This window comes from Triticum aestivum, chromosome 6D (genome assembly GCF_018294505.1).
Source record: "Triticum aestivum cultivar Chinese Spring chromosome 6D, IWGSC CS RefSeq v2.1, whole genome shotgun sequence".
In the NCBI taxonomy this organism is placed as follows: Eukaryota; Viridiplantae; Streptophyta; class Magnoliopsida; order Poales; family Poaceae; genus Triticum; species Triticum aestivum.
In genome coordinates, this window is record NC_057811.1 from 90,401,783 (window position 1) to 90,473,871 (window position 72,089).

Genomic DNA, 72,089 nt, shown 5'->3' on the forward strand with positions numbered 1-72,089 from the left:
GGTGTTAGAATTGCATTTGAGTTCGTTGATTTTGTTAGGAGAAGCACATTGCTTGTTCTACAAAAGAAAACCCCATAGATATAAACATGTGAAGAAGACCTTAGGGCTCCATTTTACTACATAAGGGAACGGATATATGTTGGCTCTGCCCATGATGTCATCATGGTCGCATGTGTATAGAATCCTTAACCCCGAATTCTCCAAAGATGGTCTTCATTCTAAGCACAACTCGTTCCAAAACATCCCGGGACATGTTTTCTGATACCCTTAAATCTGAGCAGCATTGCAGACATGTAACTCCTCATAACTGCTAGTTCTTTTATTTGTCATATAGAGTCTGTTCTTCTTGCTAGTTATGAGGGGAACTAGTATGGGGATAACGATTATTACTAGTAGGTTGCATTAGGGAAACTAGATGCATATATGAGTGAATATATCAAGATAACCCATTTCAAAACATATATCAAGCTAAGGCCAAATACAGTGTGTCCTTTATAAGGCCTTTTATGCTTGAGCAAGGGAAGATTTCTAGGAGACTCGGATATCAATGCACCAACAATAAACCACAAGAAACTCCATTTTTAAGGTAATTTCATAAAAAATAACATAAGGAAATATGTGTTGATGGAAAGCGCCTGTGATAACCCTCACAACAAAGGGCATCATTAAGCCTTGATACATTTTAGAGCCATTTTGCTAAAAAAACACGAATTAATCCATGGCGCGACATGAAGTGCACGGTCATTCCAGATCTATAACATGGAGTGTTGATGGGGTAGTGTGTGAGTATATGTACATAACTATCATTTTCATGCGCAACAACGATAAAGGGTACAAGATGGATCTCGAGAATGGTTAAGTACTATTGGGTTGTTGTCCCTTTTCAAAACAAAGAATCTGGTGGAGTTGGAACATTAGTTTATGTTGTTGCTACTGAAATAGAAAATGAGGCAGTTAGTGTTCTAGGAAGTAAAATTTAGTGTCTGTCTTTGAGTGCAACTGTGGTCGACATCCTCCTTTCTTTGTTGCAATAGAACACGCCCTTCCTTTTTTCACTTCTCTTCTTTAGTTTCACTCTTATCTTGTTCATCTTTTTTTCCTGGTTTGTCTTAAAGAACAACTTGTAAGTTAAAGGAGCCTCCCAGAATGTGGATTTGGAGTGTAAACTGGTGAAAATGGATGGCTTAGTATTTACATGGACAAAGACCTAACCTAGTTTGCTAGTCTTTGGGTTCAAAATCATGTGGACCTTCACCTACCGCCCTCTGCCTCAACACAACCTCTCTATCCTTAGTACCTCGCTCCAATACCCTCCTCCAGACCACGAGTCCACAATCAAGTGTCATGCTTGCTCTGCTAGCAACTTAGTTTCCAATCTTACTCCATCACTCAATCGCCCTTTCACAAGTTTCTTCATGCCATGTGATGTACTACTATGAGCAATAATCATGTTAACAGTTGATGGGGTGTGTTCCTCGATGCCTCACATTCACAACATGTTGCACATACAACTACTACTAGTTGCCATTGTTCTCTCTCAAATCCAGCATTGTTAGGAGAGCACATATAAATACAAAGGAAGTGGAGCACATCTTTTATAGGAGAATTTGGAGTCATGCTTGAAGAAAAGTAAAGTTTGTTGGGTGCATGAGCTAACTATAAACCCTAATTTAAGACCATATCTTCAAGTAAAAAGGAATATATCAAATCTTAGTGTCCATGCATGCACTTTTATGAACTCGGAACGAGTAGATGCTTGGTCCAATTCAATGTGATCCACACTAGAGAAAGCACATGAGAGACATCTCATGAATGGGTGGCACCGATGAAGCAAGATAATCGAGTGGATGAAATAATGCTTTCTTGTTTGCACGAACGTTAATTCTCTCACAATATAGCGTGTGGGTTGTATAAAAACCAATGTCATCAATCAGTGGTCTTTATGGTAGCACGTTGTATATTTATTATGTAATATATGAATTTTGGTGCAACCAAATAATTTTGTACTTTGCTCACTTAGTTACCAATGCATATAAAAAAATGTTTCTAAGAAAATAATCAATTGGTAACTTGACATTACAATGGAACAAATATGTAACGAAATTAACAGTGAATAATAACATAATCATCGTTGCATGCTTCACATCCATTTCATCTAGAACACATTATGAGTTATGGCATAACATACAACGCACGATTGGTCTCGTACATCAACCCTTCAACGACTCTGATGGCCTTGATAAATGGCATCATCATGCAAACGTACGCTCCTTCCACTTCCTCACCACCTCGGTAAGCGTCTTGTGCGACATGCCACTTGCAGCCAGTCCACTCCTTGCCGCTTTCTGCAGCTCTGCCACCTTCGTACGCATCGCATCCCCCTCTTCACTGTTCATTATATCATTCACAACCTTCGTGATGTCTTCACCAAGAATCATCCCATCTGCTCCTCGAACCTTTGGTCTTAGTGCCACCTTGGTTTCTTCATGTAACATCACGGCATTCTCCCTCTGCTCGGCGTACAGAGGCCACGCGATCATCGGCACACCGTGCATCACGCTCTCTAGCACCGAGTTCCATCCGCAATGCGTCAACATGGCTCCCGTGGCCCGGTGGCCGAGGACCCTGACTTGCGGGGCCCAGGATGGGACCACCAGTCCCACCTCCTTGGTCCTCTCCAGGAACCCAGATGGCAGGAACTTGGGTGGATAGTCCTTGCTCTTCGACCCGTCGTAGTAGTTGGCACCGGGGTCGGCCCCACTGTCGGTGGGACTCCTCACGACCCACAGAAACCGTTGTCCGGAGAGCTCCAGCCCGCGCGCCAGCTCGTTCATCTGCGCCGCGGGCAGCGCACCTCCGCTGCCGAACGAGACGAACAACACGGACTTGTCGGGCTGTGTGTCGAGCCACCTGATACAGCCGGTGGCATCGTCGTCGCCGTCGTCAGGCTGCCGTATCACCGGCCCGACGGGGTACACCGGCGGGCGTCCCGGCTCGGGCTGCCGGAGGATTGCCGCCGCGTTGGGCTCGATGGCGTCGAACGTGTTCACAAGTATGCCGTCCGCGTCGCGGTACCTCTCACCGTGGTGCACCATCCAGCGGTAGGCGTCGCTGGTCCTGTCCTGGAGCGGCTGCAGGATGTCGGCGCCGGGCACGGCCACGCAGCCGGGCAGCCTGATGGGCTCCGGCTGGTCGCGGAACTCGCCCTGCAGTTCCCCGTCGAGGCGCGGGAGGTGGAGCATGAGGGAGAGCATCAGCAGGTTGGAGGGGAAGAAGAGGTACGCCGGGACGCCGGCGTCGCGCGCCGTCTGCAGCGAGTCGGCCCCGAAGAGGTCCGCCACGAAGGCGACGAGGTTGCCGTCCTTCCCGAGGCCCGCGAGGAGCGCGGCCAGCGCCGGCACGGAGCGCTGGGCCTCGACGGAGAGCAGCTTCTCGATGGCGGCGCCGGCGGCGACGAGGTCGTCGAGCGGGACGGCCGGGAGCGACGCGGAGCCGACCACAGGCGGGAGGGACGCCAGGAACGCGCGCTGCGCCGCGGAGTCGGAGCTGGCGTAGGTGACGACGGTGGCCGTGAAGCCGTGCTCGGCGTGCAGCCGCCGCGCCAGCTCCGCCACCGGCACCACGTGGCCCATGCCCGGCGACGAGAGCAGCGCGACGTGCGGCGCGCGCGCGGCGCCCCGGTCGTCGCTCTCGCCGGCCATGGCTGCCTGCCCGCCTTCGTGTGCGCACGTACGGTACGGAGAGACGAGTCGAGCGGTCGATCGGTCAGTGGCTTAAATTCGTGGGGACGTGGGAAACGAGGGAACGGATTGGCGCTATATGTAACGCCGGATCGATCTGTGTCTGATTGATTGTCTCATGGCCGAACGGAGCTGTGGTTGCTCCGTCGCTGCCGCCGCTTCTTTTGTGCTAATTGTGCTCGTCACGATATATGCCGGAGAAAGCAATTGTTTAGTGGACATCCTAAAAAAGCTGGCGAAGGCTAGCTGAATTTCGTAGTACTACGATTGATTAGTGTGATAATCATAATCTGGCGTGGCTGGATATCAGTGGTCGCTTTAGCATTCCTATCTCCTTATCGGTAACGATATTGTATGGTTCTGACGTACGTACGTACAACGGTAGTACTAGTTTGGATAACTTTTTCTTTGTGTGGGAGAACTTAATACTACCTCGCTTCTTTACATAGGAGTATATAGTACGTAGGATTGAAAGCGCTGCTTAGTGGAGCCCTTGTCAAGAAAGCATCGTTCTGTACGGCTCCGGGTATATCATCCGTGACGGGTTCCTCCCACCCCGTGGAGAAGTTGGCTAGCTGAACTATATAGGGGGCAATTATCTTGTACTACTACGTCAACCATTTTCAATGTGCCTAAACATTTCAAACCGGCTTTCAAATCTTCCGTAAAAACACAATACAATACAGTACAGATGCAAACGATCGATCAGGAGAGATTGATACTAGGATTGAAGGTGCCTGTCAGCATGTGATCTGCACATATTTGCAATCAAGCGCATCAGATCGGATCTGTTTTCTTGTCCGATGGTACAAATAAATACCCATGCCCAATATGTGGTCCTTGCAGTAAGGGAGGCTATTCATTTGTCTATGACTGGGCGTTGTGTTACTGCAGAATCTCTCCCGCAAAAAAAAAAAAAGTGTTTCTCCAGAATCTGTTAATTTGCTAAAACATCTCCTCTGTAATATACGGTACCACTATCTGCATGCCATTTGTTTAACAACACACGCAGCACACACTAGCCATATACAATTAGCGATGTGATCTTTTTAATTACTATAAAGGGAATCAAAATGGTTGGCTCCTATGCCCGTCGGCACCTGCATGAGTGGCCGGCTTTACTTGATGCGCCATTTCCCCCTGATGCGCCTCTCCACTAGCACTAGGCCATCACATGCACCATCATCCATCAACGTCTCCTGTGCAACTGTGGCAACATTTAGAGGGCTGAGCACTTGGCTCCGCCTTCTAGAACCTGCTACAGAAACGACGTCATGATCTCGCAACGCTCACGTCATCGTCTCAGGCTCCGCCCCAAGAATATGCTACGGAAGCGATAAATATCCTTGTGTCGATTGAAATGATGTACATTTATTTCAGAGCGGATTGGAAAGGGACAGGAGTGCCCGCGTGTTTGACTTTGTGGCTCGTTCGATTGAAATACGAAATAGATCGGCTACGTATCCCTGCCAGTTGCACCCTCCGCTGCCATCAGATGGTTGACAAGCTTCTAGTAAAGAGTTATAATATGACCATGATGCAAAGGTTATGATATCCGGGACTATTGATTAGCGTTTTTGTTAGAAGACAATCATACTTATCGATTCTAATCAAACTACGCACCTTAAGTCGCCAAAATGCAGACTAAGATAAAAAAGAACTAATATATGAATGATTGACTAATTAAACTTTATATCAATATCGTCACCACTGCCACCTCCATCATGATCACCAAGACATATCAAAAGCGCTATGGCCAACCGCCAAACTTCGGGCTAATGATATGTGAGACAAAAACACTACAAGCTTCCAATGTTAGCGAAGTCGGGGGGGGGGGGGGGGGGGGACCACAAAGAAGAGGAGGAAAGGACGGCACACAAAAAATGACTCGGATTCCGGGCTCCCTTCATTCAAAGGAATTTCATAGAGTTTCTGAGAATTTGGATCATTAGGATTTTGCCTTAATTCTCCAATGTTATTTAACAATGTTGTTGACATGTTGGCTATTCTGATTGATCGCGTCAAGTAGGACAGTCAGATTGCAGAAGTAGTGCTACACCTCGTGGATGGTGGCCTCTCTATTCTGCAATGCTGATGATTCAATTCTTTTTAAGAAACATGACCTGGATAAGGCTCGAAACTTAAAATTGTTGTTTTCAGCATTTAAGCAAATGTCAAGCCTTAAAATTAACTTTAAGTGAATTCTTTTGCTTTGGAGAAACCAGTGAGGCGGCAGCCGAATACGCTGACCTGCTTGGTTGTGCGCAAGGGTAACATAAACCACAACATTTTGAAAGCAATGACATCGGGCAGCATTGCAGGACATTCACAACATTGAACAAGTGTGTTTTCCGCACCCAGTTCATGCATTTAGCACACATCCTCCTTGGGGGGCTGCCTGAGCATCTTTTCCTTTTGCGATTACGCGCTAAACAAATTCACGCCGCTCCACAACACGGCACGACGGGTCAAGGACATGCTCACGGAGAGGCACAAGATAAAAAAGAGAGAAACCGACAAAAGAGCCGGAGTAACGAAGGGGCTTAAACAACGACAAGAAACAAACGAAGCAAAGAACTTCCAACTACCCCTAAAAGTCCTAAAAGTTGCTCCGTGTTACATGGATTGTCGTTGTCATCGTCGAAGAGATTCGGTGCTCGAAAGGTGGAGCAAAACCTCCACTTCTCATGGCAAGGCACCATTTTTATGCCATGGCAGGGGTTTAGGGATCGCCCGGCGATGGCACTACAGAGGGACGTTTTGCCGCGGTACCCGCCGTCCTCACCGACCTCCATGGCGACGACCTCTTGGATGCCTTGGTGGCGCAGCTGCCGCCCGTTGCTACACCGCAGAATGACCACCTCGAGATCGCGCTCGGCGACGACAAGAGCAATGCGGAGAGAGGGAACCCATTGTGCGATGCATGGTGCGTGCGGCTTAAAATAGCTAATTTAAAGGAAAACACAACTAGCCTAAAGAAAAGACCAAAATGCCCTCAAAGCCTCCCGAGTCGGCACACCCCAAGTCACCTCAGGTGGAGAAACGCGTCGCACGCGCCTACCCGGCTCGCACAAAACGTAACAACCCGGCAAGGCTAACGTGCGTCGGGCGCCCGCGCATGCCGGGGTCGGTCGAACGACACAAGCCAACTCTACTGTGAATGAAACACCGGACTAGTTGTTGGAAATATGCCCTAGAGGCAATAATAAAATGGTTATTATTATATTTCCTTGTTCATAATAATTGTCTATTGTCCATGCTATAATTGTGTTATCCGGAAATCGTAACACATGTGTGAATACATAGACCACAACATGTCCCTAGTGAGCCTCTAGTTGACTAGCTCGTTGATCAACAGATAGTCATGTTTTCCTGACTATGGACATTGGATGTCATTGATAACGGGATAACATCATTAGGAGAATGATGTGATGGATAAGACCCAATCCTAAGCATAGCACAAGATCGTGTAGTTCGTTTGCTAGAGCTTTTCCAAATGTCAAGTATCATTTCCTTAGACCATGAGATTGTGCAACTCCCGGATACCATAGGAGTGCTTTGGGTGTGCCAAACGTCACAACGTAACTGGGTGGCTATAAAGGTGCACTACGGGTATCTCCGAAAGTGTCTGTTGGGTTGGCACGAATCGAGACTGGGATTTGTCACTCCGTATGACGGAGAGGTATCTCTGGGCCCACTCGGTAATGCATCATCATAATGAGCTCAATGTGACCAAGTGTTTGGTCACGGGATCATGCATTACGGTACGAGTAAAGTGACTTGCCGGTAACGAGATTGAACAAGGTATTGGGATACCGACGATCGAATCTCGGGCAAGTAACATACCGATTGACAAAGGGAATTGTATACGGGATTGATTGAATCCTCGACATCGTGGTTCGTCCGATGAGATCATCGTGGAACATGTGGGAGCCAACATGGGTATCCAGATCCCGCTGTTGGTTATTGACCGGAGAGTCATCTCGGTCATGTCTGCATGTCTCCCGTACCCGTAGGGTCTACACACTTAAGGTTCGGTGACGCTAGGGTTGTAGAGATATAAGTATGTGGTAATCCGAAAGTTGTTCGGAGTCCCGGATGAGATCCCAGACGTCACGAGGAGTTTCGGAATGGTCCAGAGGTGAAGAATTATATATAGGAAGTCCAGTTTCGGCCACCGGGAAAGTTTCGGGGGTCACCGGTATTGTACCGGGACCACCGGAAGGGTCCCGGGGGTCCACCGGGTGGGGCCACCTATCCCGGAGGGCCCCATGGGCTGAAGTGGGGAAGGGAACCAGCCCCTGGTGGGCTGGTGCGCCCCCCTTGGGCCTCCCCTGCGCCTAGGGTTGGAAACCCTAGGGGTGGGGGGGCGCCCCACTTGGCTTGGGGGGCAAGCCACCCCCTTGGCCGCCGCCCCCCCCCCCTTGGAGATGGGATATCCTAGGGCCGTCGCCCCCCAGGGACCCTATATAAAGGGGGGAGGGAGGGCAGCCGCACCCAAGCCCCTGGCGCCTCCCTCTCCCTCCCGTGACACCTCTCCCTCTCGCTGAGCTTGGCGAAGCCCTGCCGAGATCCCCGCTACTTCCACCACCACGCCGTCGTGCTGCTGGATCTCCATCAACCTCTCCCTCCCCCTTGCTGGATCAAGAAGGAGGAGACGTCTTCCCAACCATACGTGTGTTGAACGCGGAGGTGCCGTCCGTTCGGCGCTCGGTTATCGGTGATTTGGATCACGACGAGTACGACTCCATCAACCCCGTTCTCTTGAACGCTTCCGCTCGCGATCTACAAGGGTATGTAGATGCACTCCTCTCTCTCGTTGCTATATGACTCCATAGATTGATCTTGGTGATGCGTACAAAATTTTAAATTTCTGCTACGATCCACAACAGTGGCATCATGAGCTAGGTCTATGCGTAGTTTCTATGCACGAGTAGAACACAAACTTGTTGTGGGCGTAGATGTTGTCAATTTTCTTGCCACTACTAGTCTTATCTTGTTTCGGCGGCATCGTGGGATGAAGCGGTCCGGACCGACCTTACACGTACGCTTACGTGAGACAGGTTCCACCGACTGACATGCACTAGTTGCCTAAGGTGGCTAGCGGGTGTCTGTCTTCCACTTTAGTCGGAACGGATTCGATGAAAAGGGTCCTTATGAAGGGTAAATAGAAATTGGCATATCACGTTGTGGTTTTGGCGTAGGCAAGAAACGTTCTTGCTAACAAACCTATAGCAGCCACGTAAAAAAACTTGCAACAACAATTAGAGCACGTCTAACTTGTTTTTGCAGCATATGCCTTGTGATGTGATATGGCCAAAAGGATGTGATGAATGAAATATATGTGATGTATGAGATTGATCATGTTCTTTTAATAGGAATCACGACTTGCATGTCGATGAGTATGACAACCGGCTGGAGCCATAGGAGTTGTCTTTATTTTTTGTATGACCTGTGTGTCATTGAATAACGCCATGTAAATCACTTTACTTTATTGCTAAACACGTTAGCCATAGAAGTAGAAGTAATCGTTGGCGTGACAACTTCATGAAGACACGATGATGGAGATCATGATGATGGAGATCATGGTGTCATGCCGGTGACGAAGATGATCATGGCGCCCCGAAGATGGAGATCAAAAGGAGCAAAATGATATTGGCCATATCATGTCACTATTTGATTGCATGTGATGTTTATCATGTTTTACATCTTATTTGCTTAGAACGACGGTAGCTTAAATAAAATGATCCCTCGCAATAATTTCAAGAAAGTGTTCCCCCTAACTATGCACCGTTGCGAAGGTTCGTTGTTTCAAAGCACCACATGATGATCGGGTGTGATAGATTCTAACGTTCGAATACAACGGGTGTAACCCAGATTTACACATGCAATACACTTAGGTTGACTTGACGAGCCTAGCATGTACAGACATGGCCTCGGAACACGGAAGACCGAAAGGTCGAGCATGAGTCGTATAGAAGATACGATCAACATGAAGATGTTCACCGATGTTGACTAGTCCGTCTCACGTGATGATCGGACACGGCCTAGTTGACTCGGATCATGTTTCACTTAGATGACTAGAGGGATGTCTATCTGAGTGGGAGTTCATTGAATAATTTGATTAGATGAACTTAATTATCATGAACTTAGTCTAAAATCTTTACAATATGTCTTGTAGATCAAATGCCCACGCTAATGTTGCCCTCAACTTCAACGCGTTCCTAGAGAAAACCAAGCTGAAAGATGATGGCAGCAACTATACGGACTGGGTCCGGAACCTGAGGATCATCCTCATAGCTGCCAAGAAAGATTATGTCCTAGAAGCACCGCTAGGTGAAGCACCCATCCCAGAGAACCAAGACGTTATGAAGGCTTGGCAGCAGCGTGCTGATGATTACTCCCTCGTTCAGTGCGGCATGCTTTACAGCTTAGAACCGGGGCTCCAAAAGCGTTTTGAGCAACACGGAGCATATGAGATGTTCGAAGAGCTGAAAATGGTTTTCCAAGCTCATGCCCGGGTCGAGAGATATGAAGTCTCCGACAAGTTCTTCAGTTGTAAGATGGAGGAAAATAGTTCTGTCAGTGAGCACATACTCAAAATGTCTGGGTTACACAACCGCTTGTCTCAGCTGGGAGTTAATCTCCCGGATGACGCGGTCATTGACAGAATCCTTCAGTCGCTTCCACCGAGCTACAAGAGCTTTGTGATGAACTTCAATATGCAGGGGATGAAATCAGCGGAGGTGGAGATCAAAAAGGAACATCAAGTGTTGATGGTGAATAAAACCACAAAATTCAAGAAAGGCAAGGGTAAGAAGAACTTCAAGAAGGACGGCAAGGGAGTTGCCGCGCCCGGTAAGCCAGTTGCCGGGAAGAAGCCAAAGAATGGACCCAAGCCTGAGACTGAGTGCTTTTATTGCAAGGGAAGTGGTCACTGGAAGCGGAACTGCCCCAAGTATTTAGCGGACAAGAAGGCCGGCAACACCAAAGGTATATGTGATCTACATGTTATTGATGTGTACCTTACCAGCACTCGTAGTAGCTCCTGGGTATTTGACACCGGTGCGGTTGCTCATATTTGTAACTCAAAGCAGGAGCTGCGGAATAAACGGAGACTGGCAAAGGATGAGGTGACGATGCGCGTCGGGAATGGTTCCAAGATCGATGTGATCGCCGTCGGCACGCTACCTCTACATTTACCTACGGGATTAGTTTTAAACCTCAATAATTGTTATTTAGTGCCAGCTTTGAGCATGAACATTGTATCAGGATCTCGTTTAATTCGAGATGGCTACTCATTTAAATCCGAGAATAATGGTTGTTCTATTTATATGAGAGATATGTTTTATGATCATGCCCCGCTGGTTAATGGTTTATTCTTAATGAATCTCGAACGTAGTGTTACACATATTCATAGTGTGAGTACCAAAAGATGTAAGGTTGATAATGATAGTCCCACATACTTGTGGCACTGCCGTCTGGGTCACATTGGTGTCAAGCGCATGAATAAGCTCCATGCTGATATTTTAGAGTCTCTTGATTACGAATTATTTGACACGTGCGAACCATGCCTCATGGGTAAGATGACCAAGACTCCGTTCTCCGGAACAATGGAGAGAGCAACCAACTTATTGGAAATCATACATACTGATGTGTGCGGTCCAATGAGTGTTGAGGCTCGTGGTGGCTATCGTTATGTTCTCACTCTCACTGATGACTTGACTAGATATGGGTATGCCTACCTAATGAAACACAAGTCTGAGACCTTTGAAAAGTTCAAGGAATTTCAGAGTGAGGTTGAGAATCAACGTGACAGGAAAATAAAATTCTTACGATCAGATCGTGGAGGGGAATATTTGAGTCACGAATTTGGAACACACTTAAGGAAATGTGGAATAGTTTCACAACTCACGCCGCCTGGAACACCTCAGCGAAATGGTGTGTCCGAACGTCGTAATCGCACTCTATTGGATATGGTGCGATCTATGATGTCTCTTACCGATCTACCGCTCTCATTTTGGGGCTATGCTTTAGAGACTGCCGCATTCACTTTAAATAGGGCTCCGTCGAAATCCGTTGAGACGACACCGTATGAATTATGGTTTGGGAAGAAACCTAAGCTGTCGTTTTCTTAAAGTTTGGGGATGCGATGCTTATGTCAAGAAACTTCAACCTGAAAAGCTCGAACCCAAGTCGGAAAAATGCGTCTTCATAGGATACCCTAAGAAAACCATTGGGTATACCTTCTACCTCAGATCCGAAGGCAAGGTCTTTGTTGCCAAGAATGGATGCTTTCTGGAGAAGGAGTTTCTCTCGAAAGAAGTAAGTGGGAGGAAAGTGGAACTTGATGAGGTGATAGTCACCCCTTCCGAACCGGAAAGTAGCGCAGCGCGGGAAGATGTTCCTGTGGTGCTTGTTGGAAATATGCCCTAGAGGCAATAATAAAAGGTTATTATTATATTTCTTTGTTCATGATAATCGTCTATTATTCATGCTATAATTGTATTGTCCAGAAATCGTAATACATGTGTGAATACATAGACCACAACGTGTCCCTAGTAAGCCTCTAGTTGACTAGCTCGTTGATCAACAGATAGTCATGGTTTCCTGACTATGGACATTGGATGTCATTGATAACGGGATCACATCATTAGGAGAATGATGTGATGGACAAGACCCAATCCTAAGCATAGCATAAAACATCGTGTAGTTTCGTTTGCTAGAGCTTTTCCAATGTCAAGTATCTTTTCCTTAGACCATGAGATCGTGCAACTCCCGGATACCGTAGGAGTGCTTTGGGTGTGCCAAACGTCACAACGTAACTGGGTGACTATAAAGGTGCATTACGGGTATCTCCGAAAGTGTCTGTTGGGTTGGCACGGATCGAGACTGGGATTTGTCACTCCGTGTGACGGAGAGGTATCTCTGGGCCCACTCGGTAATGCATCATCATAATGAGCTCAATGTGACTAAGGCGTTAGTCACGGGATCATGCATTGCGGTACGAGTAAAGAGACTTGCCGGTAACGAGATTGAACAAGGTATTGGGATACCGACGATCGAATCTCGGGCAAGTAACATACCGATTGACAAAGGGAATTGCATACGGATTGATTGAATCCTCGACACCGTGGTTCATCCGATGAGATCATCGTGGAACATGTGGGAGCCAACATGGGTATCCAGATCCCGCTGTTGGTTATTGACCGGAGAGGCGTCTCGGTCATGTCTGCATGTCTCCCGAACCCGTAGGGTCTACACACTTAAGGTCCGGTGACGCTAGGGTTGTAGAGATATATGTATGCGGAAACCCGAAAGTTGTTCGGAGTCCCGGATGAGATCCCGGACGTCACGAGAGGTTCCGGAATGGTCCGGAGGTGAAGAATTATATATAGGAAGTCAAGTTTCGGCCACCGGGAAAGTTTCGGGGGTTACCGGTATTGTACCGGGACCACCGGAAGGGTCCCGGGGGTCCACCGGGTGGGGCCACCTATCCCGGAGGGCCCCGTGGGCTGAAAGTGGAAGGGAACCAGCCCTTAGTGGGCTGGGGCGCCCCCCTTGGGCCTCCCCCCATGCGCCTAGGGTTGGGAACCCTGGGGGGAGCTTCCCCCTTGCCTTGGGGGGCAAGGCAACCCCTTCCCCCCTTGGCCGCCGCCCCCCCCCCTTGGAGATCCCATCTCCCAGGGCTGGCGCACCCCCCCCAGGGGCCTATATAAAGGGGGGGAGGGAGGGCAGCAACCTACAACCTTGGGCGCCTCCCTCCTCCCCTGCAACACCTCTCTCTCTCTCGCAGAAGCTCGGGGAAGCCCTGCCGGAGGGCCGCTACATCCACCACCACGCCGTCGTGCTGTTGGATCTCCATCAACCTCTCCTTCCCCCTTGCTGGATCAAGAAGGAGGAGACGTCGCTGCACCGTACGTGTGTTGAACGCGCAGGTGCCGTCCGTTCGGCACTCGATCATCGGTGATTTGGATCACGGCGAGTACGACTCCGTCATCCACGTTCATTGGAACGCTTCCGCTTGCGATCTACAAGGGTATGTAGATGCACTCCCTTCCCCTCGTTGCTAGTACACTCCATAGATGCATCTTGGTGAGCGTAGGAAAATTTTAAAATTATGCTACGATTCTCAACAGTGGCATCATGAGCCAGGCCTATGCGTAGTTACTATGCACGAGTAGAACACAAAGCAGTTGTGGGCGTTGAGTTTGCCAATTCTTCTTGCCGCTACTAGTCTTTTCTTGTTTCGGCGGCATTGTAGGATGAAGCGGCCCGGACCGACCTTACACGTACACTTACGTGAGACAGGTTCCACCGACTGACATGCACTAGATGCATAAGGTGGCTAGCGGGTGTCTATCTCTCCTACTTTAGTCGAAACGGATTCGATGAAAAGGGTCCTTATGAAGGGTAAATAGAAATTGGCAAATCACGTTGTGGTCATACGTAGGTAAGAAACGTTCTTGCTAGAAACCTACAAACCACGTAAAAAACTTGCAACAACAATTAGAGGACGTCTAACTTGTTTTTGCAGCAAGTGCTATGTGATGTGATATGGCCAGAAGATGTGATGAATGATATATGTGATGTATGAGATTGATCATATTCTTGTAATAGGAATCACGACTTGCATGTCGATGAGTATGACAACCGGCAGGAGCCATAGGAGTTGTCTTTATTATTTTGCATGACCTGCGTGTCATTGAATAACGCCATGTAAATTACTTTACTTTGTTGCTAAACGGGTTAGCCATAGAAGTAGAAGTAATCGTTGGCGTGACGACTTCATGAAGACACAATGATGGAGATCATGATGATGGAGATCATGGTGTCATGCCGGTGACAAAGATGATCATGGTGCCCCGAAGATGGAGTTCAAAGGAGCATGATGATATTGGCCATATCATGTCACTATTTGATTGCATGTGATGTTTATCATGTTTTTGCATCTTATTTGCTTAGAACGACGGTAGCAAGTAGGATGATCCCTTATAATAATTTCAAGAAAGTGTTCACCCTAACTGTGCACCGTTGCGAAGGTTCGTTGTTTCGAAGCACCACGTGATGATCGGGTGTGATAGATTCTAACGTTCGAATACAACGGGTGTTGACGAGCCTAGCATGTACAGACATGGCCTCGGAACACACGCAATACACTTAGGTTGACTTGACGAGCCTAGCATGTACAGACATGGCCTCGGAACACGGAGGACCGAAAGGTCGAGCATGAGTCGTATAGAAGATACGATCAACATGGAGATGTTCACCGATCTTGACTAGTCCGTCTCACGTGATGATCGGACACGGCCTAGTTAAGCTCGGATCATGTTTCACTTAGATGACGAGAGGGATGTCTATCTGAGTGGGAGTTCATTATATAATTTGATTAGATGAACTCAATTATCATGAACTTAGTCTAAAATCTTTACACTATGTCTTGTAGATCAAATGGCCAACGTTGTCCTCAATTTCAACGCGTTCCTAGAGAAAACCAAGCTGAAAGATGATGGCAGCAACTATACGGACTGGGTCCGGAACCTGAGGCTCATCCTTATAGTAGCCAAGAAAGATTATGTCTTAGAAGCACCGCTAGGTGATGCACCAATCCCACAGAACCAAGACGTTATGAACGCTTGGCAATCACGTGCTGATGATTACTCCCTCGTTCAGTGCGGCATGCTTTACAGCTTAGAACCGGGTCTCCAAAAGCGTTTTGAGAAACATGGAGCATATGAGATGTTCGAGGAGCTGAAACTGGTTTTTCAAGCTAATGCCCGGGTCGAGAGATATGATGTCTCCGACAAGTTTTTCAGCTGTAAAATGGAGGAGAATAGTTCTGTTAGTGAGCACATACTCAGAATGTCTGGGTTGCAAAACCGCTTGTCTCAGCTGGGAGTTAATCTCGCGGTCATTGACAGAATCCTCCAGTCGCTTCCACCAAGCTACAAGAGCTTTTTGATGAACTACAATATGCAGGGGATGGAAAAGACCATTCCTGAAGTATATTCAATGCTGAAATCAACGGAAGGGGAGATCAGAAAAGAACATCAAGTGTTGATGGTGAATAAAACCACCAAGTTCAAGAAGGGCAAGGGTACGAAGAACTTCAAGAAGGACGGCAAGGGAGTTGCCGCGCCCGGTAAACCAGTTACTGGGAAGAAGTCAAAGAATGGACCCAAACCCGGGACTGAGTGCTTTTATTGCAAGGGAAGTGGTCACTGGAAGCGGAACTGCCCCAAATATTTAGCGGACAAGAAGAAGGCCGGCAACACCCAAGGTATATGTGATATACAAGTAATTGATGTGTACCTTACCAGTACTCGTAGTAGCTCCTGGGTATTTGATACCGGTGCGGTTGCTCATATTTGTAACTCAAAGCAGGAACTACGGAATAAACGGAGACTGGCAAAGGACGAGGTGACGATGCGCGTAGGGAATGGTTCCAAGGTCGATGTGATCGCCGTCGGCACGCTACCTCTGCATCTACCCACGGGATTAGTTTTAAACCTCAATAATTGTTATTTAGTGCCAGCTTTGAGCATGAACATTGTATCTCGATCTCGTTTAATTCGAGATGGCTACTCATTTAAATCCGAGAATAATGGTTGTTCTATTTATTTGAGAGATATGTTTTATGGTCATGCCCCGCTGGTCAATGGTTTATTTTTGATGAATCTCGAACGTGATGTTACACATGTTCATAGTGTGAATACCAAAAGATGTAAAGTTGATAACGATAGTCCCACATACTTGTGGCACTACCGCCTTGGTCACATTGGTGTCAAGCGCATGAAGAAGCTCCATGCTGATGGACTTTTGGAGTCTCTTGATTACGAATCATTTGACACGTGCGAACCATGCCTCATGGGTAAGATGACCAAGACTCCGTTCTCCGGAACAATGGAGCGAGCAACCAACCTATTGGAAATCATACATACCGATGTGTGTGGTCCAATGAGTGTTGAGGCTCGCGGAGGATATCGTTATGTTCTCACTCTCACTGATGATTTAAGTAGATATGGATATGTCTACCTGATGAAACACAAGTCTGAAACCTTTGAAAAGTTCAAAGAATTTCAGAGTGAGGTTGAGAATCAACGTGACAGGAGAATAAAATTCCTACGATCAGATCGTGGTGGAGAATATTTAAGTCACGAGTTTGGTGCACACTTAAGGAAATGTGGAATAGTTTCACAACTCACGCCGCCTGGAACACCTCAGAGAAATGGTGTGTCCGAACGTCGTAATCGCACTCTATTGGATATGGTGCGATCTATGATGTCTCTTACCGATTTACCGCTCTCATTTTGGGGTTATCCTTTAGAGACTGCCGCATTCACTTTAAATAGGGCTCCGTCGAAATCCGTTGAGACGACACCGTATGAATTATGGTTTGGGAAGAAACCTAAGCTGTCGTTTCTAAAAGTTTGGGGATGCGATGCTTATGTCAAGAAACTTCAACCTGAAAAGCTCGAACCCAAATCGGAAAAATGCGTCTTCATAGGATACCCTAAGGAAACTATTGGGTACACCTTCTACCTCAGATCCGAAGGCAAGATCTTCGTTGCCAAGAACGGGTCCTTTCTAAGGAAGGAGTTTCTCTCGAAAGAATTGAGTGGGAGGAAAGTGGAACTTGATGAGGTGATAGTCACCCCTTCCGAACCGGAAAGTAGCGCAGCGCGGGAAAATGTTCCTGTGGTGCCTACACCGACTGGGGAGAAAATGTTCCAGAGTGGTACGGCAACCCTGTCCTGGAAATCATGTTGTTAGACAACGGTGAACCTTCGAACTATGAAGAAGCGATGGCGGGCCCGGATTCCGACAAATGGCTAGAAGCCATGAAATCCGAGATAGAATCCATGTATGAAAACAAAGTATGGACTTTGACTGACTTGCCCGATGAGCGCCAAGCCATAGAAAACAAATGGATCTTTAAGAAGAAGACGGACGCGGATGGTAATGTGACCATCTACAAAGCTCGACTTGTCGCTAAGGGTTATCGACAAGTTCAAGGGGTTGACTACGATGAGACTTTCTCACCCGTAGCAAAGCTGAAGTCCGCCCGAATCATGTTAGCAATTGCCGCATACTATGATTATGAGATATGGCAGATGGACGTCAAAACGGCATTCCTTAACGGCTTCCTTAAGGAAGAGTTGTATATGATGCAGCCGGAAGGTTTTGTCGATCCTAAGAATGCTAACAAAGTATGCAAGCTCCAGCGCTCAATCTATGGGCTGGTGCAAGCATCTCGGAGTTGGAACATTCGCTTTGATGAGATGATCAAAGCGTTTGGGTTTACACAGATTTATGGAGAAGCCTGTGTTTACAAGAAAGTGAGTGGGAGCTCTGTAGCATTTCTCATATTATATGTGGATGACATACTATTGATGGGAAATGATATAGAATTCTTGGAAAGTATAAAGGCCTATTTGAATAAGTGTTTTTCAATGAAGGACCTTGGAGAAGCTGCTTATATATTAGGCATCAAAATCTATAGAGATAGATCAAGACGCCTCATTGGTCTTTCACAGAGTACATACCTTGACAAGATATTGAAGAAGTTCAGTATGGATCAGTCCAAGAAGGGGTTCTTGCCTGTATTGCAAGGTGTGCAATTGAGCACGGCTCAATGCCCGACCACGGCGGAAGATATAGAAGAGATGAGTGTCATCCCCTATGCCTCGGCCATAGGGTCTATTATGTATGCCATGCTGTGTACCAGACCTGATGTAAACCTTGCCGTAAGTTTGGTAGGAAGGTACCAAAGTAATCCCGGCAAGGAACACTGGACAGCGGTCAAGAATATCCTGAAGTACCTGAAGAGGACTAAGGATATGTTTCTCGTTTATGGAGGTGACGAAGAGCTCGTCGTAAAGGGTTACGTCGACGCTAGCTTCGACACAGATCTGGATGACTCGAAGTCACAGACCGGATACGTGTATATTTTTAATGGAGGAGCAGTAAGCTGGTGCAGTTGCAAGCAAAGCGTCGTGGCGGGATCTACATGTGAAGCGGAGTACATGGCAGCCTCGGAGGCAGCACAGGAAGCAGTCTGGATGAAGGAGTTCATTACCGACCTAGGGGTGATTCCCAATGCGTCGGGCCCAATGACTCTCTTCTGTGACAACACTGGAGCTATTGCCCTTGCGAAGGAGCCCAGGTTTCACAGGAAGACCAGGCATATCAAGCGTCGCTTCAACTCCATTCGTGAAAGTGTTCAAAATGGAGACATAGATATTTGTAAAGTACACACGGACCTGAATGTAGCAGATCCGTTGACTAAACCTCTCCCTAGGGAAAAACATGATCAACACCAGGACGCAATGGGTGTTCGATTCATCACAATGTAACTAGATTTTGACTCTAGTGCAAGTGGGAGACTGTTGGAAATATGCCCTAGAGGCAATAATAAAAGGTTATTATTATATTTCTTTGTTCATGATAATAGTCTATTATTCATGCTATAATTGTATTGTCCGGAAATCGTAATACATGTGTGAATACATAGACCACAAAGTGTCCCTAGTAAGCCTCTAGTTGACTAGCTCGTTGATCAACAGATAGTCATGGTTTCCTGACTATGGACATTGGATGTCATTGATAACGGGATCACATCATTAGGAGAATGATGTGATGGACAAGACCCAATCCTAAGCATAGCATAAAACATCGTGTAGTTTCGTTTGCTAGAGCTTTTCCAATGTCAAGTATCTTTTCCTTAGACCATGAGATCGTGCAACTCCCGGATACCGTAGGAGTGCTTTGGGTGTGCCAAACGTCACAACGTAACTGGGTGACTATAAAGGTGCATTACGGGTATCTCCGAAAGTGTCTGTTGGGTTGGCACGGATCGAGACTGGGATTTGTCACTCCGTGTGACTGAGAGGTATCTCTGGGCCCACTCGGTAATGCATCATCATAATGAGCTCAATGTGACTAAGGCGTTAGTCACGGGATCATGCATTGCGGTACGAGTAAAGAGACTTGCCGTTAACGAGATTGAACAAGGTATTGGGATACCGACGATCGAATCTCGGGCAAGTAACATACCGATTGACAAAGGGAATTGCATACGGATTGATTGAATCCTCGACACCGTGGTTCATCCGATGAGATCATCGTGGAACATGTGGGAGCCAACATGGGTATCCAGATCCCGCTATTGGTTATTGACCGGAGAGGCGTCTCGGTCATGTCTGCATGTCTCCCGAACCCGTAGGGTCTACACACTTAAGGTCCGGTGACGCTAGGGTTGTAGAGATATATGTATGCGGAAACCCGAAAGTTGTTCGGAGTCCCGGATGAGATCCCGGACGTCAGGAGAGGTTTCGGAATGGTCCGGAGGTGAAGAATTATATATAGGAAGTCAAGTTTCAGCCACCGGGAAAGTTTCGGGGGTTACCGGTATTGTACCGGGACCACCGGAAGGGTCCCGGGGGTCCACCGGGTGGGGCCACCTATCCCGGAGGGCCCCGTGGGCTGAAAGTGGAAGGGAACCAGCCCTTAGTGCGCTGGGGCGCCCCCCTTGGGCCTCCCCCCATGCGCCTGGGGTTGGGAACCCTAGGGTGGGGGGACTTCCCCCTTGCCTTGGGGGGCAAGCAACCCCTTTCCACCCCTTGGCCGCCGCCCCCCAACCCTAGATGGGTTTTGGCCGGCCACCCCTAGGTCGGTAATGAACTCCTTCATCCAGACTGCTTCCTGTGTTGCCTCCGAGGCCGCCATGTACTCCGCTTCACATGTAGATCCCGCCACGACGCTTTGCTTGCAACTGCACCAGCTTACTGCTCCTCCATTCAAAATATACACGTACCCGGTTTGTGACTTCGAGTCATCCAGATCTGTGTCGAAGCTAGCGTCGACGTAACCCTTTACGACGAGCTCTTCGTCACCTCCATAAACGAGAAACATATCCTTAGTCCTCTTCAGGTACTTCAGGATATTCTTGACCGCTGTCCAGTGTTCCATGCCGGGATTACTTTGGTACCTTCCTACCAAACTTACGGCAAGGTTTACATCAGGTCTGGTACACAGCATGGCATACATAATAGACCCTATGGCCGAGGCATAGGGGATGACACTCATCTTTTCTATATCTTCTGCCGTGGTCGGGCATTGAGCCGTGCTCAATTGCGCACCTTGCAATACAGGCAAGAACTCCTTCTTGGACTGATCCATATTGAACTTCTTCAATATCTTGTCAAGGTACGTACTCTGTGAAAGACCTATGAGGCGTCTTGATCTATCTCTATAGATCTTGATGCCTAATATATAAGCAGCTTCTCCAAGGTCCTTCATTGAAAAACACTTATTCAAATAGGCCTTTATACTTTCCAAGAATTCTATATCATTTCCCATCAATAGTATGTCATCCACATATAATATGAGAAATGCTACAGAGCTCCCACTCACTTTCTTGTAAACACAGGCTTCTCCATAAGTCTGTGTAAACCCAAACGCTTTGATCATCTCATCAAAGCGAATGTTCCAACTCCGAGATGCTTGCACCAGCCCATAGATTGAGCGCTGGAGCTTGCATACTTTGTTAGCATTCTTAGGATCGACAAAACCTTCCGGCTGCATCATATACAGTTCTTCCTTAAGGAAGCCGTTAAGGAATGCCGTTTTGACGTCCATCTGCCATATCTCATAATCATAGAATGCGGCAATTGCTAACATGATTCGGACGGACTTCAGCTTCTCTACGGGTGAGAAAGTCTCGTCGTAGTCAACCCCTTGAATTCGTCGATAACCCTTAGCGACAAGTCGAGCCTTATAGATGGTCACATTACCATCCGCGTCTGTCTTCTTCTTAAAGATCCATTTATTTTCTATGGCTCGCCGATCATCGGGCAAGTGTGACGCCTGGATAATTAAGCTACAGTAATCCCACGTTAGCGATGCCACGTCACCCCGTTTACTGTTGATAAACTCTCGATAGTTCAGAACGATTCAAATTCAAATTTAAGATATAGGCAAACAGTAAATGTTTTCAAACATAAAAACTAAAATGTTCTTATTGTGGCAAATAATTCATAGGATATATTGGTGGAGAGACCAAACTTTGATAAAATGTTTTAGGGCTCTAAAGTAATTAAAACAGCAGCAAAAACAATTAATTTAATGCCTTTTATAAAGTTATAATAATATAACTAATTTAATAATATGCCAAAATAATTGTGGCAGTGGACTAATTAGTAATACTAATTTAGGTGCTCATTTGGCATTTTATAAAACTAAAATAAAATGAAGTTGAGATGGAAATAGTAAAGAAAAAAAAACAAAACAAAAGTGTAAAAGCACATGCCACTGTGCACTGGGCCAAGTGCACAGTGCCTGGCCCGAGCCTCGGCCCACTCCAGCTGGTCTGGCCCAACCCCTCCCCGGGTCGTCTCCCCCCTGTTCCCCCGACCGGGGTCGCAACAGGGGCGAGCCCCGCCGGACCGCCTCGACGACGACTACCCGGAGAGGATAAGGCCGACCCCTCCCCTCGACGCCTCGGCCTCCTTCCCACCTACCTCCACCAACTCCCCTCTCCATCTCGGCCGCTCTCTCTCTCTCTCTCTGCCCCACCCCCTCGCCCGAGCGAGATCGCCGCCGAAGCCTCGCCGTAGGCGTGGCCCCGACCACCGTTCGTCGAGCCGCCGAGTCCCCGAGCTCCCTCTACGTCGTCCTCGTCGACCCCGCGCTTCAGGACGAGCTGGGGTGCCCTGCAGCGGCCGGGTCAAGCTTTTCCCCGACCTCGGTCGCCGCCGCCCGCCGCGATTCTTCCCGCCTCCCCTCTGCGCTCCCGTTCACTCGGGGGCCTCCGTGTGCCGCGCCATAAGCCTCCGCCCCTTCTCCTTCCTCTGGTTCCTCCTCATACACCGTAGATGGCTCGCGGTGCCGCCGTCGCCATTGCCGCATGCGGCCTCGTCCGCGAGCTCGTTGCGCTCACCCCGTCCATCTTCGAGCCAAGCCGTGGCCTCCGTCGAGTTGCCGGAGGTCCGTAGAGCCCGCTAGCGTCGTTTGTTAGCTAGAACGCAGCCCGTAGCATGGTTTTCGGAGATGCCCGTAGTCCGGCGCCGCCCGCGGTCGTCGTTGAGCTCCACTCCGGCCACCCCCGCTCCGGGGATCGCTCTAGATCGACGCGGGACGATCTACTCGTTCGAACGCCACCGAAAACGCGCGGAATGGTGCACCGTGCTGGAAATCCGAGCAACTCCGGCGAACCTCCGCCGCTGGAATGGTCGCCGGCGTGATTCCGGCGACGTCACCGACGTGGCACCCGTGTGGCACCGCCTGGGCCACTGACAGGTGGACCCAGGGCCCCCCTTGACTTGTTGACCGCGGTCAACGTGCTGACTGGGTGGCCCCCAGCCACTGACATGCGGGCCCCCCCTCTGTTAATTAGTCTAACAATTGTTTTTATAAATAAAATTAATTTGTTAGATTAAACACTCACTGACATATGGGGCCCACCCCTCTAATTAGACCGTTAGTTTAGTTTAAATTACTGTTAGACTAACAGAGGCTGACATGTGGGTCCCACTAGACCCACCTGTCTGGTTTGACTGGTCAGCCGACCTGTTGACCTGCTGACGTCAGCGTTACCTCATGCTGACGTCATAATTCATTTTTGCTAAATTCAGATAATTCCAGAAATTCAAATAATCTTTGAAAATTCATATCTTTTAAACTGTAACTCGGATGAAAATGTTTTCTACATGAAAGTTTCTCAGAACGACGAGACGAATCCGAATACGCAGCCCGTTCGTCCACCACACATCCCTAACCTATCGAACTCGCAACTTTCCCCCCCTCCGGTTCATCTGTCCGAAAACGCGAAACACCGGGGATACTTTCCCGGATGTTTCCCCCCTTTGTCGGTATCACCTCCTACCACGTTAGGGCATACCTAGCACCGCGTTTTGCCTCCTTATGTTTTGAGATGCTTTGTTTGCTCCGTATTTACTGTTTCTTCCCCCTCTCCTTCTCCGGTAGACTGCGAGACCGACGCTGCTGCTACCCAGTTCGACTACGGAGTTGACGATCCCTCCTTCTTGTCTGAGCAACCAGGCAAGCCCCCCCTTGATCACCAGATATCGCCTATTCTTCTCTATACTGCTTGCATTAGAGTAGTGTAGCATGTTACTGCTTTCCGTTAATCCTATCCTGATGCATAGCCTGTCATTGTTGCTACAGTTGTTACCCTTACCTGCTATCCTACTGCTTAGTATAGGATGCTAGTGTTCCATCAGAGGCCCTACATTCTTGTCCGTCTGCCATGCTATACTACTGGGCCATGATCACTTCGGGAGGTGATCACGGGTATATACTTATATACTCTATACATGACACATGTGGTGACTAAAGTCGGGTCGGCTCGTTGAGTACCCGCAAGTGATTCTGATGAGGGGGCTGAAAGGACAGGTGGCTCCACCCCGGTAGAGGTGGGCCTGGGTTCCTGACGGCCCCCGACTGTTACTTTGTGGCGGAGCGACAGGGCAGGTTGAGACCACCTAGGAGAGAGGTGGGCCTGGCCCTGGTCGGCGTTCGCGGATACTTAACACGCTTAACGAGATCTTGGTATTTGATCTGAGTCTGGCCATTTGGTCTATACGCACTAGCCATCTACGCGGGAGTAGTTATGGGTATCCCGGCGTCGTGGTATCAGCCGAAGCCTTCGTGACGTCAGCGACTGAGTGGCGCGCGCCGTGTTGGACCGCTTTGACGTAACCGCCGTGATCGTGTGGGTTGCTAGGTCTGCTCGCGGCCGCGTTCGCAACGTGCAGGTGTGCATAGGGCGATGGGCCCAGACCCCTGCGCGCTTAGGATTAGACCGGCGTGCTGACCGCTCTGTTGTGCTTAGGTGGGGCTGCGACGCGTTGATCTTACGAGGCCGGGCATGACCCAGAAAAGTGTGTCCGGCCAAATGGGATCGAGCGTGTTGGGTTATGTGGTGCACCCCTGCAGGGAAGTTTATCTATTCGAATAGCCGTGTCCCTCGGTAAAAGGACGACCCGGAGTTGTACCTTGACCTTATGACAACTAGAACTGGATACTGAATAAAATACACCCTTCCAAGTGCCAGATACAACCCGGTGATCGCTCTCTAACAGGGCGACGAGGAGGGGATCGCCGGGTAGGATTATGCTATGCGATGCTACTTGGAGGACTTCAATCTACTCTCTTCTACATGCTGCAAGATGGAGATGACCAGAAGCGTAGTCTTCGACAGGACTAGCTATCCCCCTTTTATTCTGGCATTCTGCAGTTCAGTCCACTGATATGCCCCTTTACACATATACCCATGCATATGTAGTGTAGCTCCTTGCTTGCGAGTACTTTGGATGAGTACTCACGGTTGCTTTCTCCCTCTTTTCCCCTTTCCTTCTATCTGGTTGTCGCAACCAGATGTTGGAGTCCAGGAGCCAGACGCCACCGTCAACGACGACTCCTACGACACTGGAGGTGCCTACTACTACGTGCAGGCCGCTGACGACGACCAGGAGTAGTTAGGAGGATCCCAGGCAGGAGGCCTGCGCCTCGTTCGATCTGTATCCCAGTTTGTGCTAGCCTTCTTAAGGCAAACTTGTTTAACTTATGTCTGTACTCAGATATTGTGCTTCCGCTGACTCGTCTATGATCGAGCACTTGTATTCGAGCCCTCGAGGCCCCTGGCTTGTATTATGATGCTTGTATGACTTATTTATGTTGTAGAGTTGTGTTGTGATATCTTCCCGTGAGTCCCTGATCTTGATCGTACACATTTGCGTGCATGATTAGTGTACGGTCAAAACGGGGGCGTCACAGCAAGTCAGTCAAAGTCCATACTTCGTTTTCATACATGGATCATATCTCGGATTTCATGGCTTCTAGCCATTTGTCGGAATCCGGGCCCGCCATCGCTTCTTCATAGTTCGAAGGTTCACCGTTGTCTAACAACATGATTTCCAAGACAGGGTTGCCGTACCACTCTGGCGCGGAACATGTCCTTGTGGACCTACGAAGTTCAGCAGTAACTTGATCCAAAGCTTCATGATCATCATCATTAACTTCCTCCCCAGTCGGTGTAGGCACCACAGGAACATCTTCCCGCGCTGCGCTACTTTCCGGTTCGGAAGGGGTGACTATCACCTCATCAAGTTCCACTTTCCTCCCACTCAATTCTTTCGAGAGAAACTCTTTCTCTAGAAAGGACCCATTCTTGGCAACAAAGATCTTGCCTTCGGATCTGAGGTAGAAGGTATACCCAATGGTTTCCTTGTGGTATCCTATGAAGACGCATTTTTCCGACTTGGGTTCGAGCTTTTCAGGTTGAAGTTTCTTGACATAAGCATCGCATCCCCAAACTTTTAGAAACGACAACTTAGGTTTCTTCCCAAACCATAATTCATACGGTGTCGTTTCAACGGATTTCGACGGAGCCCTATTTAAAGTGAATGCGGCAGTCTCTAAAGCATAGCCCCAAAATGAGAGCGGTAGATCGGTAAGAGACATCATAGATCGCACCATATCCAATAGAGTGCGATTACGACGTTCGGACACACCGTTTCGCTGAGGTGTTCCAGGCGGCGTGAGTTGTGAAACGATTCCACATTTCTTTAAGTGTGTACCAAATTCGTGACTTAAATATTCTCCACCACGATCTGATCGTAAGAATTTTATTTTTCCGTCACGCTGATTCTCAACCTCACTCTGAAATTCCTTGAACTTTTCAAAGGTTTCAGAGTTGTGTTTCATTAGGTAGACATACCCATATCTACTTAAGTCATCAGTGAGAGTGAGAACATAACGATATTCTCCGCGAGCCTCAACACTCATTGGACCGCACACATCGGTATGTATGATTTCCAATAAGTTGGTTGCTCGCTCCATTGTTCCAGAGAACGGAGTCTTGGTCATCTTACCCATGAGGCATGGTTCGCATGTGTCAAATGATTCATAATCAAGAGACTCCAAAAGTCCATCTGCATGGAGCTTCTTCATGCGCTTGACACCAATGTGACCAAGGCGGCAGTGCCACAAGTATGTGGGACTATCGTTATCAACTTTACATCTTTTGGTATTCACACTATGAATATGTGTAACATCACGTTCGAGATTCATCAAGAATAAACCATTGATTAGCGGGGCATGACCATAAAACATATATCTCATATAAATAGAACAACCATTATTCTCGGATTTAAATGAGTAGCCATCTCGAATTAAACGAGATCTAGATACAATGTTCATGCTCAAAGCTGGCACTAAATAACAATTATTGAGGTTTCAAACTAATCCCGTAGGTAAATGCAGAGGTAGCGTGCCGACGGCGATCACATCGACCTTGGAACCATTCCCGACGCGCATCGTCACCTCGTCCTTTGCCAGTCTGCGCTTATTCCGCAGCTCCTGTTTTGAGTTACAAATATGAGCAACCGCACCGGTATCAAATACCCAGGAGCTACTACGAGTACTGGTAAGGTACACATCAATTACATGTATATCACATATACCTTGGGTGTTGCCGGCCTTCTTCTTGTCCGCTAAATATTTGGGGCAGTTCCGCTTCCAGTGACCACTTCCCTTGCAATAAAAGCACTCAGTCTCAGGCTTGGGTCCATTCTTTGACTTCTTGCCGGCAACTGGCTTACCGGGCGCGGCAACTCCCTTGCCGTCCTTCTTGAAGTTCTTCTTGCCCTTGCCTTTCTTGAACTTAGTGGTTTTATTCACCATCAACACTTGATGTTCTTTTCTGATCTCCACCTCCGCTGATTTCAGCATTGAATATACCTAAGGAATGGTCTTTTCCATCCCTTGCATATTGAAATTCATCACAAAGCTCTTGTAGCTCGGTGGAAGCGACTGAAGGATTCTGTCAATGACCGCGTCATCCGGGAGATTAACTCCCAGCTGAGACAAGCGGTTGTGTAACCCAGACATTCTGAGTATGTGCTCACTGACAGAACTATTTTCCTCCATTTTACAGCTGAAGAACTTGTCGGAGACTTCATATCTCTCGACCCAGGCATGAGCTTGGAAAACCATTTTCAGCTCTTCGAACATCTCATATGCTCCATGTTTCTCAAAACGCTTTTGGAGACCCGGTTCTAAGCTGTAAAGCATGCCGCACTGAACGAGGGAGTAATCATCAGCACGTGATTGCCAAGCGTTCATAACGTCTTGGTTCTCTGGGATGGGTGCTTCACCTAGCGGTGCTTCTAGGACATAATCTTTCTTGGCAGCTATGAGGATGATCCTTAGGTTCCGGACCCAGTCCGTATAGTTACTGCCATCATCTTTCAGCTTGGTTTTCTCTAGGAACGCGTTGAAGTTGAGGACAACGTGGGCCATTTGATCTACAACACTTTCTTGAAATTATCATAAGGGATCATCTTACTTACTACCGTCGTTCTAAGCAAATAAGATGCAAAACATGATAAACATCACATGCAATCAAATAGTGACATGATATGGCCAATATCATTTTGCTCCTTTGATCTCCATCTTCGGGGCACCATGATCATCTTCGTCACCGGCATGACACCATGATCTCCATCATCATGATCTCCATCATTGTGTCTTCATGAAGTTGTCACGCCAACGATTACTTCTACTTCTATGGCTAACGCGATTAGCAATAAAGTAAAGTAATTTACATGGCGTTATTCAATGACACGCAGGTCATGCAAAATAATAAAGACAACTCCTATGGCTCCTGCCGATTGTCATACTCATCGACATGCAAGTCGTGATTCCTATTACAAGAATATGATCAATCTCATACATCACATATATCATTCATCACATCTTCTGGCCATATCACATCACATAGCACATGCTGCAAAAACAAGTTAGACGTCCTCTAATTGTTGTTGCAAGTTTTTACGTGGCTTGTATAGGTTTCTAGCAAGAACGTTTCTTACCTACGTAAAACCACAACGTGATATGCCAATTTCTATTTACCCTTCATAAGGACCCTTTTCATCGAATCCGTTCCGACTAAAGTGGGAGAGACAGACACCCGCTAGCCACCTTATGCAACTAGTGCATGTCAGTCGGTGGAACCTGTCTCACGTAAGCGTACGTGTAAGGTCGGTCCGGGCCGCTTCATCCCACAATACCTCCGAAACAAGATAAAACTAGTAGCGGCAAGAAGAATTGGCAACATCTACGCCCACAACTGCTTTGTGTTCTACTCGTGCATAGTAACTACGCATAGGCCTGGCTCATGATGCCACTGTTGGGGATCGTAGCAGAATTTTAAAATTTCCTACGCATCACCAAGATCCATCTATGGAGTATACTAGCAACGAGGGGAAAGGAGTGCATCTACATACCCTTGTAGATCGCGAGCGGAAGCGTTCCAATGAACGGGGTTGATGGAGTCGTACTCGTCGTGATCCAAATCACCGATGACCGAGTGCCGAACGGGGGCACCTCCGCGTTCAACACACGTACAGAGCAGCGACGTCTCCTCCTTCTTGATCCAGCAAGGGGGAAGGAGAGGTTGATGGAGATCCAGCAGGACGACGGCGTGGTGGTGGATGTAGCGGGATCCCGGCAGGGCTTCGCCAGCACTAGCGGGAGGGAGAGGTGTTGCAGGGGGAGAGGGAGGCGCCAGGGGCTGTGGTGCTGCTGCCCTTCCTCCCCCCCACTATTTATAGGACCCCTAGGGGGGCGGCCCTGGGAGATGGGATCTCCAAGGGGGGGGGCGGCCAAGGGGGAAGGGGGGTGGCTTCCCCCCAAGTCAAGTGGGGCGCCCCCCACCCCCAGGGTTTCCAACCCTAGGCGCAGGGGGAGGCCCAAGGGGGGCGCCCCAGCCCACTAAGGGCTGGTTCCCTTCCCCTTTCATCCCATGGGGCCCTCCGGGATAGGTGGCCCCACCCGGTGGACCCCCGGGACCCTTCCGGTGGTCCCGGTACAATACCGATAACCCCCGAAACTTTCCCGGTGGCCGAAACTGGACTTCCTATATATAATTCTTCACCTCCGGGCCATTCCGGAACTCCTCGTGACATCCGGGATCTCATCCGGGACTCCGAACAACTTTTGGGTTTCCGCATACTCATATCTCTACAACCCTAGCGTCAGTGAACCTTAAGTGTGTAGACCCTACGGGTTCGGGAGACATGCAGACATGACCGAGACGCCTCTCCGGTCAATAACCAACAGCGGGATCTGGATATCCATGTTGGCTCCCACATGTTCCACGATGATCTCATTGGATGAACCACGATGTCGAGGATTCAATCAATCCCGTATACAATTCCCTTTGTCAATCGGTATGTTACTTGCCCGAGATTCGATCGTCGGTATCCCAATACCTTGTTCAATCTCGTTACCGGCAAGTATCTTTACTCGTACCGTAATGCATGATCCGTGGCTAACTCCTTAGTCACATTGAGCTCATTATGATGATGCATTACCGAGTGGGCCCAGAGATACCTCTCCGTCACACGGAGTGACAAATCCCAGTCTTGATCCGTGCCAACCCAACAGACACTTTCGGAGATACCTGTAGTGTACCTTTATAGTCACCCAGTTACGTTGTGACGTTTGGCACACCCAAAACACTCCTACGGTATCCGGGAGTTGCACGATCTCATGGTCTAAGGAAAAGACACTTGACATTGGAAAAGCTCTAGCAAACGAACGACACGATCTTTGAGCTATGCTTAGGATTGGGTCTTGTCCATCACATCATTCTCCTAATGATGTGATCCCGTTATCAATGACATCCCATGTCCATAGTCAGGAAACCATGACTATCTGTTGATCAACGAGCTAGTCAACTAGAGGCTTACTAGGGACACGTTGTGGTCTATGTATTCACACATGTATTACGATTTCCGGACAACACAATTATAGCATGAACAATAGACAATTACCATGAACAAAGAAATATAATAATAACCATTTATTATTGCCTCTAGGGCATATTTCCAACATCTAAGTCACAAACCGGATACGTGTATATTTTGAATGGTGGGGCAGTAAGCTGGTGCAGTTGCAAGCAAAGCGTTGTGGCGGGATCTACATGTGAAGCGGAATACATGGCGGCCTCAGAGGCAGCACAAGAAGCAATCTGGGTGAAGGAGTTCATTACCGACCTAGGAGTTATTCCCAATGCGTTGGGCCCGATGACTCTCTTCTGTGACAACACTGGAGCTATTGCCCTTGCCAAGGAGCCCAGGTTTCACAGGAAGACCAGGCATATCAAGCGTCGCTTCAACTCCATTCGTGAAAATGTTCAAAATGGAGACATAGATATTTGTAAAGTACATACGGACCTGAATGTAGCAGATCCGTTGACTAAACCTCTCCCTAGAGCAAAACATGATCAACACCAGAACTCTATGGGTGTTCGATTCATCACAATGTAATTAGATTATTGACTCTAGTGCAAGTGGGAGACTGTTGGAAATATGCCCTAGAGGCAATAATAAAATGGTTATTATTATATTTCCTTGTTCATAATAATTGTCTATTGTTCATGCTATAATTGTGTTATCCGGAAATCGTAATACATGTGTGAATACATAGACCACAACATGTCCCTAGTGAGCCTCTAGTTGACTAGCTCGTTGATCAACAGATAGTCATGGTTTCCTGACTATGGACATTGGATGTCATTGATAACGGGATCACATCATTAGGAGAATGATGTGATGGACAAGACCCAATCCTAAGCATAGCACAAGATCGTGTAGTTCGTTTGCTTGAGCTTTTTCCAAATGTCAAGTATCATTTCCTTAGACCATGAGATTGTGCAACTCCCGGATACCATAGGAGTGCTTTGGGTGTGCCAAACGTCACAACGTAACTGGGTGGCTATAAAGGTGCACTACGGGTATCTCCGAAAGTGTCTGTTGGGTTGGCACGAATCGAGACTGGGATTTGTCACTCCGTATGACGGAGAGGTATCTCTGGGCCCACTCGGTAATGCATCATCATAATGAGCTCAATGTGACCAAGTGTTTGGTCACGGGATCATGCATTACGGTACGAGTAAAGTGACTTGCCGGTAACGAGATTGAACAAGGTATTGGGATACCGACGATCGAATCTCGGGCAAGTAACGTACCGATTGACAAAGGGAATTGTATACGGGATTGATTGAATCCTCGACATCGTGGTTCATCCGATGAGATCATCGTGGAACATGTGGGAGCCAACATGGGTATCCAGATCCCACTGTTGGTTATTGACCGGAGAGTCGTCTCGGTCATGTCTGCATGTCTCCCGAACCCGTAGGGTCTACACACTTAAGGTTCGGTGACGCTAGGATTGTAGAGATATAAGTATGCGGAAATCCGAAAGTTGTTCGGAGTCCCGGATGAGATCCCGGACGTCACGAGGAGTTCTGGAATGGTCCAGAGGTGAAGAATTATATATAGGAAGTCCAGTTTCGGCCACCGGGAAAGTTTCGGGGGTCACCGGTATTGTACCGGGACCACCGGAAGGGTCCCGGGGGTCCACCGGGTGGGGCCACCTATCCCGGAGGGCCCCATGGGCTGAAGTGGGGAAGGGAACCAGCCCCTGGTGGGCTGGTGCGCCCCCCTTGGGCCTTCCCTGCGCCTAGGGTTGGAAACCCTAGGGGTGGGGGGCGCCCCACTTGGCTTGGGGGGCAAGCCACCCCCTTGGCCGCCACCCCCCCTTGGAGATGGGATCTCCTAGGGCCGGCGCTCCCCCAGGGACCCTATATGAAGGGGGGAGGGAGGGCAGCCGCACCCAACCCCTGGCGCCTCCCTCTCCCTCCCGTGACACCTCTCCCTCTCGCTGAGCTTGGCGAAGCCCTGCCGAGATCCCCGCTACTTCCACCACCACGCCGTCGTGCTGCTGGATCTCCATCAACCTCTCCCTCCCCCTTGCTGGATCAAGAAGGAGGAGACGTCTTCCCAACCGTACGTGTGTTGAACGCGGAGGTGCCGTCCGTTCGGCGCTCGGTCATCGGTGATTTGGATCACGACGAGTACGACTCCATCAACCCCGTTCTCTTGAACGCTTCCGCTCGCGATCTACAAGGGTATGTAGATGCACTCCTCTCTCTCGTTGCTAGATGACTCCATAGATTGATCTTGGTGATGCGTAGAAAATTTTAAATTTCTGCTACGATCCACAACACTAGTGACAGCGGGTCACGCACCACTAACTGCGGGGATCCGGGTGTGAGCTGGCGCGCGCGACCGCAGGGGGGTGCAACGCGCAACCCACCTGTCGCAACTAGACTAGCCTGCCGAGTAGCATGGACGCTGACAAAGCAGGCCTGACTCGCTCGTCGCGCGCGCCAAATCGCGTGAACACTCTTTTGCAAGTGCGCGTGAAGCCGCCCAATGACGGTGGCCCTGGACATGCACATGGTCCGCCCGTCATGGACCGCCCAACCGGGCAGACGCGCCCCAAAGAGCGGTGCGCACGGCTCACAACCCTCTTGTCGTGACCAGACCAGCCCAACGAGGGGCATGTACGCCGACAAGCAAGCTTGTCGCGCGCCCGAAAGGGCTTCCTCGAGCGCCGCTGAACCCGCCTAATGACGGTGGCCTCGGGCAAGCTCGCAGTCCAGTCGTCATGGACCACCTAGCGGGGTCGTCTGGGCGCGAGCCGTCCAGACTGATCGGACGGCTCGGAGAGCCCTCGCAAGGTCCCCGGGTAAAGCCACCGTGAAACGGAAGGTGCATAGGCCGTCCTCATCCTCGACGATTCCAGGGAGACGGGCACTACAACATCTTTTATAGTACTCCCTCTGTTCACTTTTGTAAGTCGTTTAGGACAGCTGAAATTGAACTGTTTTAGGTGCTGTCTTAAATGTCTAAAAGGTCTTATAAAAGTGAACGGAGGGAGTAGTATAATTTAAGGCTCCGTCGTGTTATTCCATCCAAACTTCTCTAGCAAGCTTAGTATTGATGATCATTTAGATACATTACAACCGAGCGCTTTTTCAGCCCTCTCAGGCTATTAGCATCTCAACCGTCGGATCTGCAGTTCTAGGCGTTTCTGGCCGTTGGATGCACCTTTTCCACTCTGCTGGGAGCGCTAAACGGACTGGGCCGATGCTCCCGCAACAAAATCAGCGATCTCCTATTGTTTGGGCCTGCTGGGCCCGTGTTATCCAATTTCCTTCCGTAGCTTCGTCGCAAGTAAAAAAAGGCAATCATCCACCACATACGCACGCATCGCGGCTAGGCGAAGCAGCAGGTACGAGGCGAGCGCCTGAAGATGCACTTGGTCGTATGACTTGGGCAAGAGGGTCTCGCGTGGCGTGGTGGGGCTACCCTATGGTGCCGTGGTATAAGCAGCAAACAAACCATCGGTGTCGATTGAAGTTCAGTAGCCGGAGATTCAGGAAGAAGATCAAATGTCGCTGCAGGACTTTAATGAATCGCGCGCCATTTTGGGGGCGGTGGGTAATTGCAGGTCAGTTTCCATACCGATCTGTGATGTTTCGCGTCCATATAGTCTCCTGGATCCGGCTGAATACGCGTCCATATAATCGCGCGCCATTTTGAAGTTCATCTTTTGTCGATTTGTTTCTTCTACTCCCAACTGAATACGTGTGCTCTTAGTTGACGGATTGGTGAGCTGTGGAGAGGCGACGACCATGGCAGACGTGAAGCTACAATGGTAGCAGCGGCCGGCGGTGGCGACTTGCCCAATGGTGGCGGCTCCTGCGTGAGGCGCTCCTCCACAACCCGTGTCGCCTCCTCGCTGCAGGTCCGATCTTCATTTCAACCTTGCAGATCCCTCAATGCGGAATTGGCATCCTGCTCCCATTCCCGATTTCATGTAACTGCTCCAACTCTATACCTGATAGGACGATGTGTCTTGTCAAAAATTGTAGCTATGGTTTAGATTCTAGAGCAAACATTAGGTACAAGATTAGCACAACATGAACACTCATGTACCTATTTGTTTTCTGATTATCTATCGAGAGAGTATCAATGTTAATGCATGAAAAAATATTTGATACTTGTTCCTGGTTGTTCCAAAAATTTGTGTAATTGTTTCACATCTGACATTTCATCCCATGTAACTTTCAGGTTATACCTTCCTGGACCTCTACTGCTTTCAAATTAGATCAATACAAGGTGAAGTTATTTAGATCTGGTAGCACCAGTGGATTGCATGTATAAATTATATGATGCATTATCATTTTGAGGAAGACGTACAATATTGACATGATGTTGCAAGGCGGCACATTCTGTGTCCGATGAGCATGCTATTATGTGATATTATTGTCCTTTATGTTTTTTCTTCTGCTTACATGCTTCAACACTTCCAACTTGATGATGTCCTCAGTTTGACTAATCAGACTAAAAGAGCTTGCTAATTTACATAGGAAAATAAGTTAAATTGCATGATGTACTTTTTGCTTAAGAGTTATGTTGATACAGCAAAAAAGAAGGGCAAAACAAGCACCGCTCCACAATTAAATTTCTAAATAGTTGCGGACACAATTTACACGGTGTACTACCACTGAAAATGCTGAAATTCATGTATGTATATGGGTTCACTAGCGAAGGAGATAAGTTTATCCGAATTCTTATTTGGAGATGGTTCAATGAAACATCATCATTATTTGTTACGTAAAAAGAATATGCATTTTGGCGGATCGGTTTTGAATCTAAATAATTTCCCTAACAGTGATGTCGTGCCATTATACTGTTCAAATTTTCTTGAATATTTTTTACCATTTGTTCTTGGGGCACAACAACAAAACAAATTTTTTACTGACAAAGAAGTAGCTTCAAGAAAATTTCACTTTTATATTCGGCGCCTCTGCATATACATTAATGAAAATGACTATCATTTTATTGCCAAAATAGATGGGCGCGGCAACGCGCGCCGCTATGGTCTAGTTTTATATGAAGACCAAACAGTAAAGATGACCTCTGGTCCTCATGCCAAGCCAGAAGTTCTCTACTTCTTTTTGACAACAAGTCCTCTACTTTCCTAGTGAGAGCTCCTTCCCAACGCCTTAAGCGCCAAGGAAGGGAGCCAGTGCTCACGCGAACGCCTCATGGGCCGGCCCAACAAGGAGACAAACGTTCGCTCGTGACGCGCCAGTTTTCCCTTTCGCTGGCTGCTCAGTTCGCGGTTGACACATGCACAGTTTGACCGCTGGCTTTCGAGAAAATAAGATTATGTAAAAAAAATCAAGAATTCCAAATAATTCACATGGTCAAAAGAAGTTCACTGATTTTAAAAATGTTCACAGGATTCAAAAGAAGTTCACGAACTCAAAAAAGTTAACGAGTTTAAAAAGATCATGGGATTTGAAAAAAGATTCATACAATTGAAAAAAAAGCTCACATGATTAAAAAATATCTGCTAATTTGAAAAAGTTCACAAGTTGAAAAAAATCATGGGATTATAAAAAAGTTCATGGGATTCAACAAAGTTCATGAACTCGAAAGAGTTCACTAGTTCAAAAAGAGTTCGTGCATTTGAAAAAAAGTCCGTTCATTTGACGAGTTTGGAAAAAAAATCCACACATTCTATTAAAGGTGTGTAGAAATGAGAAAAGGAGAAAAAAACAACCATATAGAAAACCAAAAAACCGTGCGGAGGTATCTAGAAGTTTCCCAAATATCAAACAACGTCGCTTATATTTGGCCTGGTCGATTCAAGTACGAAAGTGTGCTTTGCCTCAAATGTACATTTGAGAAGGAGCAAAAAAAGAAAATGGGTCGAGCCCAAGTTGGAGTGGGTGTGTGCGTTGGTTTGTGAAATAAACTCTAATGGGATTTGGACTTCCTAATGCACAGAGGGATTTTCAGAATGGTTTCCGCGTCAAATGGCATGAAAACCTCCCTGACGTTGGGCAGCGCTATGTCTCGCTTACAGCGAGACCTAGCGTCCTCTCGCGTCAGGCGCCTCTCTACATGAGCATGTCCAGGCGCGCGGGATGCTACGACCATTTTGTTGTTTTTCTTTTCACCTATTTTTCCTTTTCTTTTTTTACTTCCATTTATACTTTCAAATGTTCTCAATAAATATATTATAGTTTTTACATAAAAATTTGAAAAAAAAATGTTAACCAAGAATGTGAAAATGTTAAATGTGACTAAAGAAAATGTTTCTCATGTGTACGAAAAATGTATACACAAATATGTATTGTGTGTGAAAAATTAAATCATGTATTTAGAAAATGTTAATATAGCATTTGGAAAATGTTAAACAAATATTTGCAAAATGTTCATGAAACATTTGAAAAACATTAAAGGTTTATAGGAATAAACGTTGACCATGTATTAAAAATATCAAACTTGTATTTGGAAAATGTCAATTAAGCATTTGAAAATAGTATTAAAATGTGTATAAAAAATGTTGACCATGTGTTAAAAATGTTAAACTTGTATTTGAAAAATGCTAATCAAGCATTTGAAAAATGTGTACAAACATTTTATTTAAAAAAATTCAACCAAGCATTTGAAAAAAGTTAAATTAAAGAAAATGTTTCTTCGTTTACGAATAATGTATACATAAAATATACAATGTGTGAAAAAAAAGTTGATAGTGTATTTGGAAAATGTTAGTCACGCATTTAAGAATATATTAAACAAGCACTTGAGAAATGTTAATCAACCATTTGAAAAATGTGAAATCTGCATAGTAAAAAATATTGACCATATATTAAAAACATTAATATTGTATTTTTGAATTTTAAATCAATAATATGAAAATGTATATAGAAAAAATGATGAGCATGTATTAAATAATTATTAATCTTGTATTTAGAAATAATAATCAAGCATTTAAAAATGTGTATAGAAAAAATATTAACTATTTATTGAAAAATGTTAAACATGAACTAGAAAAATGTTCACGATGTATAAGAAACATGTAGAATGAAAACCAAATTAATAAAATCCAGGAAAACAAAGAAAACAAGAAAACCGAAGAAACAAGTGTAAAAAGAACAAAAACAATGAAACCGATAAAGAAACAAAGAAAAAAAGAAAAATCATTGAAACCCAAGAAAGAAACAAAAAACCAAAGAAAAGAAGAAGAAGAATGAGAAATAAAAGAAAAATCAATGAAAACGATGAAAGAAACAAAAGAAATCAAGGAAAAACGAAATTTAATTAAAAAACAAAGTATAACAAAGAAAAGAAGAAACTAAAAAATCTGAAAAGAAATAAGAAATTGAAACAGGAAACAAAAAATGATTTTTTTGAATGAACACAATTGTGAACGACCGAGAACGAACGAAACAAGTAACACGCTATTGGGCCCGCCCATACGCGCTGTGCAGGAAAGCTTCAGTGAGATGGATGCCGAAATCATTAGTTAAGGGGTACCCCTTGTAAAGGTTACTCCCGCCTTCCGAGGTTGCGGCAAGTGGTGCACTGCATGTGCACCATTTGTTGCAAATTCCCTTTTTCATAAATTTGTTTATTGAAAACATTTTATCTTTAAACCGTGTGTCTAAAGGGTTAACCATTTTCAACTTTGAATTTCTCGACTTATGATCTTTGAAAATAGATCTCATGTTAATATGTTTGATGAAATTTGTTTCCACAAAAAATCCAGAAAAAACTCGAGCCGGAAGCTCAATTTTCCCCACCTTTTCCCATTTACGAGCAAAATTGTGTCTCTCATGAAAGAAAAAAATTGCATTTTTTCCTTTCCCTGAGGCACAGTTGTGCCCCTCGCGGAAAGTAAATATATATGCCTCTCACGAAAAAAAAGAGTTTACCACTTTCCGAGAGGCACAATTGGAAGTAAAATTGTGCCTCCACGAGAAGCAAACCAGTGCCTCTGGCGTAAGAAAACAAATTGATTTTTCCTTTCCGAGTGGCACATCGGAAGCAAACCTGTGCCTCTCACGAAATAAATTTTTTCATGCAATTTTTTTGATTTTTTTGTCCAAAATCTAGGAAAACTGGGGCAAAGCTGAAAGCCGAATAAATTCTAAAATCCGGAAGGCAAAAAAAAGATTCCAAGGAAAGCAAGCAATAAGTGCGCGGCTGAGAGCGTGTAAAGTGACCATTGCAGGCTACTGCAATGGTGCTCGGTAGTTTTTAGGGCACCGCTCCGTTAGAGCTCTCGTGACGCCCTGCTAAGCAAGAAGTACATTCGCAGCCGAGGTCCCTCTCGCCTGGTTAGTTTACTATGAAGAAAGGCCCTCTCTGTATTTGCTATTCAAAATAAATTCGAGGCTCCTGTGCAAAAAAAAACACGCGCACATTGCGCAAAGCGATATCTGTATTACAGCGGCCACGTGCATGACGTGCATGCATATAGCACCAACCCGGAGTGACAATTTGCACCTAAACACAAGTTACGTGATCAGAAAGCCGCATTTTTAAAGTTTGAACACCAAACTGCACATCCAACACAAGTTGTGCGACTAGTAGTGATATTACCTTTAATGAAAAAAGGGCCTTCTCTTGGTATTTGCTGTTCCGCCCAACAAGCCCGAAATACCAGCCCATCATTATTATATTTCGAGCGTAAACCAGCCCATTACCATTGGGCCGCGCTGACCCGACGGAACCCGTCACAACACACAACAGAGTCCAAGCGCAGGACGGGCGGCCCAGACCCAAACTTGGGGGAGGGGCAAATCGGGACAGAAAAGGAGTGACAAGTTCATCCACCTCGCGTCCGGCTCCAACTGTGCAAGCAAAGCGGAGATCCCCTCTTCCGCTTCCGCCTCCCCCTCAGCCTCTCCAGAAAATAAACCCCCACCCTGCACCGCGAGTCGCCTCCGTACCGTACACCCCGCACCACTCGCCCCCGAACCCTAGCCAGCCCGCCAGCACCGTCGGCGAATCGAATCCGCGGGCGTCCGTCCGTCCATCCAGCCATGTCGCCGCCCGAGAACCCCAACGGCGGGGCCGCCGCCGCCGCGCCCTCGGAGCCCGCGCCGCCCGCCAAGCCTTCGTCTTCCAAGGGGAAGAAGAAGGACGACAAGAAGGACGACGATCTGGTGAGCTGCCCCCCCCCGTCCCCCCTCCGCCCGGTCTCCCCGGCCGGCCGAGATCGGGGAGCGTCTCGCTTCGATCTGCGGTCCCGCCCCGCCTGATGTGTTTTTGCTTTGGTGCGCGCAGTCGGAGGAGGACCTGGCGCTCAAGGAGCAGCTCGAGCTCTACGTGGTGCGCGCGCAGGACGTGGATCCCGGCGTGCAGAGGCTCGCCCTCGAGAGCATGAGGTACTACCTTCTACTTATTCGCCTGCTGGGACCTCACAGATTCAGTTTTTGGTCCCCGAATTCTGTTCCGGGCCTAGGTCTGGTGGTGCGTCGGCTGCTTGTTCTAGGTTTAGATTTCCGATCTCTGCGCGAATTTGATGAGTGGGCAGGCTCTAGTTCTGGCCTCTGTAGCTACTTCTACCTGACGAACCATTATGAATTGCTGTCACTCTAGTTTGTGTAAAAAGATTAACCTTTGTGTGCCCTCGACTGAGATTTTGACCTTTATACAGGGAGGAGATTCGTTCCTTAGGCTTGTTTAGATTTCTGCTCTCTGTCCGAATTCCTTGAATGTGTAGGCTTTAGTCTTGTAAATTTTGTTCCATCTATCTGGCAAGGTCTCGTGGAGTGCTGCCACTGTAGTAGTTTGTGTAAAAAACAATGTTTTCTTGCTTTAATTCTGTTAGCTGCCACTGAGATTTTGACCCCTACCAGGCAGGAGATTCGTTCAGCTACAAGCTCCATGACGTCTGTCCCGAAGCCACTGAAATTCCTCCGCCCACACTATGGAACCCTTAAGTCCTACTATGAAACTATGCCAGAATCTGAGCTAAAGGTATACTTTACGCTCACACCTGTTGTATGGTGATTTAAATATTGATTCTGGACATTGCTGATATATCTGTTCTACTGTTTTGCAGAAGTACATGGCCGACATACTGTCGGTGTTGGCCTTGACAATGTCTGCTGAAGGAGAAAGGGTATGTGCCTGCCATGTTCCTATTCTGCCACAATTCAGTTTAATACCTTTCAGCGTGAATTGAGGCTAGCCTGCTTAAGATTTGGCCTCTGCCTTTTTATTGTTTCAGGAGAGCCTGAGGTACCGTTTGTTGGGCTCTGAAGGCGACATTGGTTCATGGGGTCATGAATATGTGAGGTAAGAACAATAGTACATAAATTTATACTGTGCTTCCTCTATTATTACTTTACCTGTTTTCGTTTTGTTTTGTGAATTTTTCTTATAGCCCATTTAATCTTACTTAGGTATTTAGTTCATGTCCATCCAAAAGTTCTGTTTTTTATTCCCACTTCATTCTATTAGTTTCAAAAATCCATACCCAGAAATACAAATGCTTACTAGCAAGAGGTTAAAGTTTAGACAGTCATTTTAATACTCAACATGGTCTATTCCTAGGACTGTTACAATGAGGTAGTTGTAGCATGATAGGATAAAGGTTCCTTATGGTGGACATATATTGATTATGCATCATTAATATTCTGCTTTGGTTGCTATATGTGTTCTGACTGCAAGGTTTATCTTATGTGATGGCTAATTTGTACTCCCTCCGTTCCTAAATATTTGTCTTTCTAGATATTTCAACAAGTGACTACATACGGAGCAAAATGAGTGAATCTACACTAAAATATGTCTATATACATCTGTATGTGGTAGTCCATTTGAAATCTCTAAAAAGACAAATATTTAGGAATGGAGGGAGTATATAGCTATCAGACCAAGTTTCCAATACATTGTTGGTTTTGCAATTTGTTATATGCATTTACTTCCACAATTGTTGGATTCTACTGAAACCTTTTTCTCGTGACAGGAATCTGGCTGGTGAAATTGCTCAAGAATTCGAAAAGCGCCAGGTTGGAACTCTCATTCTTGTATCATTACTACGTGGAACTCCTGCTTTGCTCTTTTTGTGCCTCCATTTTTCTATTTACCCCATTGTGATAACCCTTTATTTTTACTTAGGAGGCTTAACTTCCTACTATATCTTAGACATCATTGATGTAATTTGATAAATATTATTACCCCTTTTATCAATGCTGTGAGTGATTTACTTCAACTATTTTGGTGACTACTACTGGTCATGCTCGTAGGCTTTAATCAGTTTGCGGAACTACTGTAGTTTGTCATTTCCTATTCGCTCTAGTTCTCTAAAAGCTGCTGTTTTGGACATAGGCAGTCTCTAGTATTCACCTTTGAGCACTTTGAGTTGTGATATATTCATAAATAAAGCTAAACAGAAGTAGACTTATGAAATATTCTATTCAAGACTAATGACGATATGATTTTTGACTATCTAACTGACATATTTTAAAGGATATTAGTAGTCAAAGTTTTGATGTTATTTGTCAAAGTTTGAATTTTAGTTGTCAAAGTTTTGGATGTTGTACTTTACTTGAACAGGAGTGAGTAACTGGGTCTCCTTATTGTAATATCCAATCTTGATCACATTTGTTTATTACTCACTGCACATATGTTGTTTGTATTCATCTTTTTTTTAATGTGGCATGGTTGCAACCATACTAAGTAGATGTTCTCTGTTTTTTTTCTATTTCTTGTGTGTGTATATATATTTCAAACCTCAAAGTGTTAATTTTGTATTTCTGCAGGGTGATGACATGCCAATTGATGAGTTAATGGAACTAGTGCAGCAAATTGTCTCATTCCACATGAAGGTTTGTTCTTTGAAAATTGTGGACATACATACTCCCTCTGTTCTAAAATAATTTTGTGGTGATGCATTGACGCCTTGTTGGTTTTCTTGTCTTTTTTTTGTATAATAGCATAATGCTGAGCCAGAAGCTGTAGATCTTCTGATGGAGGTATTTTGTCTTGCACAATTTCAACCAGTACATTACCTGTAGCTATTCACCAATGGCTATACTGATGCATGATTTCTTTGCAGGTTGAAGACCTTGATTTGCTAGTTGAGCATGTCGACTCAACAAACTACAAGAGAACTTGTTTGTACCTTACTAGTTCGTCTAGGTATGTCTACAACTCTATACATTAGGTCATACACTGCTATTTTGCTACTGTGCACATCTCTCTAAATGGTTTCTGTAAATTATTGCTTGCACATATTTTCTGGAAAAAGTTCCTACCTATAGATTTGGAATAATAAATTTGAATCTTAGTTGACTTGAATTAATGTTTTGCTCTATCTCAATTTCAAACTGCAGATTCCTCCCTTCTCCAGATGATACGCTGGCACTTGATATAGCATATACCATTTACATGAAGTTTGAAGATCTTGCAAGTGCATTGCGCATTGCTTTGCTTCTTGACAACAAGGTAAGCAGAAAATTATTAGAAGTTGTACTCCTCTGTTTAGGTATTACCTTTAAACTGACATGCATCTCAATGATTTGTAGTCCATACAGTATGTGAAGCAGGTCTACACAGCAACTGATGATCTTGTACTCAAGAAGCAATTCTCATACATCATTGCACGCCATGTATGTATTTCTCTCCTCGCTTTCCCTCGCTTTCCCTCTTTCCACCTCCCTATGAATTTTGATTCCATCTGTACCCTTAACCTTGGTGAATTGTTTATGTCTTGCATTTAAAGTAGCTTATCTTACAAATTTTGACCGTGAGCTCTCCTCTTCTGAAGGGTTTGGCCATGGAGATTGATGATGAGATAGCTGCAGATGAAAATGACAAGGAAATGTTGCAAGAAATAGTTAATAACACCAAGCTGAGCGAGGGGTACCTCACTCTTGCTCGTGATATCGAAGTTATGGAGGCAAAATCTCCAGAAGATATTTATAAGGTGACCTATATTTCACCGATTTCATCTTTATGGTAGGCTTTTTAGTCCATTATAAAAGTATGCTTATACTTTCTAATCTTTAGGTCCATTTGATTGACGGACGTGGTGCCAGCTCCAGTCTTGATTCTGCAAGACAGAATTTGGCTGCAACATTTGTCAATGCATTTGTTAATGCTGGATTTGGCCAGGTTAGTTTTTGTGGAGAACATGTTATTTGTGGTCCATATGAGGCAAGAGTGAATATTAAGTTTGTTCATTTGTGCAGGATAAGCTGATGACTGCTCCATCTGATTCTTCCAGCAGTGGGTCTTCTGGAAACTGGTTATTTAAGAATAAGGAACATGGAAAAGCCAGTGCAGCAGCTAGCCTGGTACAATCACATCATTTAGTTATATTTCAAACAATAAGGTTTCTTTAAGTTATAACTAGCTAATACTAAATGAAATTATTGCTTGCAGGGAATGATTCTCCTGTGGGATACTGATTCTGGGCTTGCCCAGCTCGACAAGTACTTGCATAGTACTGATACTCATGTTGTTGCTGGAGCTTTGCTAGGTATTGGAGTTGTCACCTGCGGTGTGAAGAATGATTGTGACCCTGTATGTATTCCAATTTATTAGCTGCTTCCTCTCCCCCTCTTTGATATTATGCCTCCTTGATATTATGCAAGTTCTGTCTTTAATAAGAATTTGTTTCCAGGCACTTGCCATCCTCATGGAGTATGTTAACAAGGATGACTCAAACATACGGATTGGTGCAATCTTGGGTCTTGGTATTGCATATGCTGGTTCTCAAAAGGATGAGGTGGAAATCGGTGCTTGCTATTGTCTGTTGTTACCTTATCATCAGTTATATATTTCGTGCTAACATGGTTTCCTGTATTCCAGCTAAGAGTGCAACTCTCGGCTATATTGGGAGACCCCCAAGCAACACTCGAGGTCTTGGTCTTCACTGCTGTTGCTTTGGGATTGGTGTTTGTTGGTTCATGCAACGAAGAGATTGCACAATCCATCATATTTTTCTTGATGGAGCGTAGTGAGGCCGAGCTGGCAGAGCCAATTATACGCCTTCTTCCTGTTGCGCTTGGCCTTCTATATCTTGGAAAGCAGGTAAATACTCAGCATTTGCGTTTAATGGACATAATATTTGTTTCAAGGATTCGCCCAGTCTTTTGTGAAGAGCATCTCTTGGATCCAACTAGAAAGCTGATTGCAATTGTTACTATTGTTTTCATACTATGTTGTTGCTACTGATTCTAAATTTAGCTTATGCACACATCTTCATCATAGCACATGTCTTTTTTCAAGGCAATTTAAATGCATCCAGATAACTTATTATTGGTGAACTATTTCAGGAAAGCGTTGAGGCTACTGCGGAGGTTTCTAAAACATTTGATGAGAAGATCAGGAAATATTGTGACGTAACACTTATGTCCCTTGCATATGCTGGAACAGGAAATGTGCTCAAGGTACTTAACCTTCAATCCCTAGATTAACATGTTTGCTGACTTATAACAGCTTCAAACTGTATTTTAATGGCTCCAACCTTTTCCCAATTCTTAATGCAGGTTCAGAAACTTCTTGGTATTTGCTCACAACATCTTGAGAAAGGCGAAACACACCAAGGCCCAGCTGTCCTTGGAATTGCTCTTATTGCCATGTCTGAAGAATTAGGAGCTGAAATGGCTGTACGATCACTTGAACGTCTTCTACAGTATGGCGAGCAGAATATTAGACGAGCAGTTCCTCTTGCACTTGGTATCCTCTGTATTTCGAACCCCAAGGTAATAAGTTATTTGAAATCTCTATCTTGAATTTGTGCCTGATCAGTTACTGTGAAGAGTCGCAGAGTTCATTAGAATGCAAAATGTTTAACTCAAGTAGTAAAAAACTTCAAAGCAAAACATTTTGATCCTACGTCCCCCTAAGATAAGAGATTGCTGGTCCTTGCTTCTTATTTTTCATGACAATATCTTATTATGTAATGTAATTTATAGTGTAACAAAAGTGCAACATACTATCAAAGGACTTCGCCAGTTGTTAATTTTGCCATGTGCATACTGGGACATTCTCCATGTTATGATTTAAATGCTTGTTCAGTGGTTCATTTTCAGTGTTATGATGTTTATTTTGGACAATTCTAATATCTTGTATTTATCAGGTAAATGTAATGGACACACTGAGCAGATTGAGTCATGATGCAGATGCTGATGTGTCAATGGTATGCACTTCTTAACCTAGCAGTTAATTTCTAAAATTCATGCTTCATCTTATAACTTGGTTACCTTGCTCTAGGCTGCGATAATCTCATTGGGTTTGATTGGTGCTGGTACAAACAATGCCAGAATAGCTGGTATGCTTCGTAATCTATCGAGTTATTACTACAAAGAGGCTGCTCATCTATTCTGTGTAAGTACATATCTGGTGCTCCTTTAGCATCCTTTTCCCTATGGTGGTTTCCTGTTTGTATTGGAGTTGCAGACTTGCATATGCTGATCAGTTTTGTATGTTCAGGTAAGAATTGCTCAAGGGCTTGTTCACCTTGGGAAAGGTTTGCTGACACTTTCTCCATACCATTCCGACCGGTTTCTTCTTTCCCCGTGAGTTAACTATCTTCAAGCACTGAATTTCCCCTTCCAATATTGTTGGATTCATCTGACAGTTCCTTTGTTCTTTTATTTAGGATGGCACTCGGAGGGATTGTCACTGTTCTGCATGCCTGCCTTGATATGAAGTCCACCATTCTAGGGAAATATCACTACATTCTTTACATTATTGTATTGGCAATGCAGGTATGTATATAACTCATCTGCCAATTTTTATAACCAGACCAAACAGCCAGTTGATGATAAAGATTATAAACTCTTCTTTCCTTGTTACAGCCAAGGATGCTTTTAACGGTGGATGAGGATCTGAAGCCTCTTCCTGTTCCAGTGCGGGTTGGGCAAGCAGTTGATGTGGTCGGGCAGGCAGGAAGACCTAAGACGATAACCGGCTTTCAGACGCATACCACTCCTGTCTTGCTTGCAGCCGGGGAGCGAGCGGAATTGGCGACTGACAAGTAAGTTTGACTAGGACTGCACATGTTCTTCGTCGTCTGAATATGTTCCTCTCCATGGCAGCTAACCACTGTTGCCTTGTGTCGTGCAGGTACATCCCCCTGACGTCGACGTTGGAGGGCTTTGTAATTCTGAAGAAGAACCCTGAATACCACGAGGAGTGAGGGAAACCCCCTAGCTTTGATCTGATGCAAGTTTTTGGAGTCCCCCAGCTTGGCAGACTCGGAGGCAAAGGTTGTCGTCACGGAGGATCCTTTGATATGCCCTTACACAAGGCACTTGCTGGTGTTTCATCCAAAAACTTTTTATTCCGTCCACCAGAGCTGTAACTAACTGCAAGCTTGTTTGGTTGCCCTAATGGACCGGCATGTACCCACACTGGTGGACATGTAGGAGTTGAACTGGTGGTGTCTTTTGACCTTAAGCTTATTTGTATATGTATCAAATGTGTACTGAAAGTTACATCTTTAGGACTGATACGGCGTTGTCATTCATTAGCACAGTATGTTTAGCCTTTTTTGTGGACCTGCGCCCGTCTACTTATTTTTTGTGGAGTACCATGTTATGTCAGCAGTTAATTGCTGCTATCTCGTTTACGTTATTCAGTTGCTGATACTAAATTGCAACCTGGCCTGGCCAAACGCAATGCACTTATAACACTGTTAAACTAAAATTAGTATATGGTGCACTACATCATCAGGACTGAGCTGAGCATCATTGCAACTCGCAAGCGGCCCTGTTCGGTTGAGCATTGGAGGGATTTTTGGAGGGGACTCGCCTGTTCGGTAATCCTCCGGCTCCACAAAATCCCGCGCTCTGGCTCCTCTGAGCGTGCTCCCACTCCTCAATCCATCGTGTGAGGCAGAAAAGGAGCTGCGGAGCGCCACTTTTCCTCGCTCCTTGACCTATGACTAGCTCGCTCCGCTCCATGCTGCTAACTCCGCGGAGATTTCATTGTATATATATTTATTTTTCCAATTAAGAAGTCATTTAAAAGTGTGGCAGTACCCAACGTTTTAAGAGCATATGGATAGGAGAAGCTTCCCAGATTTCTGTGTGCAATTTTTGTTGCTATTTTTATCATATTTCTTTGTGAAGAATAGAACGTCGTTGCTTCCTTCCGGTCAGGATCCCTTCTCTTCATCCGGATTCATGGGCTGTAGATATTGTTAATGGCAAACAAGTTTTAGAACCGCATGCTGCTATCATTTTGTGTGGGTGCTGGATGATTTGGACTGAAGAAACAATAGGAGACATGGAGAACTTCAAATGGGCCATTGATACCATCCACGATCTAGCTGCGCTAGTGGGTTTCAAGACGACACGAGAGCCGAGGGAGAAATCGGTCTGGATACCCCCTTCGCCCCATGAGATCACTTACATCAAGGTCAATGTCAATGTTGACATGAGCTATTACGAGCAATGTGGCTATGGTAGTACGGGAGTTGTTCTTCGGAACCATATCGAAGCTTTGGTTCAGGCACAACCAATTTGGTACCGAGTTGCACAAAATGCAAGCACTATGGAAGCCTTGGCAGCCTTGGCGCTCCGTGATGGCATTCGTCTTGCTCTTGGACATCTCAAGGTGATCATCAAAAGTGATGCTCAAGATGTTGCGCGAATGCTAAATGAGGCAAAATTTTCAAGGGCAGACCTGGCATACATATGCTGTGAGATTTGGGAGGTAAGCTCCAGTTTTTCAATCTTGCTCCATTGTCCATATCAATTGAGAAGCAAATGAAGCGGCACACAGGTGTGCCAAACAGGCTGGTGAGGATCGTAGAAGATGTATCTGAGTGAATTACACCCCTGCTTTTCTTCTAGGATGTATTCACACACTATAATCCTCCTGAGTAATTCAATATAACCTGTTGTTGCAAAAAAAAAATCGGCCTACTCAGAACTATTACACCACAACACTGATGCAATGGCATGTGGACTGCCGTGAAAAAGCACTTTAAGCGGCAGGCTATCTGCCGGGACAATATTTCTCCCGACAGATAGAATCGCCACGAGAACGGCTGCCGGGAATTACTTGTCCCGGCAGATAAAATATTCCTGGCAGTCCAACTGCCCTAGCGCATTTATTTGCCGGCAATTTCTTTTCTCCCGGCAGATTAGGCATGACACGTGGTACATCAGTTACTGGCAGTCAAACTGCTGGTAGAAGATTTTTGACCCGGCAGTTGTTTTGCCGGTATGTAGATTTCACTACCTAATTGTTAGACGTCCCCTATCTCATATCCATTTAATATGTTCAAGCAATCAGGACATATCAGACGTACAATTTATACATACTTCAATCAAAGTCACATATATGTCCCATCCATACACTTCAATCAAAATAACATCAGGCCTCATCCAGTACCTTAAAACTTCATTCGATAAACATAACGACCATATTTAGGGTCGCGCTATATAGGGTCGCCAGGGTCGCGCTATTCGTCACCCTGGGTGAGGAATAGTTATTCTTCACCCCCTCTCTATTTTGACATCAATGCACCGTATTTTTACGTTTTGTAAATTTTATCTTATTTTATACGTAAAAAGTGAATGTAAGAAAATATATACTCGCCGTAAAATATATTTTATGTTACGTAAAATTACGAATGTAAAAACATAGTGTAAAACATACATAAGATGCGATTTTTCTAGTCTTATAACCTATATTTTTGTTTTCTTATACCAAATTTTATGTAGTGAATCAGTATAAATGTAACTATTTGTATTCCAAACGTAATTTATTTATGAAGCGGTTGTAAGATTACCTCGGATGAAGAATAACTTATTCTGCATACTGAAAGATGAATAAATAAAAGGAGGATGTGCCACAAAATGTACAGTACAGATATGTTTTAAAATGTGCCACACAACGAGTGCGGCAATAGAGCTCACGGGCTCGCCTGCTCATGCTACGTGTTCTTAGGAGATAGGAGGTACAGGTATTCCAATGGGACAACGAGTAGTTGGTACAGGTATTGAATGCGATGGTAGATAGGAGGAAAAGCTACCTAGCGTCCAGCACTGTAGTGACTTCGCCGTCTGATATGAGACGCAGGTGCATAACGGCTCGCGACCGTGAGGTTAGCTACGCACCTTCTCGAAACAGAAAAGGTTAAGCGCACTTTGTAAAAGAAAAAAACTAGTGGAGCGAACACTCTAGTATTATTATTATTTTTTCTTTTCCGGTTTTATTTACATTTTAATTTCTTTTTTTCTTTTGGGTAAATACACATGCTAAAAATATAAAACATTCACACACATCAAAGAAATGTTCGTGGATATACAAAACTTTCATGTGTACGTCAAAAATACTTTTATGCGTGTGTTAAAAATATCCATCGTGTTAAAAAAATCAACTCATATCTTTAAAAAAATTCATGATGTATATTGTAAACTTGTTTGTCATGCAGTAAAAATTATTCATTGTGTAATTCATACATGTTCATCGTGTAATATCAAAATATTCATCGTGCGTTAACACGTTTTATAGTTACATCAACATTAAGAATCATGGTGTTTTCCAAAATTGTTCATAATGTAATTCAAAACCATTTAGCGTATATTTGAAAGTGTTCATCAGTTATAAAAAAATATATTCAAATGTAATTAAAAAATATTCACCTTGTATTAGAAAATGTGCATGACATATCTTTTAAATACATCATTACTAAAAAAATCACTCTGCATTTCTAAAAAGAATCGTGTATTATATTGTGCTTGTGTATGTATCATCAAATGCATGTATTTTTCCAAGAAATAAGCATAAAAAGAAAAAAATATTCATGTGTTTAAAACTAATAAACATGGTCTATCTAAAAAAATCAATGTATATCTTACAAAATGTTCAATGTATTTAGGAGATGTTCACCGTGTATTTAAAAATTGTCGGTGTGTATCTTAGAAAACATCAGCACATTTAAAAATTATTCACCATATATTTAGAAAAATATATTACGTGTCTTTGAAAAATGTTCAACGTATGTTTAATAAATACTCATAGTATATTTAAAAAATATTCAACGTGCGTTTGAGAAATGTTCACCCGTTCCATGAGCAGGCAAGCTCGTCCGCTCCTATGTATTTTCGTGCAAACAATATGATAAAAAGGCTCCCCCATGCATTTCTTTGTCCAATAATACATGCGATTGTTGTTCGACCGGGAGGCGAGAGAGAACTACAGAAAGAGGTGAACAAAAGTAGTAAGTTTCTCAAACATGTATTGTTTTGAAGTGCATGTTCAAACCTACCGTCACAGGTTGTACCGTACTTTGGTGGATTCAAATGTACTCAGACCCCGGTGCCAAAAAGAACACAGGATTGGAATTGCACGCTAGCAATGTCTACACCGAGCTTTGTTGGAGAAATCGTGTGGCAGAGATATGCAAGATTGGGGATGGCTGGCTAAAACAAACGGCTGCTTATAGTATAGTATATTCTAATCACGTAGTGGATTCTTTTTGTAGTACATAATCTAATCGCACCCCGCAAAAAGAAATCAGTTTTGCTAAAGCACATCTAGATGTGCCATAAGTATTGCACATCTAAGTCTTATGTCATTGATTTTACATCAAGATTCGTGTGGATATTTTTTTTTTCTTTTCCTCTTTGTGCTTGACTCACTCACTTAGATATGCAATAACTAGGATACATTTAGATGTGCCCTAGACACACTCAAAAGAAATAGTATAATGTAATCACGCAGTGACCCCACCAAGGATGCTGGCGTGCATACATACATCAATGTTACGTGCCGTTTTATGTTCGAAGTCGCGTGCCGTTTTGACCCTGACGCCGTCGTTCCCTTAACGGCCGTCCAGCATGCACGTGGGACCAGCCGTGTGCTATACGGATGAATTAACTGCTTCATGGCATATCACGAGGAGGAGAACGTATGCTTGGCGATTCCGTGAGCAGGCGCGCTCGTGCACTCCTGTGGATTTTCGGCCACACAACCAACAAAATGAAGTAGTGCCACAATGGAGAAGTACATGTGTTCTGGGTGTGCCACATAACCAAAATGAGCAGAGTGGCTTAACAACCAACAAAATGAGCGGAGCAAGTGTCCAGGTTTCACAAATTAAACAAGCATATTACATAATCACTCCACCAACTTTTGTAGGTCTTCCAAATCTTCAGGAGCTTGAAAATCTTCCAAACCTCCATTAACTTGTGTACCTTTGGGAAACCTGCAACAGATAGGATACTCAAAAGGGAGCTCAAATTTCAGAATTTGAATTAATATTGAAGTTTGATATGCTACCGTTTAACTCAAGGAACATGTATAGAGACCAGGAGAGTAGTCATTCTTTGCATCTCAAGGAATAATATGACACATGTACAAAAGAATACATCATACTACAAAGTGGCGATTTTTTTTCGGAACGGAGGCAAAGATTGCCTCATCTATTAATTAAGCAGAAGAGAATCGCCCAGTTAATTACGGAAAGCCAAGCAAAAACCGAAACAACAAGGGCCAAGCTCACTCCCAAAGACTGACACACAGGGCAAAGCCCACCCTCATCGACAACATGTCGACGTACAGCGAGACAACGCAGCTCCGACTCTGACGGAGAACTCAGAAGAACAAAACCAGACACGACTGGCGCCACGGAAGATCGCCGAACGGGCCACCTACAACCAGTCATCGTACACCACAGGGCCCCGCCGCCACAGCTTCGACTCCGCAGCAATAAGCAAACCGAGGCAAAACCATGGACACGCCGGAGAAGAGCCGACTACCGCAACCATTGCCGCGTCGCCGATATCGCTCCCACCATCATCGTTGGCACAGAAGCCTGGCCGCAACAGTGATCCTCTCGGGGCCGCCGCCCCAACATCCACTGCTCCGTCGCGCCCAGCGCACTCCACCGGCACTGCCTTCCGGGGCCGCCGCCCCGACATACCATCGCTCCCCTCGAGCGGCAACACCGCACAACCCAGTTGCCCGCAGCCCACGCTGCTTAGGGCAACCGCTCGCAGACCACGAACGTCGCACCACATCTGGGGCCGCCGTCCCGACATAAAGTCAGACCGCCCCCTCTAGGGCGCATCGACCGAGCCGACACCCCCACCGCCCAAGCGGGACAAGGATGCCACCCGAACAATGTCGAGATAGAGCCCCACCTCATAGAGTTGTCACTCGCATTGTTCTCGAGATCGCCACCTCGGCGCACAATCAGAAACCACCCGGAGCCGCCACCCCGACGTCCATTGCCCCGCCGACGAAGAGATCCATGCAAACCACAATATGCTGACTCTCCAAGGCGATGCCTCAAAGAAGGAAACGACGTAGCCGCCGTCATCGCCCGCTTCGACCATCCGAAGCTAGAGATTTCTCCCGGAGAGTCGTGTAATGGAGCTCCACGGCAACACCTTCAAGAAGGGAAGACACCATGGTCATGGCGACGCTGTTCCCGGCACCGACCCAAAGTCAGTGCTGGACTTTCGCCCGAAGCTCCTCCACACCTTCGAATCTGAGCAGATCCGAAGCACTGGACAACACACAATCCTCCGGTCGACGTCCACCGGCTCCACCTAGCCGCCGCACCTCTCAAACTCGCAGGACCCGCCAGATCTGCGGCATCCGCCAACCTGCGCGGCCACGCCTGGCCGCCCATCGTGGCCACCACGTGCCGCCTCGCGCCTGCACAACTATAACCGAGCTGCAGCTGCAGCTCACCCACGCCGCGCGCCAGATCTGCGTCGGCCTTGTCATCCCGCACAAGCAGACCACCCGTGCCCCATCACATCCGAGCGCCAGGGCTCCAGATCCGCCGTCCCGCAGTCGGACGCAGGACGAGCTCCGCGAGGAAGGAGCAGCACCACCGCAACCAGGGCCAGCGAGGATCCATGCCGGAAGCGCTGCACCACCGTCCGCTTGATGCCCCATGCGCTGACGCCCGCACGAGCTAGCCACACGGGAGCTCCATCACGCGGAGGGAGAAGCCCTGCCGCTGCCGCCGCCGCAGCCGCGCGGGCTTTGCCCGCCGGCGCGTCCTGGCGGCGGCGAGGAGAGGGGAGACGGGGGAGGAGCTTCTTGCGCGGCGGCGGCTAGGTCGCCGCCCGTGTCGCTCGTGCGGAGTGACGCGGGGCCCCGAGAGAACTTGCACGCGTTTTAAAGTGGCAATTTTGACAAACAAAACTATGCGCCTATGCCTCGTCTAGCATACAGGAACACAAATATTGCTCACGTACAGCTAGTAGCGAACAAAGCATCAAGGAATCAATATTTCAGTACCAAATTACCAAAATAATCTAATATAGTCAGATCATCACAGCTGTATAGGACAACAATACAATAGAACAATGTACCAAGGAAAAAAATGTATACATTGTTTCACTTCCAATGTAAATCATCTTTGAAAGGACTATTAAGCACCAAGGAATAAATATTTCAATAGGAAATCAGCAAAATAGTCTGATACAGTAGTGGAACTTGGTGACTTAACATGCAACTGTTGGAAAGGGTAAATACAAAATGGGATAAATAGAAAAAACTCAATGGCAGATCCATAACTGGACTATCTTTTGGAAAAATAGAAACCACTTCCGCCAGCTTGTCATTTGTGTACCTTTGGTACTAAACGAACATGACAATAAGTATACAGAGACAATAGTGGAAGATGTTAAATCCTAAACCAGATACCGAACTGTAGTGTACATTTAATTCAGAAATAGTAAATTCTTAGCAGCGGATTCAGAATTGGACTAGCATTTAAGAACAAATTAAGAACTTTGTCAAACTAAATACTCTTTTCAACAGACATGTAAAAGCTTCCACTAATTATATGCAAGAACATGCATACACAGGACATGTAAAGCTTCCACTAATTACATGCATACACATGACATGCAAGAACATCATCCAATAAAAGTCTCCATCGGTCCAGTCACATAGATCAAGCAATTAACCATGCGGCAACTTAACATCACACACATAGTAGCCAAGATAAACATGTATATTACCTCCTCAGCTTGCTTGTGGTCGCATTCCTGCTTTTTCCATGGACTTGTCCACTTCCAACTGCATACATAGAAGCAAAGCTTTTTAAGCAATCAACCATCATAGTAATTGGTAAGTTTAATCATAACCACATAAGAACAAAAGCTCACATGCTTGTATGGCCATGCGATACATCGCCCTTGAGCTTGCCCCATGGTGACCATGTTCCCAACACCACGAGGTAGTATAGCATCCCTTCTTATTACATAGTTCATAGCAACCTCACAATATTCAGAGCCAAGCTCCTGACCACCTACCACCTTTCTCCGATCAATTGATAGAATGGTTGCTTTTGCCACTGGGATACTATGATCTCGATAAACATTATACAGGATCACATCATTTCCTTTCTGAGTAAGCATGAAAAAGAACTCAGATAAGCGAAAGTGTCTTTGTCATCCTAAACAGTGAAGAGCAACAAAATATAAACAAAGTACAATCTGGCCTGCTGATTTTTTTGTGTGATTGCAACTTCCTTGCTTGTTGCCATCTTGTGGCGATGAAGTGCCACATCCTTTGTTGTGTGAGCCCTGTTGCCTTCTTCTTTTGCAAAATGGTTGCTTCCTTCTCTCGCGGCACCTCATGTTGAGTGGTACTAGAAAGTACAAAGTTTTTCTGAGTGGGTGCTGGTAACTTCTTTTGCAAGAGTGCTTCTTCAGCCTTCTTCTGCAAAATGGTTGCTTCTTTCTCTTGCCGCACCTCAAGGCTGCGGGTGGCAGATTCTGCACTCTCTTCATGCTCATACCCCCTTCATCTCCATATCCACCTCCGTATCCACCTTCATATCCATCTTCATGTCGATATCCACATCCATGGCCACCTTCATATCCATAGCCGCCACCATGGCCACTTCCATATCCATATCCAGAGTGAGACAAGTCATACTCTGGATTGAACTGAATATTTTGCCGCACATTTGATTGTAACAGTCTCCTCATTTGTTGAAGTTCATCCTTCAGAGTTGTAACTACTGTTTGGAAATTATGCTCCATTTGATCTACACGCTCGACAAGAATTGCATTTGATTGCCGAGCTTCTTTTGCTTCTTCCTCGGCCATTTGAAGCTTAGTGGATTTCAGCTTTCTAGTACCCGGCATGCCCAAAATTGCAGCACTTGGTCCTAGACCTAAACACCTCACATACCCATTCCTCTCGTTTCCTACGACATGCAAGAAGAGGTCACCTTGCTGGATGCTTTTTTCTAAAAGTTCTGGACGCTCATTTGACTTCTCTTCTATCTTTTTCTACAAGACAGAACATATGATCCATGAACACATCAGCAACATAGTGTCTACTAAAGACTATAACTCCAATGTTCTAGAAAAAAAACTAACAAGTTCAAAGCCTAAATATTGCTGCAACTCAAAATACTTACACACATAGTTGCTGCAGCCACACTTGAAGGGGCACCAGTCTTCGTGCACGTGTGTGTTTCTATAAACAGTTCATGTCTCTGAGGGGGGCATCCATTCTTCTTATGATACATTCATTTTCTTATAGTTAGTTCATAACAATCAAGAAAGGTGCAAAATAGAGTTGTGTAAGTAAGATCAATATATACCATTTCATGAGAAACACAAGCATGACTTTTGTTGCCTGATGTATGCAATAATTCCATCTCCATTCGATTTTTTCTTCCTTGCTCGCTACGTTGCTACAAATATTGATCCAATGAATTGTAAATTAGAACCGAACTGCAGGAAAGTGCACATATATTTTCTTGCAACATACCTTCCCTGCTTCAGTTTTCCAGAAAGCAACAAGCTCTTTCCAATCAGTTGGGCTAACTCTGTTATCAGGGACAACTTGAAGTTCCTCATCGGCCATCTTCTCATCAAAATACAAAGTCTTCAACTCAGATTTGAAATCCCTCCATTTCTTCGCAGCGCTTCCCATTACCCAATCCTTCAGTTTGTCATCCACAACATAGTACATCTGCTTTCAAGCAAGTGTAAATGGAGAGTGTAAGGGTGATGTATTAGATAAAGGGGAAAATTATACTACAAGTCATCTAGAGATACAGGGCAAGTTATACCAGAAATCATAGAGTATACCTTTAAGGTTTTCCACAAATGATTTTTTTGCTCAACATCAACCTTTCTCCAATCATTATGCCCAAGAGATATTTTACTTTTCACAAGTGTGGAGATGAAGTTTGAAAACTCCGAGGCATTGTCCCCAATAGGTTGTCCATCACCATTGTACTCCACACGAATTGGTGGGACTGTCCCCAATCTATCATACACATTATGCATTCTAGTGCGTTTTTCCTCTTCTTCCCCTTCGTTTCTTGATCCAACTCATGGTCTAAACATGGAAAATAGTTACTACACTACCATCATTTAACTAACAGTCTATATACATAGATTTTAGAGCTACATACCTTCATGCTCTTCAATGCTGTCACTTGGCATGTCATCAACCTATCATACACATTATGCATTCTAGTGCGTTTTTTCCTCTTCCCCCCCTTCGTTTCTTGATCCAACTCATGGTCTAAACATGGAAAATAGTTACTACACTACCATCATTTAACTAACAGTCTATATACATAGATTTTAGAGCTACATACCTTCATGCTCTTCAATGCTGTCACTTGGCATGTCATCAACATCTCTAGTCGTTTGGGACCTAAGAACTCGAGTTACTTCAATAATAGGCTTTTCTGCGGTGCTCTACACATAACAAAACAAGATGGGCCATTTGCATTTCTATCCCTAACTCGAACCACCTAATCAGATATACCCCTAATTTGAAAGCCTGCTAAAAAATGCCCCTCCGCCGTTAGGTGCCCTTACAGAAATGCCCTTCTGCGCCGTTACCGTCTCGTCAAAGAGCTTTGACCGTCCTAAAAAAATAGCAAAAAAAATCTAAAATTTTGTGAGATCGAAATTACTCATGTGCGCAAGGTGCGTGCAAATTTTCTTGCTATTTGGACATTTCAGGAGCTCGTGGCGAGGAAAAATAGTTAATCTGTACTCTTGTGAACAGTAAATTTGAAATAAAATAGCAAGAAAATTCAAAAAATATAAAAAATTTTGGCATCAAAGAGGCTTGGGTGGACAAGGTGCTTGCAAGTTTTTGTGATCAAATGACATGCGAGGAGCTCTAGCAAAAAAACAAAATAGTCATTTTTTCCAAAGTTTTTTCCCGAGCCAAATTTTGTTTTTTCTCCACGAGCTCCTATAGTGTCCGAACACAAAAAAAATTGCACGCACCTTGCAGACCCGAGCCTCTTTGATGCCAATTTTTTTCATATTTTTTGAATTTCTTGCATTTTTTTGAATTTACTGTTCACAAGCATATTTATTTACTGTTTTTTCTTTGCCACGACCTCCTGGAATGTCCAAACAGCACGGAAATTTGCACGCTTCTTGCGAACCTCAGTATCTTTGATCCCACAAAATTTCAGATTTTTAAGATTTTTTTTGCTATTTTTTTCAGGACGGTCAAAGCCCTTTCTCCGGCTTTGACCGGGCGGTAACGATGCAAAAAGGCATTTCTGTAAGGGCACCTAACGGCGGAGGGGCATTTTTAAGCAGGCTTTCGAATTAGGGGCAAATGTGATTAGTGGGTTCGAGTTAGGGACACAGATGTAAAAGACCCAAACAAGATATGTAAAACTGAAGTAATAGATGCAGTTTTACAATAGATGCAATAACCAAATAGAAGCATGTTATATCACCTTCTTCCTTTTAGTTTGTCGCTGACTGGCTTTGCCTCCAGAAATTTCTTTAGCATCTGCAAATCTGAAGGACCCAAATTGTGCAAAATCCTCACTGTTTCTTGCTTTAAGATTCGCTAGCCTCTCTTCCTCTCGTGCTTTAGCATTGTCTTCGTCTCTTCCTTTTTCCAATTTTTTTCCTAAAAAGAAAATTTATAGCGCATTAGAATTGACACATTGGATATCAAGTATATAAGCATGTAACTGAAAAATGAAAGGAAAAGGCACACACTTTGGTTGCTAAACTGCAGGAACAAGTGTTCCATCTATATCCGTCCTACTACAAGGTATATTTCTAACATCAACACAAGGATCTACATTGGCATCCAGATCAGCGATTGTCATAGTAGGTGCATCATGGTGGTCAAAATCTTCATCTCCCACTCCAAACATATCATACAGGTCTCGTGGATGAGGAAAGCTTCTAACAGAATACCAATCTTTATCAAGCTTATCTTGCACATAGTACACTTGGGTTGCTTGCAATGCCAAAATGAAAGATTCATCAAACTTGAGTAAATGATTGAAGTTCACACGTGTGACACCAAGATCATCGAATTGAACCCACTTGTCTTGTGCACTGTTGTCAACCCAATCACGATTGAAAAGCACAATACTTCCTTTGTTGTTATAATTTAACTCAAGGATTTCAGTTATCACACCATAATATATTTTTATTCCTGACCATAAGATTTTCATTATCTTCACTTGTGGGAGACAAAATCGGAGATACAGGAGAAACCCCGCTGCTTTGGGTAGGTCTACCCTGGTCATACGAATTTGTGTGGAAATTGTACCCATCTATGGTATAACTATTACACTTCCTTGCAGCTAAAAAGGGCCCGTTAGCTAAAGTTCGAATCTCTTCAAAAATATCTTCACCATTCGCAATTAGTTGTGCCACATGGAGCTTAAACCACTCATGGAATTTCTCATGGCGAATGTGACTAATCTCTAACTTATTCCCGTGGCCAATCGAAGTTAAATAGGCATCATACTTTTTGCAGGAATTAAGTATGCAAATTTAGCAATATGACAAATATCGTTCATAGGCTCAAATGGAAGAAATTCTTAGAAATAAAATACCTCAAGTATGAATCTATGTTATCATAATTAAACAAAACATATCGATGTGCTTGCAACCATGACTTGTGATCTAAGGTCACTATATGATTTCCAGCCAAAAACGACCCTTGTTGGTAAAAAATGGCATAGTAGATACATTGGTCTCTGGGGCGTCATTTCTGCATTTTCTATTAAATCTAGTCTCACAACCATGTAAATAACAGGAGAAGACAATCCCGTCAAAAAAAAATAACGGGAGCAGACAAAGACTTCAAATGAACTCCAAAGCTCAACTATACAACTTAGTTAGGTGTCAACAAATCTAATTAAGATATGCACTTGTTAATCACCGGTCCATGTTCTTTGATCTGAAGGGCTACGAACAGTAGCAGTGTTTGTTTTTAGACAAGCAAATAACCTTCAAACGTGTTTGGCTCATGTTTTGTTGCTGTTATTAGATCAAAGTAATTAAAAATTGATGCTTTGTTCTAACTGACAGAATGGTTCAGTGCTGCTGTAAGGGCATATTTCTCCCTATGTGGTTTTGGTGATTGATGACAATGCATTTGCGGACTAATCGTGTGCATTGAGCATTTTAGATATCTCATGTCTAGGCACAAGACGATTCGGTGCCCCTCGGAGCCTACGAATACGTCGGTTTTCTACGTTTCTTTTCGGTGGATTTGAGTCATAGAAAAGCCGTACTATTAAGAGGGGGTCCGCTTCGGAAAGGTCAGGGTGGAATCAACACGTACACATCTGTTCCTTTGCACCACCTTTCCTTCGCTTCATTGGAGCACCGATCGTTTACCCTTGTCTCTGCGAAATGAAGGCTTTCGAATGCTTGAGTGTCTGTGGCATGCGGTAGTACTGCTCAAGGGAGCAGTAGTACCGCAGGGTCCAGCGGTAGTACTGTTGGGGAACGTAGTAATTTCAAAAAATTTCCTACGCACACGCAGGATCATGGTGATGCATATCAACGAGAGGGAAGAATGTTGTCCACGTACCCACGTAGACCGAAAGCGAAAGCGTTAGCACAACGCGGTTGATTTAGTCGTACGTCTTCATGATCCGACCGATCCGAGTACCGAACGTATGGCACCTCCGAGTTCAGCACACGTTCAGCTCGATGACGTCCTGTGAACTCCGATCCAGCAGAGCTTCATGGGAGAGTTTCGTCAGCACGACGGCGTGATGATGGTGATGATGTTGCTACCGACGCAGGCTTCGCCTAAGCACCGCTACGATATGAACGAGGTGGAATATGGTGGAGGGGGGCACCGCACACGGCTAAGAGATCAAGAGATCAATTGTTGTCTGTAGAGGTGCCCCTGCCCCCGTATATAAAGGAGCAAGGGGGAGGCCGGCCGGCCCTCTATGGCGCGCCAGGAGGAGGAGTCCTCCTCCTAGTAGGAGTAGGACTCCCCTCTTTCCTACTCCTACTAGGAGGGGGAAAGGAAGGGGGAGAGGGAGAAGGAAAGGGGGGCGCCGCCCCCCTCTCCTAGTCCAATTCGGACCAGAGGGGGAGGGGCGCGCGGCCTGCCCTAGGCCAGCCCTCTCTATCTCCACTAAGGCCCATAAGGCCCATTATTTCTCCCGGGGGGGGGGGGGTCCGGTAACCCTTCGGCACTCCGGTTTTTTCCGAAACCACCCAGAACACTTTCGGTGTCCGAATATAGTCGTCCAATATATCGATCTTTACATCTCGACTATTTCGAGACTCCTCCTCATGTCCGTGATCATATCCGGGACTCCGGACTACCTTCGGTACATCAAAACACAAAAACTCATAATACCGATCGTCACCGAACTTTAAGCGTGCGGACCCTACGGGTTCGAGAACTATGTAGACATGACCGAGACACGTCTCCGGTCAATAACCAATAGCGGAACCTAGATGCTCATATTGGTTCCCACATATTCTACGAAGATCTTTATCGGTCAAACCGCATAACAACATACGTTGTTCCCTTTTTCATCGGTATGTTACTTGCCCGAGATTCGATCGTCGGTATCTCAATACCTAGTTCAATCTCATTACCGGCAAGTCTCTTTACTCGTTCCGTAATGCATCATCCCGCAACTAACTCATTAGTCACATTGCTTGCAAGGCTTATAGTGATGTGCATTACCGAGAGGGCCCAGAGATACCTCTCTGACAATCGGAGTGACAAGTCCTAATCTCGAAATACGCCAACTCAACAAGTACCTTCGGAGACACCTGTAGAGCACCTTTATAATCACCCAGTTATGTTGTGACGTTTGGTAGCACACAAAGTGTTCCTCCGGTAAACGGGATTTGCATAATCTCATAGTCATAGGAACATGTATAAGTCATGAAGAAAGCAATAGCAACATACTAAACGATCAAGTGCTAAGCTAACGAAATGGGTCAAGTCAATCACATCATTCTCCTAATGATGTGATCCCATTAATAAAATGACAACTCATGTCCATGGCTAGGAAACTCAACCATCTTTGATCAACGAGCTAGTCAAGTAGAGGCATAGTAGTGACACTATGTTTGTCTATGTATTCACACATGTATTATGTTTCCGGTTAATACAATTCTAGCATGAATAATAAACATTTATCATGATATAAGGAAATAAATAATAACTTTATTATTGCCACTAGGGCATATTTCCTTCAAGTACCGCTCCTGGTGAGCGGTAGTACCGCTAGCTCCGGCCCTGACACTGGCGCGTGCGGAAGTAGGTGCAGAAGTAATTTTTACTTCCGCCCCCACGCGGTAGTACCGCTCCCTGCCAGCGGTAGTACCGTGCCGTATTTTTGCACAGTCCTGAACTCAGCGAAAGTAGCCATGGACGTAATTTATTTAGTCCGTGCCTTTCCAGCCCAGTTGAGCCCTACCTTGCGGTAGTACCACAAGGGCGCGCGGTAGTACCGCTCCGGCGGTTCTACCGCTCGTTGCTATATGCAACAGGGCCTCGTCTGAGCACTGCCGCGCGAGCGGTAGTACCGTAACCCCTTGTGGTAGTACCGCGTGCGTGTGCGGTTGTACCGCGTGTCGCGGGCTGAGTGGGTGGGTAACGGTTGGATCTTTTCTCCCACTATATAAAAGGGGTCTTCTTCTCCAAAAAGACCACCTCTTCCATCCCCAAACTCCATTGTTGCTCAAAGCTCCATTTTTGCCCGATCTCTCTCCCTAGCCAATCAAACTTGTTGATTTTCTAGGGATTGGTTGAGAAGGCCCCGATCTACACTTCCACCAAGAGAAATTTGATTCCCCCCACTAATCCCTTGCGGATCTTGTTACTCTTGGGTGTTTGAGCACCCTAGACGGTTGAGGTAACCGTGGAGCCATATTCCATTGTGGTGAAGCTTTGTGGTGTCGTTGGGAGCCTCCGATTAAGTTGTGGAGATTGCCTCAACCTTTTTTGTAAAGGTTCGGTCGCCGCCTCCAAGGGCACCAATAGTGGAATCACGGTATCTCGCATTGTGTGAGGGCGTGAGGAGAATACGGTGGCCCTAGTGGCTTCTTGGGGAGCATTGTGCCTCCACACCGCTCCAACGGAGACGTACTTCCTCTCAAAGGGAAGGAACTTCGGTAACACATCCTCGTCTCCACCGGCTCCACTCTTGGTTATCTATTACCTTTGTTTGTGCAAGCCTATATTGTGTTATATCCTTGGTTGCTTGTGTGCTTGTTGTTATTGCATCATATAGGTTGCTCACCTAGTTGCATATCTAGACAACCTACTTTGATGCAAAGTTTAAATTGGTAAAGAAAAGCTAAAAATTGTTAGTTGCCTATTCACCCCCTCTAGTCAACTATATCGATCCTTTCAATTGGTATCAGAGCCTCGTCTCTTTATTAAGGACTTTGTCGTCCAAAGAGTATGGTTGATACCGTAGACGGTGGGGAGGAGCACTCCTGTGTGAATCCGTTCTCGTCTACGGCTGACGGGTGATCCTCGGTCTCTCGTGAGGAGTTCAATGCGGCTTTGGACACATTGAAAACCTCCATGACGACCGAGGTTGAAGGCATGTTCAATAAGTTTTTAGAAGGCCTTAAATTATCCATTGCACTGATGAAAGTGGTTGATCCCGCTAACAAGGTGACGGATGCTAACTCGAATAAGGGGGAAGCTACGAGTGAACAAGTTACTTTGCCTAGTGGTAGAAGTGGAAATGGCATCTTTGCCCATGTTGAACCTCCAATTACTTATGGAGGACTGGTTCCTTCCACGCATATCAATCATGTTGGTCCTCTTCCTAAGCTTGTGAAAAATGAGGATTTTGCCTCTTGGGTCTATCGCTTTAAACGTCATTTAAATCATAGTTCTACTAATCTTTGGAGAATTATTGAGCAAGGTTTCTACCCACACGACCCAAGCAACTTCACTCCTAGAGAAGCCGCGGATCATCAATTCAACGAGTCCGCTCTTTTCATTCTCCAAGAAGCAATTCCACCCAAAGATAGTGCACATCTCCGACCTTTCACCGTGGCCAAGGAAGCATGGCAACATGTTGTTTCCATTTACAAGGGAAGCGCAAGCATTCAACGCTCAAACTTTGAAGTGGTGCAATATGAAGCCGATGAGTTTGCAATGAATGAAGATGAAGAACCTCAAGAGCTTTACCGGAGATTAACCACCCTCGCGGTCTCACTCCGAGATCATGGGAGCAAGGATATAGATGAAAATTGGATCAAGCGCAAGTTTCTCAAGGCCATGATGCCTTACCATAAGGCCATGTCCTCCGTCATCCGTCAAAGGTCGGACTTCCACGCCTTGTCCTCAAGTGAAGTGTTGGATGAGTTTGTTGCAATGAGGATCTTGGACAAGACCGCCGACAATGCGGTGTTGCGTTCTCAACGAGCAAAGAAGCCCAACCTTGCTTTGAAGGCCAATGCTAGTGTGGAAGAATAGGGTGAAGAGGAAGAAGAGGAGTGTTGCCTTGAAGTTACCAAGTATGCAGATCATGAGCACATGGCTCTCGCTTCACGACAATTTTGGAGCAAGAATAACTCAAGGCCCAACTTCAACAACAACAACTCAAGTGGCGCCAAGGGAAAGCAACGTGTGAGGACATGCTATAATTGTGGCAATGTGAGCCACTTTGTTGCGGATTGCCCGTACAAGAAGAGAGAAGACAATGGTGGCAAGCTTATCCGAAAAGACAAGGCCAATTCCTTCCCCAACAAGAACAACTTCACCAAGAAGACTCCTCCCAAGGGGTTTGTGGCACAAGAAGAGTACAATGATGATGATGATGATGATGAAGACGGTGAGACAGTTGCCATGGCCTCCGTTGCCATTGCAACAACTCCACGGGTGTCCCTCTTTGATTCACCCAACGAGAACATCACCGCCAAGTGCCTCATGGCTAAAGCCACCAACAAGGTAACCCCCAACATCAAAACTACCATCACTACTAATCCTTCTTTGACAGATTGCATTGATGAAAGTGAGGGGTCGAAGGAGGAAGAAAATGAATTTGAGTCTTTTATGAGTAAGCTCAAGGGTAAATCCAAGAAGCACTTTGTTGATCTCTTGTAACAACTTGGTGAAGCCAATGACATGATCGAGGCTCACGAAGAAACCATATCTAAGATGGAAGGGCATAGTCATGACTATGCTGATGAGATATCGGATCTCTCTAATGCGCTTGAGGAAGAGCGTGGTCATCGTTTGACTCTTGAGGAGTCACACAATGATGGTCATGCTAAATTAAAGAAAGATCTTGATCATGATCTTGTTGTATCTCGTGTGCTCAATTCCAAGAAGGCCAAACTTGGGGTTGACCATGCTAGACTCAAGGAGGGGTTTGATATACTTGACAAGGCTCACAAGGCCTTGAAGGGTGCTCATGCTAGCCTCAAGGAGTCTCATGATCAACTCCAAGTGAAGCTAACCAAGGAGAAAGCCACATTTCCTCATATGGTTTTAATTGATAATGCAAATGCTACTAACCCATGTTGTGAGCATGTGCATCTTGTGGAGGAGAATGCCAAGTTGAAGGAGCAACTTGAGAAAGGCCTTGTGTCTTGAATACAAGGTGAGAAGAACCTCAACGACCTTTTGAGCAATCAAAAGGAAGTTGTGGGCAAGGAGGGAATTGGGTTTGCACCCAAGTCCAAGAATAATAAGAAGAATGACAAGGCCAAACAACCTCCTCTTCTCAAGCAAACTTTTGTGAAGGAGGGAGAGGGTGCTTCTAAGGAGAAGAAGAACAATGTGAAGGGTGGTGGTGTCAAGAAGGGCAATGCCACCCCTCCCAACAAAGCCGGCGACTTTAACCCTTCTTATGTGTTATGCCATGCTAGTGATGGGCATGTTTATTCCAAATTTGTTGGCTCTCCTTATGAGTACATTGAATGATCTATTTGGGTTCCTAAGACCCTTGTTACTAACATCAAAGGACCCATTACAAAATAGGTACCTAAAACCAAACATTGATCTCTTGTAGGTGTTTGCTTCCGGTGGGGGATCATGGTTGCTCAATAGTGGAGCCACAAATCATATGACCGGAAGCAAGGACTTGGTGGTGGACGTGCACAAGGTTTCATCTATGCCCACCAATGTCGAGTGGGGTGATGCCTCATCTTCTAAGGTATTGGGTCTTGGCAAGGCTGTCATTTCTCACGATCTCACAATCGAGAAAGTCATGCTTGTTGAGTCCCTTGCATATAACTTACTTTCCGTTCGTCAACTTGCACTTATGGGCTTTGCCACTTTCTTTGATATTGATACCGTGGCCCTCTTGTGGAGCAAGACTCTTAAAGTAGCCTTTGTTGGGCATGTCGAGAACGGTCTATATGTGATTAACTTTTCAGAGCGACCCACTAAGACCGCGGCATGCCTAATGGCTAAAGTTGACGTGGGATGGATTTGGCATCACCGTTTAGCCCATGTCAATATGAGATATTTGCAAAGTCTTCTCAAGGGGGACCATGTCCGTGGACTAACAAATGTTAGTTTTGCCAAAGATCGTGCTTGCAGTGCTTGTATCAAAGGAAAGCTACATGAGAAGGCTCACCCTCCCACGACTATCATCTACTCGAAGAGGCCCTTGGAGCTCCTTCACATGGATCTCTTTGGGTCTCCATCCTTTGATAGTCTTGGGGGTAGAAATTATTGCTTGGTGATTGTGGATGATTATTCAAGATACACTTGGGTATATTTCTTCAAGAGGAAGAGTGAGATCCAACAAACCGTCATCGACTTTGCAAATGAAGCCCAACGTCAACACAATGCAAAGATCTTGACGATAAGAAGTGACAACGGCACCAAGTTCAAGAACTACACCTTGGATGAGTTTCTTAGTGATGAGGGGATCAAGCATCAATATTCTGCACCTTACACCCCTCAACAAAATGGTGTAGCAGAGAGGAAGAACCGGACGTTGATGGATGCGGCAAGGACCATGATGGCGGAGTTCAAGTCTCCATACAACTTTTGGGCCGAAGCCATCAACACCGCTTTTCATGCATCCAATCGGCTCTATCTCCGCAAAGGCTTGAAAAGACTCCATATGAGATACTCACCGGCAACAAGCCCAACCTCAAGTACTTCCGGGTGTTCGGGTGTAGGTGTTTCATTCTCAAGAAAGGTTTTCGTTTGTCTAAATTTGAGGCTAGAGCACATGAGGGCATATTTGTTGGTTATGCTACAAAATCTCAAGCTTATCGTGTCCTCAACAAGTCCACCGGACTCATTGAGGAGACGTGTAACGTGGAGTTTGACGAGAATAACGGCTCCCAAGTGGAGCAAAGTGGTACTTGTGACGTAGATGATTAAATTCCTCCCCAAGCCATCAAAAGAATGGGTTTTGGTCATATCCTACCCATTGAGGAACCCCTTGTGGCCAAAGGACAAGGACAATGTTCCACTCAAGTGGAACCATCACCGACTCAACACCCACACGCTTCCGAAGAACAAAGTGAAGGCCCTCAACCAAATGAACAAGATCAAGGGCAAGATCAACCTCAAGATGGTGGTGAACCACCAAGTGATGCCCAAGGTCAAGTTCTCACCACCGAGCAAGTTCAAGATCAAGAGCAGGCTCAAGATCAAGAACAAGCTCAAGATGACGCTCAAGATGATCAAGTTACCACTCCTCAACTCTCTCCTGAGGAGGAATTGGAGCGTCGTGCCGCCAAAATTGCATCAAAGCTCTCTACCAAAGATCATCTCATGACGAATGTGCTTGTAAGCTTAAGAATGGGGGTAAGCACTCGTAGACAATTAGCAAACTATTGTGAACATCACATGTTTGTTTCTTGTGTTGAACCCCAAAAGGTCTATGAGGCGCTCGAGGATCCGGATTGGCTTAATGCCATGCATGAAGAACTCAACAACTTCGAGCACAACAAGATGTGGAGGTTGGTGCCAAGGCCAGAGGAGAACCATAATGTCATTGGAACCAAGTGGATATTCAAGAACAAGCAAGATGCTCATGGGATTATTGTTCGCAACAAGGCTCATTTGGTAGCACAAGGCTACTCCCAAGTCGAGGCTTTCAATGAGGAGTTTGCCGCTCTCATGACCTCGAAGTTCAAGATGTCCATGATGGGAGAGTTGAAGTTCTTTCTCGGGTTCGAAATCAAACAAAGAAGAGAAGGAACCTTCATCAACCAAGCCAAATACACTCAAGACATGCTCAAGAGATTCAAGCTAAGTGATGTCAAGCCGGCTTCCACCCCAATGCCCGTCAAATGCCCACTTGACATAGATCCCAATGGTAAAGCGGTGGATCAAAAGGTATATTGTTCCATGATTGGCTCATTGCTTTACCTTTGTGCATCTCGACCGGATATCATGTTGAGTGTGGGAATTTGTGCATGGTTTCAATCCGCACCTAAGGAAAGCCACTATGTGGGGGTCAAGCGAATCTTTTGATATTTGGCTCATACCCCAAACTTTGGCTTATGGTACCCAAGAGGAGCTAACTTCAACCTTGTGGGCTTTTCGGACTCGGATTGAGTGGGAGACAAAGTGGATAGGAAGTCAACTTCCGGAGGGTGCCAATTTCTTGGTTGCTCTTTGGTGAGTTGGTCTTCTAAGAAGCAAAGTTGTGTGTCTCTCTCGTCCACAGAAGCGGAGTATGTGGCCGCCGGTAGTTTTTGTGCTCAACTTCTATGGATGAGGCAAACTTTAAAGGATTACGGTGTCATTTGTGACAAAGTGCCTCTTTGGTGTGACAATGAAAGTGCCATCAAGATTTCTCTCAACCCGGTGCAACACTTCAAGACGAAGCATATTCAGATTCGGTATCACTTCATCCGGGATCACATTAGGCGAGGGGTGGTACTACCGCTTCCATCGCGAGAGTAATTTTTATTGCCGCTAGAAGAGCGGTACTACCTCCCTGTGTGTGGTACTTCCGCCCGGGCGGTACTACCGCGATGACCCGCGGTACTACCGCGCTGTCGCGAGCGCGTGGGGGTTAAGAGCGGGCAGGGGGAGTTCCAACTCCCTCATACCCATTCATCTCTTCCCCTCACTGCACCTCTCTCTCTCCTGCCCAAGAACGGCGCCGGAGGACCTCGCCGGATCTCCCTCTCCGGCCACTCTCCTCGCATTCCAACCGGTGGGATCGATCCCCACCTTGCCCTCTTGCCATGGAACTCGGTATCTTCCTTCGTCCCTCTCTTTTTGCCCCGTTGTTGTGCTTCTAGGTTTTGGGAGATGCATGTGTAGTTCTTGTGATTTTCGGCTAAATCTTTGCAAGAGGAGATTGTAGGAGAGTGCTAGCGCAGTAGATATGCTATCTGGTGTGTTGCAACAATGTAGTTTTGATCAACGGTAGTACCGATCCAATTTTAAGGATGTTCCTAGATCCGTTCTGGCGAGATTCAACCCATGCGGTACTACCGCCTGCTCTAGCGAGATCCGCCCCGTGCGGTATACCGCTCCGCTGGAGCGGTACTACCACCCAACGCGTGGAAGTAAAAAATTACTTCCGCTTTAGGCGCGGTACTACCGTGCCGACCCGGCGCAGTACTATCACGGCTAGAGCAGATGCAACTTTTTACTTCCGCCTCATGGTGCAGTACTACCGTTGACATATAAATTACCTTGTTTTGTCACACTCAATCTCATGTTTACTTGTTTCGTTCGGTTTTGGCCGTGGTCTTTGCAATAATCCTTCTCGCTCTCCTCGTGTGTTTGTGTTTGTGTGTCATAGGTGGTGGCTCCAGTTCCAATACCAGGTGCTTGAATCCCAGCCGTGACACAAGCTCCTAGCGCCTTCGCAACCAAGAAGCTCCTGAGGGCTCCAGTGCCCCACAACGCAACGTCAAGACCACAACTACCAAGATCAAGGAGCCAAACATCGGCATGGATGAAATGCCTCAAACGGAGTTTTTGATTCGAAGGAAGCTCAACCCATATGTCAAGCCTAGAGAGCTCACAAGGGGAAATGACTTGTTTTGGACCAAGCAACAGAATCTCATCTTCCTAGATGTGATCAAGGCCAAGCAGAACACCTATGTGCCAGTTCAGTGGATTGACATGGATCATCTGAAGGACTGGGCATATTTTGGTGAGACTCTGGATTTGGTGGAGCAGTTTGGCATTGAGGAGTTTCTCACGTTTCACATGGACTTTGACCCGGAGATTGTGGCTCAGTTCTTTGCCTCTGTCCATTTCCACACGGATGACAAGCGGACCATGACTTGGATGACCAACGGAAAGAGGATGACTGCTGATTGGAAGGAGTTCATGGACCTGTTGCACGTTCGTGATGAGGGGCTAGAGGTGCCCATTGGTGTCCGCCCACATGCCAACGCCGAGTCTGCCAACAAGAACAAGCTCCAACCCTTCTTTGTTGAGAAGAAGTTACCCAATGACAAGAAGACTTATGTGCTGAACCCATTCCTTGACATCATGCACCAGATCTTCCACAACACTCTTTTCCCTCGCATAGGTGACAAGGACAAGGTGCACTCCTATCTCGTGGATATGATGCTCATTTGCGAGGAAGCTCGTCGCAAACAACCTGGACCACTTGATGTCTCTCATATCATGTGGTGTGAGCTTCAGTTTGCTGTCTTCCATCGTAAGGTGCCCATCTATGGACCTTACTTGCACCTCTTGATCTCGAAGACTTGGGAGAAACTCTTTCCGGGTGACGAGTTTCTTGCTCCCAACTGGATTCGCCATGAGCCTACCAAGCTACGCATCAAGAGCAAGTGGGCTAATACCATGACCCGGGCTGAGGCTGAGGCTGCACGGATCGATGTTGATGAGGATGAGTTTGAGGAGGAGGAGGCTGAGGACAGTTCTGAGGGGTACGCTCCTCCCTCCGCCGAGCCATCTTGGGCTAAGAAGCTGAAGGCAAAGATGAAGGCTCTGTTCTGCATGCAGGCCAAGGGGCAGTACAAGTCTCACGTTGCTCAGAAGGAGAGTCGCCAATGCGACAAGAGGATCTTGAGGAAGCTCGGCGAGCAAGTGTCGAGCGGGTCTGAGAAGAACATCACTCCTGAGGCTGCCTGGATGGCAAAGCAGGGCTATCAGTGGACTGATTCAGATGAGGAGTCCATTCCTGCTGCTGAGACCGATGAGGAGCTCGATGGGTGATCACTGCAGTGGGAGCTACCACCTGTGCCGTAGGTGTCCTCTCTGCCTTTTTGGTGTGTCGATGCCAAAGGGGGAGAGAGTGTAGGATTTGCGAGTCTTGTGTCGCCTTGCTTTCGTTCTGTTGAACCTTCGTTGCTTTGGTTTGTTGGTTTGTGGTTATGTTCGTGTGAGCCCAGGAGACTATGCCCTCAAGCTTATCTTATTGTCTAGTTTGTTTAGTAGATTGTGAGATTATGTTATCTTGTGCCCTTTACTTCATGCTCACTTACTTTACCTTGCCTCCATGCTTAGTGTCACTTATATTGTTGCAAATTTTGCCTTGTCTATAAAATATAGGGGGAGTGTTGATCCTAATATGTGTGCCGTGCAGTCCAAAGCATATCTATAGAGTGCACACATCTAGGGGGAGCCTGTCTATATTTTATAGATGTTAGGTTTGATTATGTTCATTTTATATCCTTATGTGCAAATCCCGTATTGTCATCAATCCACCAAAAGGGGGAGACTGTAAGGGCATATTTCTCCCTATGTGGTTTTGGTGATTGATGACAATGCATTACGGACTAATCGTGTGCACTAAGCATTTCAGATATCTCATGTCTAAGCATGAGACGATTCGGTGCCCCTCGGAGCCTATCGAAGACGACGGTTTTCTATGTTTCTTTTCGGTGGATTTGAGTCGTAGGAAAGCCGTACTATTAAGAGGGGGTCCGCTTCGGAAAGGTTAGGGTGGAATCAACACGTACACATCTGTTCCTTTGCACCACCTTTCCTTCGCTTCATTGGAGCACCGGTCGTTTACCCTTGTCTCCGCGAAATGAAGGCTTTCGAATGCTTGAGTGTCTGTGGCACGCGGTAGTACTGCTCAAGGGAGCAGTAGTACCGCAGGGCCTTGCGGTAGTACCGCTCAAGGGAGCGGTAGTACCACAGGGTCCAGTGGTAGTACCGCTCCTGGTCAGCGGTAGTATCGCTAGCTCCAGCCCTGACACTGGCGCGTGCGGAAGTAGGCGCGGAAGTAATTTTTCACTTCCGCCACCACGCGGTAGTACCGCTCCCTGCCGGCGGTAGTACCGTGCCGGATTTTTGCACGGTCCTAAACTCAGCGGAAGTAGCCACAGACGTAATTTATTTAGTCCGTGCCTGCCAGCCCAGTTGAGCCCCGCCTTGCGGTAGTACCGCAAGGGCGTGCGGTAGTACCGCTCCAGCGGTTCTACCGCTCGTTGCTATATGCAACAGGGCCTCGTCTGAGCACTACCGCGCGAGCGGTAGT

General features: G+C 45.8%; 2 protein-coding genes across 2 annotated transcripts; one reads left to right on the forward strand and one right to left on the reverse strand.

The window, feature by feature from the left end:
• Positions 1 to 2,110: 2,110 nt before the first annotated feature.
• Positions 2,111 to 3,972, reverse strand: LOC123143776 (UDP-glycosyltransferase 72B1). The gene has a single exon (XM_044562762.1). The coding sequence runs from the start codon at positions 3,699 to 3,701 to the stop codon at positions 2,253 to 2,255; it is 1,449 nt and encodes a 482-aa protein (XP_044418697.1). The 5' UTR covers positions 3,702 to 3,972; the 3' UTR covers positions 2,111 to 2,252.
• Positions 3,973 to 39,324: 35,352 nt separating this feature from the next.
• On the forward strand, positions 39,325 to 46,953 carry LOC123143777 (26S proteasome non-ATPase regulatory subunit 2 homolog A). The gene is made up of 25 exons (XM_044562763.1): positions 39,325 to 39,648; positions 39,770 to 39,870; positions 40,345 to 40,465; positions 40,551 to 40,610; positions 40,719 to 40,786; positions 41,457 to 41,499; positions 42,253 to 42,318; positions 42,427 to 42,465; positions 42,549 to 42,631; positions 42,826 to 42,937; positions 43,018 to 43,101; positions 43,260 to 43,418; positions 43,502 to 43,606; positions 43,684 to 43,788; positions 43,877 to 44,017; positions 44,118 to 44,222; positions 44,306 to 44,527; positions 44,773 to 44,886; positions 44,986 to 45,201; positions 45,579 to 45,638; positions 45,713 to 45,826; positions 45,932 to 46,017; positions 46,101 to 46,209; positions 46,300 to 46,478; positions 46,568 to 46,953. Exons 1-25 carry the CDS (start codon positions 39,526 to 39,528, stop codon positions 46,638 to 46,640), a joined length of 2,688 nt encoding a protein of 895 aa, XP_044418698.1. The 5' UTR covers positions 39,325 to 39,525; the 3' UTR covers positions 46,641 to 46,953.
• Positions 46,954 to 72,089: the final 25,136 nt, after the last annotated feature.

Bases quoted from the DNA above. Each gene is read 5' to 3' on its own strand.
- LOC123143776 (XM_044562762.1), bottom strand. From the start codon at position 3,701: ATGGCCGGCGAGAGCGACGACCGGGGCGCCGCGCGCGCGCCGCACGTC.
- LOC123143777 (XM_044562763.1), top strand. From the start codon at position 39,526: ATGTCGCCGCCCGAGAACCCCAACGGCGGGGCCGCCGCCGCCGCGCCC. The intron at 43,419-43,501 runs GTGACCTATATT...TCTAATCTTTAG, and splicing joins CTCCAGAAGATATTTATAAG to GTCCATTTGATTGACGGACG. The intron at 43,789-43,876 runs GTACAATCACAT...TATTGCTTGCAG, and splicing joins CCAGTGCAGCAGCTAGCCTG to GGAATGATTCTCCTGTGGGA.